This window comes from Alosa alosa, chromosome 1 (genome assembly GCF_017589495.1).
Source record: "Alosa alosa isolate M-15738 ecotype Scorff River chromosome 1, AALO_Geno_1.1, whole genome shotgun sequence".
Taxonomy (NCBI): Eukaryota; Metazoa; Chordata; class Actinopteri; order Clupeiformes; family Clupeidae; genus Alosa; species Alosa alosa.
The window spans coordinates 26,081,467-26,153,555 of record NC_063189.1 but is presented as its reverse complement, the minus strand read 5'-3'; the positions used below and the strand labels follow the sequence as shown (position 1 = coordinate 26,153,555).

Sequence of the window (72,089 nt, the reverse complement as noted above, 5' to 3'; positions counted from 1 at the left end):
AAACACCGGTGGTGGCTGGAGTACAGGCAGCTGTTTGGAGGAACCTTTTTCACTGGTGGTTTCACAGGTGGTTTCAGGTGGTTTTGCTGGTGGCTGGTTTGCGATGGAATGGCGTGGCTGAGGGTAGAGCTTCAGGCTGCTCCACCACTTTGGCAGAGGGCCTGCAGTATGACAACAGAACAACACCACAGGTACACACTGTACGGTTCTTACATTCTAGGCCTTCTGAAACTTTCATCCTCAGAAGTGAGGGAGTCTTTCTTGGTGGCCCTCACCAGTTTCTTCCTGGCCGCTTCATAAGAATCTGTATTTGGGGTAAACATTTGTTAAACAAGGAACCATATTGCAGCATGTATAGAAATGAAATGCAGTTGCATTATGATTAATCATAATGCAACTCTCTCTCTCTCTGTTTGTTTACAGGAGGGTCTCACCATACTTCCTCAGTACCTCCGACAAATCCACCACCTCTGCAGACAGTCCTTGTGCAAAAGCAATATTCAGATTGAGGGAGTCAACTGGGGATGTGAAAAACGACTGCCCATTCAAAAATTTCCATCCCAAAAACTGTGCAGCCATCAGCATTAAACATTTTTTCAATTCTGAATTTACTGTGCCCACTCAAAACTATGTTGTTAGGCTTATGGACTGATAAGGAGAATTTGGGACAGGTGGAGAGGGTGGACTGACATTGACTGACTGACTGACTGACACTGCTGTTTAGTTTTTGTTCAGTGATGCGTTTTACAATTTGTTGCAAAGGTTGGTTTGGATCTTCCTTTTCAGTTGATGCAGAAAGTTTTCGAATGGAAAGAAATTCTCTGCAAAGGGCCACATTTTCTGACATCGTCTGCCAGACAGTTTGTTCAACGACCCACATTAAAAGACAGTAAAGCATGGTGGTGCACAATACATGTTATGGGGATGTTTCTCATACTGTGGTGTTGGACCTAGTTCATGTTGGTCACGAGGTCATGTCGTCTTATGCTGAAGAGTTAATGCCTTTGAAATGGGTGTTTCAACAAGACAATGACCCCCCAAAACACACCAGTAAACGAGCAAAGTCTTGGTTCCAGACTAACAAGATTGACGTTATGGAGTAGCCAGCCCAATCTCCAGAGCCCAAAACTTGTGGGGTGACATCAAAAATGCTGTTTCTGACGCAAAACCTAGAAATGCAGAGGAATTGTGGAATGTATCAACTGTCCTGGGCTGGAATACCTGTTCACAGGTGCCAGTAATTGGCAGACTCCATACAACACAGACGTGAAGCAATTCTCAGAAATAATGGTAATGCAACTAGATATTAGTGCAGCATTCAGTAGTAAAGTAAAGCAAAACCTTGAGACATTTTTCAATTTATACAAGTAAATGTTTGAGTTTGTAAAGAAAAATGCAAACACTAATATTTTTTTCCGGTTTTAACGAATAATGAGTCAAACTGAAAATGATAATGGTAAAACATATGTATTCAATATTTGAAGAAATATATGATAAAACAGATGAAAAGGTATCCAGCAGTAGCTGATCAGTAAACACATGTTAAAACCGGAGCTTTGAGACTAAAACATATGTATTCAATATTTAAAGAAATATATGATAAAACAGATGAAAAGGTATCCTGCAGTAGCTGATCAGTAAACACAGAGGGCAGCATGGGTTAATCAAATAAAGATAGATTTATCAGAAACTACCAAATAATGTCACTAAATTTACAATCTATTTTAAGTAAGCAATTATTAAACTTACGGATGATGCTTTTTGAGGGCTTAAACATATAGGATGTAGAAAGATGATATTTCACTTAATAACTCAAAAATGTGCTGCTGCTTATCAAGATGGTTGTCCTGGTTGCTATGGCTGTCATAAATCAAATACAGTATAGCAACAACTGCACATCAGAAAGAACCACTAGATGGCACTAAACTAACTAAAATTGCCAGAGGCAGTAGCTTGCATTTCAGTGACTTAACAGTATCACTTCTTGGAAGCCTGTCACTGGTATTATTTAAGCAATATGGTATATGGTAATATTATTTAAGCAATATGGTATATTCATTAGGCCAGAGAGGTATACACCAATAATCTATTATGACCACTGACAGGTGAAGTGAAAAAAACAGATATTTTGTTACATTAGCACCTGTCAGTGGGTGGGATACATGTATATTCGGCAGCAAGTAACATTTTGTCCTCAAATTGCAGTGGTCAGTGGTCTAAGGAAGTAAAAATGGTGAATGTATGTATGTACATCTGATTCTAGTGAAGTATTGATTGAAATGATAAAAGTTAACACAAATGGGAGATCAAAAACTACCTGTGCTGAACTTTATTTGTTTAGTCTGTACATATTTGTTACAGAAATATCTTACACAATAGAAATCATAAGCTGTTATTTTGTCACACAATTACAAATGTCTGTGGTCCATGTAAAATCAAGACTCTCTTATAATTAGTTATTTCACACTATAATCAGTAAAGCGCTTATTATTCCTATGAAGAGGTTTACCTGCTGATCAGAAGAAATGGATAGTCTAGTATGAGTAGTAACATCTCCTAGAAGCAATCCATAGTCATAGTTGACTGTTTAGGGATATAACATCAGTAAGCATTTCAACAGGTTTTCAGGAGGTATAAAACAAAGCAAAATTAGTGCCATGTTGAGCCTAAAGCCTGAAGCATGCTCAAATTTGGCAAACAAATCGCCAGGCGTTCACCTCTGTTGCCAAATCTGAATGTGCCTCAGGCTTTAGGCTCGACATACCACTAATTTCACTTTGTAGTACAGCCCTTTGGCCCCATCACACGGACACACAGGAACCAACTGCTGAACTGCCACAGGGCTGCATTGCTGAGCACTAGAGGATGTAGAGGAGAGGGCTTTCCTGCAGGACCTCTTTGCAGAGAGGCCAGCAGAGGTGTGGTGGCTGGGTGGAGTGGGTCATTTAAAACATGACTGAAGATCTGAAGTGGGCCTGTTTGACGGTGTTGTTGTTCATGCCCATCTTCAGCTGCCACTTCGACTTCATCCTCTGCACATACTGCATGTCCTTCTGCTGCCGCAGCGAACCCAGTTTACCTGAGACACAAGAAGCACATAGACCTGAATTAAAAACAAGGCAAAGCTGAACCCAGAGTGAAACATACACATCCCATGGTTAAATTAAATGCAGAGTCTGAATAAGTAGCACATATACTGAAACAAATTGGAGGCCCAGCAGAATAACATGCAATAGCAATTAACACATGGCTCCATTACCTCCATCTCCTCCCCAGCCAAGGGCTCGGTACTGCCTGAGAACCCGGCCCACGGCATTCTGGTTATGCGCCAGAACCACAGCTCTCTGGTTGCCAAACTTCTGCTTGTAGTAACGCATCAGGGAGCGGTGTCCTATCTTGGCACCTGGTAACAAAGCCACAAATATGAGCCACCTAATTTATAATGCAGTGATTATGTAAACAGAACTACATGCATGTCTCTTAACAGGTATAGGTATGCTGCTTACAAACCCTTCCTCCCCAGCTGTCCAAATACAATTTTCATTTTAAAGGTATCAATACCATTTTCATTTTAAAGGTATCAATACCATTTTCATTTTAAAGGTACCCAATGCAGGTTCATTTTAAAGGTATCAATACCATTTTCATTTTAAAGGTACCCAATGCAGGTTCATTTTAAAGGTATCCAATGCAGGTTCATTTTAAAGGTATCCAATGCAGTTTCATTTTAAAGGTATCCAATGCAGGTTCATTTTAAAGGTATCCAATGCAGGTTCAAGGGTTTGATATGCTACTGGGCTCCCCCTCCACAGTACTATTGTAAAGCAGAAGAGCTTGATCAGCTGGAGACTTCACTCACTGTCGTGCACAACTGACAGACTGAGGAAGTCATTTGTCCCCAGGGCCATTGAACTGTCCAACGCTTCACTTAAGGGTAGAGGAGAGATAGACTTCTCTGCATAGTCTTGTCTGCCTCTTCACCTTCTCCATGTTTGTGTTTGTACTGTCTAGGGCTGGGACAACGCGTTGACGTAATCGATGACGTCGACGCAAAAAATACGTCAACGCAAAATATGCATAATGTGTGCCGCTAAATATTTTGAATTTTACACCTTCAGTGTTTCCCATACGTTGACTAATCTGTGGCTGGGGTACACGAAATCATTGAGCTGTGCTTTTCACGCACGCAGCCTTTCCTTGCCCCGGCCACTCTCTCTTGTAACGAGCCCGCTGCCCCTCCTCTGCATGTGCTGCATTTAATATTCACGATTGTTGAAGGAGTGTTAGTTGCCACATAGAAGCACTGCATAGAACACGATGGGCTAAATTGCTATTAAATCCGCTTAGCATCGTGACCATGCTGCGCAAATTTGTTCAAAACTGCTGCATTAAAGTTAACTCTGCTAAGGTCTCATCACAACATAGTAGCCTACATTGAGGAGACCAAACTAAGTTAAGTTATGCAATCAAGCAGTCTCTCAAAGCTAACGTTAGGATACTGTTCGGATGTCAAGTTTAGCATGCTTACTTACATCTGCTTGTCAATTTCACTCATGTAGGGCTCATTTTATTGACTGAATGTTTTCAAAATCCCAATGTAAATGGAAAAGTGTTTCCAAGACTCAAAAGTGCTTGTCCCAAGGAGAAGTAGGCTACGAACCGTTATTTAAACTAACTACGTTATGAATTGCATCCACACATCAGCAGCGTTTGCAGGGATTCCCTCACGAACGTCAACTTAAAGTGACAGGCACTCAATTATACCTATACACTACTGAACTGAACTGAATGCGACCTCTGACTAAGAATGCATTACTTTGCACTTGTATAGTCTTTTATTTTGGAATCTTAAGATCAATAAACATATATTCCAATGTTAAGGAATTCATGTTTTTTCATTCAGATATGTAAATCAACATGTATACGTTGCTATTAGTCAATTAATGGGGAGATGTCGATGTCGAATTGAATTCAATCGGACTGAAAAAATGAATCGTTAGATTAATCGATGCATCGAAAAAATAATCGCTAGATTAATCGTTTAAAAAATGATCGTTTATCCCAGCCCCACTAGTCGCCCTCACACTGTACAAGTCAATTAACACTGTTCTGCTCATCTACCTCATGTGTACTTCAACCTTATAGTTACAATAGTATTATTATTAATACATGATCATTGCCCTGAACTGCCTTGCACTATATTTATTTTTAATATTAAACCTCAGTCTATACTGATATTGCACTATCCCACCCTTTCAAGTGTATATTGCATCTTGCTTGTGTCTGTTGAGGGGTCCACGACCATGGCACCCTTGACAGGGACAACAAGGAAGCAGTCATCCTCAGCTGTATTTGTATATTACTTTTTCTGCTGTACGTGCATGTTGTGTGTGATGTCTGTATGCTACTGAGACCTTGAATTTCCCCTTGGGGATCAATAAAGTATCTATCTATCTATCCTACAGTTGCAAAGTGTTTGTATTTTACACAACTGGGGTAATACGACTACGAGTTAGTTTACCATCAAAATGACGTCAAAGCTGTTATATTAAGGTGAAAAACTGGCAGAGAATGCCTTTAAGGGATATCCCATTTTGCAGGGAAAGATTTCAACCACTAGTCTCTCTAGTCTTTCAGTCATTTCAATTATTGAACGAAGGTTCAGCTCCACTTCCTGGAAGAAGTGGAACTGAGTGCAGAAGAGTGAATGTGTACCTGAGGGTAGCGTGAGCTCCAGAGTGTCGTCGTCAAACTCCACGTTCTTGTCATCAGGCAACTCTCCATCCCTCATCTCCACATCATCGCCATCTTTAGCGTCAGGATAGCTACTCCTGTGACATTCACATAGGAACACCGCACCACAATCAGGACTGTTTGTACACTAAGATATAAACTCTTACTTATGAAGTCAAAGTCAAAGTTATGATGTTGCATTACCACTCAAAATTTAATTAGTGATGGATGGAAAAAAAATGTAAAGGAAGAGTTATGCCTCTCTCTCATGTCACTCCCTCAATAAAATCTTCAATGCAACACCAGAATCAGCAAAAGAAAGGAATCATTTCAGTGCAGTTCAGTTACTCTTCCTCAGCTGAGGAAGTGAGCTGCGTTGGCAATAACAATGCTTATAATTTCTTCATGTACCCAATACCCATTCACTGACTCAGCTTGACACCACCAGTGCGCTACTTCCTCGACTTTGACACGCACTCTACGCCGCTCAGTACCTGAAATCATAGAAGTCTGCAAACTCCAGCGCAGCGTCTCCGTCTGTGAATAGTTTGCAGTGGCTCTTATCCACCATGTGGGCCTGCACCGCCTCCGCAGAGTAGAATGACCGGCCCTTCTCGTTACACCACAGACACACGTTCCCGACTCCCACCTTCTCTCCTGGAAACACACACACATACCAGGAGGTCACAGAGACACCTCAGAGGATGAATTTAACAATTGCTATTAGTAATCCCGTTTAACAGGCATCCTATTGTATAGAGACTTTAATAGATGTGTTCCATTCTCTATTGGTAGTCTGTCATTCACGTCACATAAAGAGTAAAACAGATCAGTGTTATTTTCATATGACAGTCTGCTAATTGAGGGTTAGAAGAAACTCCCCAGAAACCACCAAGGACTGAGCCAGCCTCCCTACCCAGACTGAGCCAGCCTACCTACCCAGGTAAGCAATGAGTCCCCGCAGGTTCACTAGGTACTCCACATCGGGCAGGAAGAAGCTGTGCACTTTAGTCATGTGGGCCACGTTCCTGCTGATAGAGCGCGAGTGGTGCTTGCAGAACAGGCAATCTGTGACTGGAATGGACCCAGGGATAGGCTCAGGCTTCTCTGACAAACCCTCCTCCATCTCCTCTTCTGCCTCCTCTTCATCATCAGCTTCCATCTCTTCTTCGTCGTCGTCATCATCACCACCGTCAACATCCTCCCACTCCTCTGCAGGTAGAAGGGAAATTCAGTATGCAAACATAACTCTGACAGCATACAGCTATGTGGTGCAAAGCTGTGCTACAAAGTCAGGTTATCAAAAGAACTTAATAAGCTTCAATTATTAAGACACATTATACAAAGCACCCAGAAGTTAAACATACTCTGATTATCATCATTATATATATATATATATATATATATATATATGATATATCTGATTATTCTGATATATATCAGCATGTATGTGTACTGCTTGGTGTTGACAGTAATGCTTAGTACCCTGCTGTGTGCCTATTAACCATATATAGTTTGGGGATGAAAACCGATCCCACTATGCTCTTAATACCTTCCTCATCTTCTTCGTCTTCTCCCGCTATCTTCTTTGCCTGCTGTTCAAACCACTGTAGCCGTGGGGGTTTGTCTGGACGCAATCGGTCCTTCTTCTCGGTAGATGTGGCTTCAGAGGGTGTATGTTTCTGTTGCTCCTTCAGCGCTTGCTGCAGCGCCTCGTTTTGGGCATTTTTATCCAGCTCCGCTCCCTTTTCTAGGTTCTTCTCGTTCATCCGCTGGACAGTTGCCTGAGCAGCAGCCAGCGCACGTTTTTCGGCCTGCAGATGTTTATTGGATTGAAGGTGGTTGGTGTACGCATTAGCGCTGTTGAAGTGTTTGTTGCAGGTGGCGCACATCTGCCCACTGCCGTGATCTAGCTGATGCTGTTGTTGCTCGGCTGCTGCCCGCTGTGCCATCACGCGCTCCTGGAAGTTCTCGGCGGTGACGGGGGGCATGTCGGCCACTTTGCGCTTCAGATTGTACCGGTGCCAATCGGTCTTGTAGTGCGCCCGCTGCACATCACCATCGGTAAAAGCCACCCGACAGCTTATACAAGTGTATGACATGGTTGCCTTGCCTGCTGGGAGGGGAGACTGTGTAAGTAAAGACTTGGTAAACTACAATGACGTTACTTTTATGGTAACGTGACGAAGTAATACGATCCACGTCACAATCGTTAATGTCACACCGTCGAAGGAGTCAAACCATTAAGAGGGCTTCTCTTTGGTCAAACGCTGTCCACCAGTCTGTCTAACCCTATCCATCTAATAAATATACAACGGCCGTTAACACCGCCAAAAATACTCGTAAACCTGACTGTTATTAACATGTTCTATTAGCTGCTAACTGATGTTCGATTAAGAACAACGGCAAGATCAGCAAAACGTTCCCTTCCTAAAGAAAGTTAGGATAACCTCATAGTAGTCTGATGATATGGTAACGTGTTCTTCATTGTGCGTCTTCAAATCATTTAATACATCACATTTTGCTGTGGAAATATACGCAAGTCTACAGAGCTGTCAAGACTACACACAAGGGATGCGTTATAAAAACCAATTAGCCAGCTAGCTGCTATCGAGCCAGTCAACTGTTGTGGTATCAAGGAAATGTTAGGTCATGTATCATCTATTATTTACGTATTTGACAAGGTCTGCAATAAGCAATGCCGTGAGAGATATCCTACAGGTAACAAGAAAAATATATATGTCACACTTACCAACAGCAAAGTACGTAGCAAAACAACTGGCCAACACGAGGGGAGTGACGTTAGCAATGACCTTTGACTGGGTGCTATGTCAAAATGCTTATGGACATGCTACAGTGCCACTCAGTGGATCGGAAGGTTTCCTACAACTCCCCTCTTTATTGTCATGATGTTATTAATTTCAAGTATAACTGCATTTCACTACATTTATATTTAAACCAGCATACAAAACATTTCAGATTAAAATGTCCATATCAATGAAATTACCTTTTCTGTGTATTTAATAAAAACACAACTGCACATTATTCAGAATAATTCAGTGTCTCAGGACATGTCTCATCTTTTTCTCATCACTATTATTCAAACCTCAGTCTACTTTGAGTGTTTTCCCATCAAACAAAAGGTTATGCATTTTGAGATGATCATTAAGGACACATCAATTTCTCATGTAAAAGTGTTAACATCTAGCATATCCTGCCTCATGCCAGTGTGCAATTTTAAGCATCTCTTCAGAGGATGTCATCCGAACCTTGGTGAATCAGTCAACACCATTAGTACGACATGCTGATGGCGTTGCTTTGTCACAATTAATCGTGGCCTGAGGGTCACCATTCACTACGTTAATTAATATTCACGCACAAACTTTCCTGGAGAGGAGACTGCCACTGTGATTCACCACTTGCACACATCTTAGCCCCCTCCTCACAAGGGTACATTTCCCACTGACTGAGTCACCAAGCGAAGCGAGCTGCAAGTTTCTGCCAGCATGATCGATGTTGTGCACAGGTTCCCATAGGGCAGTGTTTCTCAAACTTTTTCAGACCAAGGACCACTTCACCAATAAATAGAAACCTCACGGACCACCTACTGTAATAGGTGTAGCTAAAAAAAACAGTAGACCTACTTCAACAGTATATTACACAATAGGCATACTCACTGAACAACCTTGCTTATCGTCTTGGCACCTTGCTTATTGTGTTAGAGGATTCATATGATTTAAACTGGCATAGGTTACATAGACAGTGTTGCAGAACTGTTTGGATTTACATACAAGTTGGTTCAATATTGCAAACAACTTATTGCAAACTACTTATTTTATCACGTCTGCCCACGGACCACTTGGGATAGCTTGCGGACCACCAGTGGTCCCCGGACCACACTTTGAGAAACACTGCCATAGGGGAACAGAGATGGGATGAAACCAGAGATCTGCACCACCAAGGAGCTCTCAGGCACAGCAGTGGCATTACTGGGGTTCCACCAAGGAGCTCTCAGGCACAGCAGTGGCATTACTGGGGTTCCACCAAGGAGCTCTCAGGCACAGTCTAGCAGTGGCATTACTGGGGTCCCACCAAGGAGCTCTCAGGCACAGCAGTGGCATTACTGGGGTCCCACCAAGGAGCTCTCAGGCACAGCAGTGGCATGGGGTTCCACCAAGGAGCTCTCAGGCAGTCTAGTGGCATTACTGGGGTCCATGATGCTGCACTACAGCACAACCAGTGCCAACTTAGTCTGAGAGAAACTCTTCCATCTTCAGTTTACTTTTGAATTTCAAACTTCATATTTGTGTTTAAAGCAAACAGTTGTTCTGTAATATTGTGTATTCTACATTTCCACTGCAACTGCAAGGGTAAATATCTATTGAAACACATCACAGTCTAGTTATGTAATGCAGATGATGTACAGTGACATAATTTAAGTTTTCTAAGAACATGATAGAACAGGACATTTTGGTAAAAGGAGTTATGTTTTTTTTATTAGTCCATAATTTGTATCTACAATGAAGGGACACAAGCAAAAATAACCGACGACTCCATGAAAAAAAAATGAAATAAAACAAAAACAATTACATTTATTATTGATGCAGTTTTTCCATCTCTTTTTTTTCTTCTTAATAAGCATTTTTTTTCAGTCTAAAGAAACTTTACAATATAAAGGAACATACAAAGGACTGCTTATTTACTACACAAGACACTCAAGTCCCTAAGACAAGGATCCAAACTACCCTAACATGAAATACAAAGCAAACTGCCGTGAGACTGCTTCATACTCTCAATACTGCTTATTGTCGGAAAGAACAATGAACGGTGCAGGAGAAATCATCCATGTCAGCCTCCTCCATCACCCCATCCCACCCCCACACATACCACCCCCACACATGCCTCCTCCATCACCCCATCCCACCCCCACACATACCACCTCACCCCATCACCCCACACATACCACCCCCACACATACCACCTCCTCCATCACCCCACACATCCCACCCCACACATCCCACCCCCCACACATACCGCGTCCTCCATCACCCCACACATCCCACCCCCACACATACCACCTCACCCCATCCCACCCCCACACATCCCACCTCACCCCATCCCACCCCCACACATCCCCATCACCCCACCCCATCCCATCCCACATGCCACACACCCCATCCCACCCCCACACATCCCACCCCCACACATCCCACCTCACCCCATCCCACCACGAGCTCTTCCTAATGTTACAGTATTGTACAGCATCACAAGAGAAACACAGAGATGGCCAACAGAGTGACTGTTTTACATGTAGGACTGGGGGAAGGGCGGAGACTGAAATCTATACAACAGTATCTCAATATAACATTGAGGAGAAACAGTCCCTCTCTTTCTTACTACTTTTTTTTAATTTTTTTATTTAGAATGAGGTTTATTTTTTCTTCTTTTTTTGTCCATTTTTCATTTTAAATAGATAAAAATCCTTCATAGTAAAGTCTGCAATGTGTGGTCCCTTACTGGTTTAAAGAGACGATGTCCTGTTTGCCCATGCACATCAACACCACTTTCTGTTCCCTGTTTACAGTGTTCCTATTGTGGTCAAGTAGAAAGCATCCAGTCCCACAGTGAGTGTAAATCGAACACTTAATTCCTCTACCCTGATTTACATCCCAGTTTGAATCAGGTTTGACACTGCTTCAGATTCATAGTGTAAATAGACTAGTTCTACCATTATCAGGATTGGATTTAAATTTCAGACATTCAGGCACACTGAATTACGGATTCCTGCTTGCCCTGAGCCCACAATATTTTTATTGCCCCCACCCGCTTATACTCTACCATAGCACAACAACTCGTCCAACCTGGAAAAGGGGATGAGAGCACACCGTCTCTTTAAATGGAAATATGGTTACTTCTTTGTACACCTTTCAGCGAGATTTGAATCTATTGGTAGTGACTGAAATATCAAAACATGTCAATGATATCAAAATGCATTGTACATTATTTACAAAAAAAAGGAAACAAATTGACAAAAACGCATGTTTGTGTGTTTGTGTGTGCATGTATAAGGGGGTTTGAGGTTGAGATGAAATTTAAGGTTCAGATTGGGATCCTCTGTGTGTGTGTGTGTGTGTGTGTGTGTGTGTGTGTGTGTATGTGTGTGTGTGTGTGTGTGTGTGTGTGTGTGGTGCAAAACAGCACCAAGGGCCAATCTCATTGCCAGCTGGACATGCAAGGCTGCATGAAATGATGTATTGCATGTGGTGCAATATAGGCCCAGCCACTTCCAACTGGCTGTTCGCCACCTCCACATCAAAATTATAATGAAAACGAAAACAAACAAAAAAAACACACGCTTTACTTAAATACACAGCAACAAACACTAAAACAGGAGCAAAAACGATCAGAAGTAGAGAATGCCAAAACGGGACAGGAGTATAGTCCAGTCATGTCAATGCCAAAGGTTGATAGGGCCAAAAGAGACCAATCATTTTGCATTTGTAGAGAAAAGGTGCTGATAACATCTCGAGGGTGATTGGAGATCTTGGAGGATCTTGGGAGGGGTGGATGGAAGTTCGGGTGGCGGTGTCAATTTGGGGGGGGGGCAAGGCTGGGTTCCAGATCTGGACAGGTAGGTTCTTCTGCTTGAGCTGAAGGTTCTGGTTCCCCTTAAACTGAGACAGAGCCAGCTTTATAGAGTACATGAGTGTGCCAGCAGGTCAGTCATCAGCACGCTCTCTGTCTGCTACCAACTGGTCAGCCATGTGTCTCTCATCACAGTACCATCCACACAGAGAGTCTGTCCGTCAGTAAAATTCAAAATTCAGAACAGTACTGGAGGGACACAGCCGGCCTGAGAAACAGAGACCATAGAGAGGACCTCCTGCATCTCTAGTGGTCCTGGGAAAAGCTTGCATGACAGCAGCTTCCATCCCAACGATTCAAAGACAGACAGCACGACATGTAAGCTGGCATTACCTTAAGTATTTACAAGCAGGAGAGGCAGTGATGTTTTTTTTTTTTTCGTCTTTTCTTTCCTTTTTCATTGACAATGTCGATTTCTCTGCAAAAACAAAGTTCTTTTTCAGAGCTCTTGGGAAATTTAGCCTCCCATGGATGTGGTCAGCCATTTTCTTTTAATAACTTATTTTCAGGCACTCAAAAATTGGAGCAAACAGTACCTTGACTACCTAAGCAAAACAATGAACCAGACAGTAATTTATATAAAAAAAACACATTGAGGGTTAAGGACATTAATCTAAGTCCAGCTGAGGTTTGATTGGTCATCCAACCTCATGATCACTAGAGCTGCGACCATAGACTGAGCATGTCCTCTGCACTATCCCTGGTGAGACCACGTCTGTCTTTGGAAAAACCTTTCCCAGATCCTCTCTGTCTGAAACCATACTGAAGACTGAGCCTATGAGATCTTGATACTGGTGTGAATCTTTCAGAGGTATATCAGAAGTGAGATATTTACATTATGTACTCTTACGTCCTGATGGGTAAACAGGCTGCAGAACACACATACACACACAAAGACAACAACTTTATGATAAAGAGAATACAACAAAACAAATTGTACATCATGCTCTGAATGGCGGGGGACAACTGAACGACATCTGCCTTCCTCTAAAAACTGAGTCTAAAAAAGATAAACGGTACCATTAAAAATGTCTTACACTTGCTTTTAGATGGGGGCTTCCTTGTTTATATTTCACATGGGTGTTGCAGTGTATGTGAAAGTCTGTGTGTGTACACATGAGTGTTTTTTTATGTTTTTATGGGCTTCAGGGCAGAGGTATTCTGCACACAAAGGAGAGGTAAACATTGATGCAGGCCATGTGGCTCTTGGAGGTGTCTATGCTGTTTAAAAGGGGGAAACCTCTGGCTTGTGATGCACATGAACACAGACAAACTGCTCCCAGCTCATCAATAAAGGGATGCTTTCACCCTCCAAATGAAACTCACGTGTGCTGAGGATGCCGCTTGGGGGCTCACAGTCTCGCTGAATTAAACTGGTTGGGTGAGAATAAATGGCAGGTAGCACAGGTAATTCGGACTAAATATCTGGCAGAGACAATAAAACGATGCCTAAACATCTGTCACCGTGACAACTGCAGTTGTTTATCATGAGTGTGTGCTTGTGTCTGGTCATTGTCATGGTTGCTTAGCTATGTCATGCCCATCAAAGGGAAATGGGTTGGGGGTCTAATAATCATTATAACAATATTAATAAAAAATAAAATAATATTCATAATACAATACATACACAGTATAATGAAAAATATGTCATTGCCAAACAACTTCTTTAAAAAATTTACACAATAAAATGGGAGGGGGTGGTGTTAAGTTCAGACATCTTCCTCCTCCTTCTGTGTTGAACTACTGCATCCAGAGGGTCATACAAAATAAGAAAAAGAAAAAAGAAAAAAAAAACTAAAAATCAAACTACAAAAAATATTACAAAGTGAAGAAATGCAGACTGAAGCAAACAACAACAACAAAAAATAACACAATGAAAGCTGGGCAGTCTGGCATTGGTTGGACATGCTGTGCTGAAGACTCCTGTCTGGTCACCTCCCTCCATCTCTCCTCCACAGTCTCTCTCTCTCTCTCTCGCTCTCTCTCTCTCTCCTTCCAGGCCTTACAGTCCTGGGCCCGTGAGGAATGTGGAGATGCTGGGCGAGTGGTCCGAGTGGAGGCTCTTCCGGTGGCTCTGTCGCTGCTTCCTCATGCCACCACTGCTGCCACCTGTCCCCACACCCATGCAGCTGCCGCTGCCGATGCCACCAGCGCCCATGGCGCACACGGTGGGCAGCGAGGGCAGGCCCAGGGACTGTGCTCCAGGTCCGTGCTCCATGGGCCTCCCAGGGGACTGAGCGCAGCAACCAAAGTTCCACCGAGCGGGCAGGGGGGGGTAGGTGGGCAGAGGGGGGTGTGTGGAGTGTGCGGCCAGTGGAGAGGTGTGTGAGGTTTTTAAGGAGTCGGCGAGGTTGGGGTTGAGTTTTTTTTTTTTGTAGAGCCAGGAATGGCGGGGTGAGTTGCAGAGGGGGAAGGGGGGCAGGATCAAAGGGGAACGGAGCCATTTCAGCGAAGGGGTTAAAAAAAACAACAACAAAAAAACATAAAAACAAAGAAGAAATAAAAAAAAAAATAAGAAAAGAAGAAAAAAAATCAGACACTCATCGTCATGTTGGGTGAATACTGAAAAGAGAGAGAAGGGGAGAGGGGGAGGGAGGGAGAGAGATGAGAGCGAGCACGCAACAGTGTGAAAACATTACACTAGGCCAGTTTCTGGTCCTCCCCAAACTACAGCAGAATGCAGAATTTAGTGCAAGTTGCTTTTCACACTTTTTCAGTTTTCCTTGGTTTTCATCTATATACTGTACATTGATGAATAGGGAGCTAATGCCATCGCAGAATGGCAGTCCAACAATGCTGGCTGCTGCATGTGTACATTTAAAGCAGAATTTCCACACATTTACAAGGGTCTCGCGCAAATATGGCTAAGCTTGAAGAGGGAGGGGGGCAAGGGTGATGGGGAAGGACGATACATCGGACAATCAACTAGACTGGCCTTTAGTTACTACTGAATGCTGGTTGGCTACGGCATGTTTGTGAGAAGCAGTGTGGTCCATGCTGATTGGCTGTAGGTCCCACTGCTAGCAGCTGACTGGCTGGTGCAGTAGCATGGCTCATGGGAGCAGCCATATGAATGGAGGGTTTCAGGACGGGGTGGGCTGGAGGGCGGGACTAGGGGCAGGCTCTACTCACACTTTCACTTTGGAAGGGGTTGAGGAAGTTGCCGCCCATCTCCCCGTCGTCACGCGGGGTGCCCGGAGGGTTGTTCATGCCCCCCATGTTGTTGGGAGAGTTCTGGGAGATACAGAAAATGAACAGGATTTAGGACAGTTACATCTGTCATTGTTGTATCTACTAAATGAGTCATGTGAATAATACACTTCATTAATGGTACAGTTTAACACTGCTTGTCATTTTACATCATTACTGGTGGAGAGTGAATGTAACGCTATGACTGTGACACAGCTACAAGTCCTAATGTTGATTGGTTTGTGTCATTTGTTTATTTGGTTGTGTGCTCCCAGAGGTTTCTATGTACCTTTGGCAACCCATCCATATCTCCAGAGCCTGAGAGAGAGGAGAGAAGGACAGGTTAGAACAAGTCAGACACGGAACTAATTCAATAACTAATCAGACCCCCTCAAGTAATCTAGTAGGTTTGAAGGTGATTATACAAGAGGCTACACTCTTTGCCAGAGAGTGACCAGTTCCTATATGGATTATTAAAAGTTGTCCATTGACAACTGGAGTTTTCTGCTCTAAAACCCCTATGTATTTCTCAGCTCAGGAGTGTGATAGTGGCGCTCACCTAGCGATCCGTTCATATGGTGGGGCTCCATGGGGCCCATCCCTCCCATGGGACCATCAGGACCAGGGCCCATGGGGAACTGTGAGAGAGAAAGAGGGAGGGAGAGAAATAATGGAGGAGAGAGAGAGAGAGGAAGGGATACAGAGGAGGGGAGAGCAGGGGTACAGTGTCTTAAATCATGTGAATTTCATGTGAAATCATGTGAATCTCTCCCCCCTTGGTATTGAGTATGAGTATTATGGTATTTTTTTGTCCTATGACTTCAGTGTACTGCTGTGGCAGTATGGCTGTGGTTATTTTCTTATAGCAGCAATAATACTTTTTGAATTTTAACCTGAGAGAGAGACAAAGCGAGGGAAACAGGAGTAGAGAAGGAAAGCGAGAGACGTCAGGACACTTAACGAGCAGTCTCAGTGTGGTCACACAAAAGCGCTCGACCCAACGTGACTGTCAGCATTTCATGTTGACAAAGACCAGACAAGGGTCACAACACTGCCAGCTAAGCCTCTGGGCATGAAAAATTCACACGCACACTTAAGGGCTGAGCAGGGTGCCCGCGTTTGCTCTGTAATCAAGCCCTCCAGCAGGTGAGATCATCAGGAGATGGTCACTGACTCCAAAGTGGACCATTACATGCGGTGCTAGTCATACACCACACAGGAAGCAAGACCCAGATAACGGTGACTTGAGTGAAGAGGTCAGTGGCAGGGCTGGCTTTCCAGCCTTTCTAGTCACAGGTCAATAGAGGCCTAGTAACTAATGAGTGGAGTAGAGATGAGGAGTGGGACTGAGAAGTGGCCGTAGGTCGGACATGAGCATGGACACTGGTGGACATTCGCGTCCGTATGTGGGATAAGACAGCTGATGGTATATCGAGATGAAATCCATCAGTGTTCAGGAAGTGTTTGCAGTTTTGCAAACCTTTGGAAAAGGCAGATGAGCTATTGAGCCAACTTACGTTAGGTCTGTTGCCACCTGGACCGATAGGGTTCATCATCGTGTAGATGTTTTCACTTGAGTTTGTGGAGTCTGGAAGAAAAAAAGAAGAAGGAAAAAAAAAAAAAAACATGAATTATACTAGAGGAAGTTTCAAATCAGGTGTGAAACATGCACTTTAAAACACAGCAGGACCGTGGGAAATTCTGGAGCCTCCATCAGCCCTGACTAAGACCACATGCTATGTGGAATAGGTGAATAAAAGTTCTGTTTACCATTAGGGATATTAAAGTCTTTGAGAAACATGAGTGACTTTTACAGAGCAATGAGGGGAAGAAACCAAACCAAACACACACCTCCTGGGCTGGGCATGATGGGAGTTCCTGGTGGACCCCCACCTCCTGGAGGACCCTGTGAATGAAACACACACACACACACACACCCCTATAAATTCCTGTGTTGGGCTACTAATCCCACAGCCCGTTCCTCTTGTTCCCATTTAAACCCTGCAGAAGAACTACTGTACCTTAAACAAAGACACTGCATGCACAGGGGAACCATTAAAGGCAGCCTGACTAAAGCTGGGATATTTTACAGGCAAATACCCCAGGGGTGTAGGCAAGAAGAAAATGGGAACTACTTGGGAGTTGAAGGGGGGGAAACATAGTGGAGGGGACCAGAAAAAAAAACATTTGCAAACTTTAATGTGTGTTTAGTTCTGCCCTTTGCATTTGTACAGGAGCTGGGGGAACTGTAATGGTGGAGCAAGCAGCCAACAGTGTTGGCCCACATCCACTAGAGAGTGTGCAAGAGAGGCAAGCAGCCAACAGTGTTGGCCCACATCCACTAGAGAGTGTGCAAGAGAGAGAGCGAGAGAGAGAGCGAGAGAGAGAGCGAGAGAGAGAGCGAGAGAGAGAGAGAGAGAGAGTGAGAGAGAGTGAGAGAGAGTGAGAGAGAGTGAGAGAGAGTGAGAGAGTGAGAGAGAGAGCGCGCGTTTTGCTACTCACCACATAGTTGCCAGGAGAGGAGGAAGAATATGCTATCTGTAGAAAAATAAAGTTTCATGTCAGTAAATCTCTTTTATGAATATTAAACGTTGTGCAGCACTGACAATAGTAGCTCAAGACTCTGGGCAGCAATGGAGAGTGGAGGAGTGAAAGTGTTGTTTCCCTGATAAAAGGTTTCAGGCCAGACAACCAGCACTTTATTTATGTGTGTGTGTGTGTGTGTGTGCATTCAGAACTCACCGAATTAGCGTTTGGGTTGGGCCAAGGACCTCGGCCTCCAGGACCCCTGTCAGGAAGAGGGAGAGCAGAGTCAAGAGGGTGTGTGTGTGTGTGTGTGTGTTAATTTGGATTTCTGATCCAAAATAGGCTTGTCAAATGTTGCTTTAAAGCATCGAAGTTTGATTGAGAAACCATTTGTGCATACAGATATTTGCCTTTGTGCAACTGTGTGTGCACTTCTGTGTGTGTGTGTGTGCTTACATGTTCATGCCGGGCATGCCTGGGCCTCCCAGGGAGTTGGGGGGAGGTCTCATCCCACCGTAGTTCTGCAGGGGAAACACCACAAGGTCACATTAGTTCATATGAAAAGTCAAAGGTCATGAAGCCATTCAGAGGTCCCTGTGCCCTCATGCCTTCTGGCAAAGCTGGGGACAGTATGTCAAGTGTGTGTGTGTGTGTGTGTGTGTGTGTGTGAATGAGCTAGAAAGGGAGATAAAACCAGGGAGCAGAGAGAGATGAGGACATCATGAGAAAGAACAGGAGGAAGAGAAAGAGAATGTGTACTTCTTCCTGGTAGCCTGAGAGCGAGCGAGCGAGCGAGCGAGCGAGAGCGAGAGAGAGAGAGAGAGAGAGAGAGAGAGAGAGAGAGAGAGAGAGCGGGAGAGAGAGAGAGAGAGAGAGAGAGAGAGAGAGCGGGAGAGAGTATTGTGCATATGATTGCCTGAGCTGTATTTAGTGTAGCACTAACAGCGCTGCTTTGTTGCACACTCTTCCATTAGTCTAACAGATGCCTGAGCAGCTGGTGCGCAGCCCAGGATGACGCTCCCACTGTGGGGACAGATCAGGCAGACAGAGCAGCAGCAGCACACACTGGAGCTGAACTGTGCAGGAGCGGCAGTGTTCCCTAGACACATTTACCACAGAGGCTAAAAAGGTGTGTATCTGAGAAAAGCTTCTGGACGTTGCATTTGTAAGCAGAGGATTATGTTTTTTTTGTGTGTGTGTGTGCCTACCTGTGGGCCCATACCACCCATCCCTCTGGGAGGGTTCATTCGCATTGGGCCGCCCATGTTGGGGTGTCCTGAGAGAGAGAGAGAGAGAGAGAGAGAGAGAGAGAGAGAGAGAGAGAGAGAGAGAGAGAGAGAGAGAGAGAGAGAATGCCATACATGTGTTGGATAAGAGCGTCTGCTAAATGACTAAAAGGTACATGTAAAAGAAGAATCACTGTACAAAAGTCAAAAGGTCATTTTGGTCCTTTCCGTTAATCCAGCGTTTACGTTTATGCTAATCCGACGTATACCGGTACATGCTTGTTCATGTTCACACATGCTCACACTCCTAACACCACTCTAGTCATGCTGATAAAACCGCTGAACAACTTTCACTTTGAGACAGAGAGGCTGTCAGACAGCTGGTCGGGTTAACCGTGAGGATAAGAAGTACTGGTCAGTGTTGTCCAGCAGTCTGTGAGAGTGGCAGCATACCTTGAGGTCTGGTGGGGTCCAGACTGTTTGGCAGGAGTGGCTGTGACCCTGGGACTCCCACTGGAGGCTGGAGGAGGAGGTGAGAGAAGAGAGACATGCATGTGAGACACACATTAGCAAACACACTCTACCACACCATTCACACTTCAGTAAACTTAGTCATTAAAACACACACGTGGACAACATGCACACTGTCTGTGTGTGTGTGTTTTGCTGTGGTGGCAGCATGTGTCCCTGCAGGCAGGCGAGGAGGAGTCAGAAGTTAAGCGGTACCTGATTTGGCATACGGAGTGATGGCCGGGGTCCACCGGGGTACCGCGGAGACATGAAGGGCTGCCAGGGAGAGAGAGGGAGAGAGAGGGAGAGAGAGAGAGAGAGAGAGAGAGAGAGAGAGAGAGAGAGAGAGAGAGAGAGAGAGAAGGAAGAGAAAAGAAATGGTAAGGGGAAGAATGGCAAAAATTGTGTCTTTACTTTTCTGAAACAAACACAGTAACAGGTATGCTGAAGGCAGGTACAGGTGCACACACAGCATGGAGCACAGGCATGGAGCACAGGATGCAATGCACTGCAAGCCCAAGCACATCAGTGGGGGGGGGAGTGGATGAATGCACTGATGTGAGCAGCGTAGATAGACGAGTCCACACACACACCATCACTCCTATTATCACCTCTCAGATAATTCAGCCACAAACACATGTTTTGTCTCTCTCACACACACACACACAAAGATACAAATCCCAATTCCCAAAGTAAACTGTGTAGACAGCCCATGACTATATGGGTATACTAATTTGGATCGCAAATACAAGCTTCCAGGTCAGGTGAGCTAGACCCACACACACACACACACACACACACACACACACACACACACACATAAAGAGCACTGCCCCACCTCCAGCCATCTCCAGAAGTCACTTCCGCGGCAACAACAGAAAGAGCTGGAAGAAACGCTCTTCCTGTCCTGATGCTATCTCTCCATCATGCTTCCGGGAGAGTAGTCCAGGTCTCTGTAGGATCTCTCAAGCCCCAGGACACAGGCGCGAGCCAATAGCTCAGATTGAACACAGTGTGTTTGTTCGACAGGCATCATGAGCGTATGTGTGTGTGTGTTAATCCTTTACAGTGTTGGACATAAACCAGCTGGAGACGGCTGTTGCATTATGTATGCACCTGTGATGAACGTGTGTGTATGCACCTGTGATGCATGTGTATGTGTCCACTCTTACGCCGGTTTGTATCCAAACACTTGTGTGTTGTGTGTCCAACAAATGCGTCCGCCCATACACATCTATGCACTGCTGACCGATTCACTATGACCCTAACTGGTTGGACGCTTTTGAAGCCAGTTTTGAGTGGCGAGTGTGTGGTGGGGCACAGTAGGATGTAGCATGCTAGGCAGGATTGGAGGGGGTACGCATGCAAGAGGCCAGCGATCAGCAGGCTAATTGGAATGATGGGGCCATCAGAGATGTAGTGGAGTGGAGCCATGAAGGTGAGTCTATATTGGTGGGCTGCGATCACTCTTTCACCCCTCATCCCTCCCTGTCTCTTTGGGCTCTTCGCCCCTCAGTGGACACCTAGCTGCCCGAGGGTTGGGATGCCCACTAGGCCGCTCAACTGACATGTGTATAGGCTCAAGGTTTCAGTGGACGTGTGTGTGTGTGTATATGTGTGTGAGTGTGAGTGTGTGTGTGTGTGTGTCTGTTACACGGAGAAAGGTGTCTAAGGATGCAATGCCTTTCCCTTTGAGAAGATGCAGTGTGTTGTCAATACTGAGGTATACCATAGGAAATGGTGCTGTATTCAAGTGAGTGTGTGAAAGCATAAGTCCATGTGTGTTCATAAGCAGTAGATTAGAGAGACAAGACTGAGTGTGTGTGTGTATGTATGTATGTATGTATGTATGTATGTATGTATGTGTGAGGCAGAGAGAAACAGCATGAATACTTCAGACACACAAAGAGAGAAAAACAAACAGAAGTCTGTGTGTCTGCACGCGCGCCTGTCTGTCTGCATCTCTGGGTGTGTGTTTACCCATATGTGTGTGTGTGTGTGTTATTAATTGTGTATTGAAGGCGTGCTGCTGAGCGGGCCACCGGGGAAGGCTGTGGCTCTCTGGCCCCGGCAGCAAGGAGGAGTCTGAATAATTCATCCCACTCAGGGGAGCTGGGGCTGGGCTGAGTGAGGCAACAGTGCTGGGGGGCCCTCCAGGATCCTCACAATCACCACTACTACCACTCGCCTCTCACAACCAGAGAGACAGAGCAAGAGAGAGCGCGCGCGCGTGCGCGAGAGAGAGAGAGAGAGAGAGAGAGAGAGAGAGAGAGAGAGAGAGAGAGAGAGAGAGAGAGAGAGAGAGAGAGAGAGAGAGAGAGAGAGAGAGAGAGAAAGAGAGCTTGTGATAAGAGAGACGAATCATCGATCTCTCAAGCTCCAGGACACACGGGTGAGAGACAATAGAACACATGGTGTTTGTTCGACACGCAGTGTGCGTGTGTTAATCCTATACAGTGTTGAACATAAACCAGCTGGAGACGGCTGTTGCATTATGTATACACCTGTGATGAACACTGTGTGTGTGTGTGTGTGTGTGTGTGTGTGTGTGTGTGTGTGACACTACCACTCTTATGCCGGTTTGTATCCAAACACTTGCGTGTCCAACAAATGCGTCCTTCCATACACACATATGCACTGCTGACCGATTCATTATGACCCTAACTGCTGGGAAGCTTTTGAAGCCATGTCCCCAAGTGTCATTCTAGCTGGGAATGTGTGTAAGTGATGTGTGAGTCAGAGCAAAATTTTTCGCATATGCGCGTGCTTATGTCAATGTCAATTTTATTTATATAGCGCATTTACTGCTTCACAGTAAAGTGCAAAAGCTTATGTGTGTGTGTGTGTGTGTGTGTGTGTGTGTGTGTGTGTGTGTACGTATGGCATTCCATGTGGATGGCAGTGTGCAGAAGACTGTTTGTGGGGAGGGGTACGAGTGTGAGTGCGAGTGTGTACAGATGCCGTCCCATGTAGATGGGGGTGTGTGGTGTGCCTTACCTGGCCATGGGGTCCCATCATAGGGTTGCTGGGGTTGTGTGGGGGTGGCTGTGCGTGGGGGGACTGCTGCGAGCCGGGCGGGCCCTTGGGAGAGAGAAGAGGGACATGAGTGGTGCAGAGATGCCGCAGCGGTGCAGGTCAAGAGGTCAGGCTAGAGCTGGAGAAACCTCCCAAGCCACCTAACGACACACGACATGTGCAGGAACCATCAACAACTGGTCACTAATCCAACTTCAACACACACAGCATCTTTTACATTACTCCTGTAATCCTACAGTCTGCCTTCCAGAGCGATACCAAGTACCGAGCTCTTAACCAAAACCAATCTTCCCCTCCGAGTGTCTATGGAGTATGTGGACACATGCGAGCTCGCTCACACCCCCCCCCCATTCTGGCATTTACTGTGCTTAGAGCTGCTCTCAGCTGGTCGTTGGCCATGTGTCCAACTACAGGAATATCACAGGACAGTGAGAGAAATCCCTGTGAAAGATTCTCCACCTGCATGTGAGAGTGAGTGAGAGTTGTGAGTGTGAGTGTGAGTGAGAGATGGGGCACGTGTCAGTATGTACGCACACACCCATTTGTGCAAGTGGGTCTGATGTACTGTGAAAACAAGACACCGATTTCTTGAGGGATCACTGGAGACAGCTTCTATAGGCTCAGGTAATACAATCATATGCTCCTGCGTACACGTGTGCACGCGCACACACCAACACCAGTATGGAGAAGCAGAATAGCATATGGTGCTTTTAACGCGCACCATCTCTTTTCCATCCAGGCCCAGACAATTACAGACAGAAATACACAGGAACTTCAGAGGGGTGGGGGACGTACGTGTGTGTGTGTGTGTGTGCGTTTGCGCGTGCAGGTAAAACAATCCTCGTTGCAGCTAATAGAGACAACGGGCTACGAGGTGCTCCAGCTTGGAGTCTCCATCAATGAGCTGCACAGCCTGCGCTTTCCTGCATGCAGTAGGTCATGACTGACACCAGGGGGCAATATCTGCACAGCTACCACAGAAATCAGCCAGCATAAGAAGAAATACAAGAATAAATAAAATCATTAGTTGAAAAGAAAATGGTCTTGTCCTCAAACAAAGGCAATGGGAAAACATAGAGCGTTTCACCCTCACTGGACTCATGACCGGAACTCTCCAGGCTAAATTTGGGCTGCAGATGGTGACTGAAGAGAGAAAGAGTGAGTGAGTGAGTGTGAGTGTGTGTGTGTGTGCGCGTGCGCCCAAACTGTTCCTGGATGGCGTGGTGAGTTGGTGTTGGAGTTCAGGATTATCAGTGTGTGTGCACGAGTGTGCACTGTTATCAGCCTGACAGAAGTGTTTAGTCTATCTGGAATCTCACTGTACCACAGTGCCTCAAAGACAGACACAGAGTGTATGTTAAAGTGTCTGTGTGTGACCTCAGTGATAGTCCAATCTCCTGTTCAGGGCACAGCTTCTAGATGTCACCATGGTTTACGGTAGACCACTACCACACACAAAGAGAGAGAGAGAGAGAGGGAAAGGGAGGAGAGAAGAGAGAGAGAGAGAGAGAGAGAGAGAGAGAGAGAGAGAGAGAGAGAGAGAGAGAGAGAGAGAGAGAGAGAGAGAGAGAGAGAGAGAGAGAGAGAGAGAGAGAGAGAGAGAGAGTGAGAGAGATCTGCCCGTGTATGGGAGCGTCTGTCAGTGTTTCCTTGTCTTTAAACAACTTTGCTCATTTCTCAAAGTCGTAGCAGATTTAGCTGTAGCCTGCCGCTGACCCCCTCCCCCAGGACCAGAGCTCAGCATCGGCCCCACCGGGAATGTGTGTGTGTGTGTGTGTCCGAGAGAGAGAGTGTGTGTGCATATACGCACTTTGGTGTGTGTCAGAGAACTTAAGTATGCTAGGCAGAGATAGAGAAGGTCAGTCAGTATGCATACACACCCCCACTCGACTCCTCCACACGCACACACACAAACGCATTTGTATACACACATCACTAAGTAGAGAGAGTGACCGAGTGGGGAGTTGGCTGTGACAATGTAAGAATATGTGTGTGTGGCCTCTGGGTGAAGGGGATTAGAGGGGAAACTCGAGGCCTCCACTCCTCACAGTAGCACTGAGGTCACTGCTGTTCATTACACTGCAGTGCATTACACTAAACACACACACACACACACACACACACACTTAACCCCCAACTCTCTTTCCCCTGTAAGCAGCCTCACAGATTCAGCTTTGTTATGCTTTTTCTTTTTTTTTAACCCACATCAGTGCCATCACATAGAAGAGCCTGAATCCATACACCTCACATAACAATCCCAGGACAATGTCTTACAACACACACACACACACACACACACACACACACACACACACTAAAGGTTACGCAACACAATCCCCACTGATATCTGTATTTATTTCTTATGAAAGACAGCTAGGCTACTTTTACTAAATTAAACACAAAGCACATGTGCGCACACACAAACACACACACAAATAGTCCCTTCTGCGCCCTCATACAAACAGTGTGTATAAACACACATAGGACACAGATACACACACACACACACAACCCCTCCTCCCACACTGACACGCTCTCCCCCTCCATGTTTATAAATAGCACTTCCGTGCGTCGCACAAAGCTGGCCAGGCTGAGAAAGAACACAATAGGCATGGCAGCAGCACATGAGCGCGCACACACACACACACACACAGCGCGAGAGTCTCCAACGCGACAGTCAAGCTATCCCCTCGTTTCATATTCATCTATTCACCTCCAGCTACCTTATCGCCTCTGCAGCCAAATGCCAGGCCTGTCCATCATGAACAAGGGTGCCACACACACACACACACACACACAGCTACAACAGAAAGGTGAGGTTACAAGCATGTCGTGCATACATGAGCTTGCTGCCTCACCAGCGGAAGCAGTGATGCTAGTTAATAGAGTGCACGTATGCACGCGCGCACACACACCCCTATCTGATTGGAGTAGGGACAGAGTGTGTGAAAGAGGAGACTGAACATAACCAGTAGGGCTGACAGCAGTCATGTCTTAGGGCTTTGGCACATTTTTGGCTAAGTGTGTGAAACTCAACATGCTCTGCACCACAGCATTCAGCCATAAGTCATTCCTCACTACTCCGCGTGTGCACACACACACACAAAACATTGAAATGCTATCCCACAATTGAGTGGATACAGTGTGTGTGTGTGTGTGTGTGTGTGTTAGATTTGATTTGGATGTGTGTCAAAAACAAAGTAAAGAAATAAATATGAGAGGGCTGGATATTCTGTAGCATCATCATCTATCAAGATGGCAATCACACACAGCATGTAACAGGTTTACATACACTTACACACAGATGAGCAAACAAGCCATAAAGTGCTGCAGTGTGTGTGCGTGTGTGTGTGTGTGTGGCGGACACATCTGTGTCTCCTCTGGTTCATATGCAGTGTCTGAAGTACTGCGGCCAGCCCAAACTGTTTGTTTGGCGGTCACACTCACTCTCACACAAAGGCTATTAAACACAAGCAATGACACACTCTCCTTCACAGCAGGACACACACGCACACACACGGGACTTCACACTGCATCTGGACAGATCGACTTGAACAGACAAATTCCACCAGTTAACCAGTAGAGAAATGACCATCTACAAGCCAGCCACTAACACACATGAGCGCACGCACGCAGAAACACATGCGCACACACACTTACACACAGACAGACAGACACACACACACACTTCAGCAAGGCAATTAAAGCCTGACAGAGACAGGACAAGGCTCGCGGAGGAAGAGGAGGACGGGCGGCAGGCATGAACTTGTGGCACAGGGCAGAGAAGCAGTGGATGAAAGGAATGAGGAAGAGGAGGAGGAGGAGGAGAGAAGAAGAGGTGCCATCTTACCTGGAAGAAGCCTGGGGGCATGGGTCCGCCAGGCATGCCGTCGTTAGGGGGCATGTTGCCCATCACCGGACTGGGAGCTGCTGCTGCACTCTGTTATGAAGGAGACAGAGACGGGTGCACAGGTCAGCAATGGGCCTCCACACACAAACATAGTAGTCGATACTCATATGATATGTACACATCACATATATGCATGTCCATGATGCGTGTGTGTCAGCAGTAATGCTATTAACACATATACAAAAAAAAACACATCACAGGAGGCTTTGCACCCCACATGGGTATATGCCAACATTAGATCAGCTCGACAACTCAAGACGTGGACCCATGTGGTTTTACTTACAGTACACAAAAGAGCAACTCCACTTCACAATGGCCAAAGTATAATAAAATCTTTCCACTGATGGGAGGGATTCAAATTTGAGCCAGTTCAACAAACAACAATCTGACCAACAACAACTGGTTGTATCAACATCTATTAAGAAATTCAACATTCTTCAGGAGCACACCCCTTCAACATCTTCAGGAGCACACCCCTTGCAACCTGGAAGTGTCTGAAGGCTGTGTGACATACTGAACTTGGAAATGTGCTTTTCTCACACATTTGAACAATAGCTGTACTCCAGAGTCAACCGACAACAGACACATCCTAAACAAAGCACAGGAATCTCCTTGTGTTTATCTGGAGGAGAAATCCTATTCAAAACAGCAGCAGAAGCCGGAGTCCTCTGGCTGTGTGCACACATCTTGTTGGGATAGGAGAGAGAGAGAGAGAGAGAGAGAGAGAGAGAGAGAGATAGGAGAGAGAGAGAGAGAGAGAGGGGGCAGAGGGAGAAAAAGAGAGAGAGGGGGACAGAGAGGAAGAAAAAGAGAGAGAGAGAGGAAGGGGGACAGAGAGGGAGAAAAAGAGAGAGGGAGCAAAAAGGAGGGGTGGTGAGGGTGGCGGAGAGGGAGAGGACAGGAAAACAAGCCGATGCAGACGGGGGTTGGAGCTGAGAATCAGATGTGCTCAGGCAGAGAAATGCTTTAAAACATTGTTTTTAAAAAGGCCCTGACCTGGCTGCCTCCTCTCCTCCCCCACTCATTTTGTGTGTGTGTGTCTGTGTGTGTGTTTGCACTTCTCGTCTGCATGTGTGTGTGCGCATGTTTACACGTCTCCTGTCGGTCTGCCTGCCTGCCTGCCTGCCTGCCTAGTGTGTGTGTGTGTGATTCCCTCACTTGCTGGGTGTGTGTGTGTTTGTACACACATCACTGCCTCACTTGCTGTGGGTGTGTGTGTGTGTGTGTGTGTGTGTGAACCTGAGAGAGAGGATTACTCTGGGGCAGAGCTCTAGCTGGCAGGCAGCCTCCTGCACCCCACAGCACACCCCTACTCACCAACCCTGCTGCTGAAACCCAACCCTCCCAGCCCATATACAGCACTGCCATCCACACACACACACTTCTCTCTCTTACAAATGGGTGCGGGTGCATGCACACACACACACACACACACACACACGTCCACACTGTTCTCGCTCTTGCAAATGAGTGCGGGTGCGTGCACACACACACACACACACACAAAACCCTGCCACCACCTATCTCTACCACTAAATCATGCTCTTTCTCTCCTTCTCCCTCACACACAGTGCACCCTAATAATTTCATTAACAAAAACAGTGCCACACCACATTCACACACACATGTGTGCGTGTGTGTTGCAGCTCATCTTGTGCCTGGATGCATCATGTGTGTGTTCATGTGTCTGCATGTATGGTGTGTGTGTGTTGTGCATGAGGAGCTCATCCGTAGTATTCCAACTCTCTCTCCAGCCACTCTCTAGTGTGACCCTGTACTGACCCCCACTCTGCCAATCAGAGCACTAAGAGGCAACCGCATCATCACTGCGCTGCCTGCTGCTGATCCTTCACCCGCGGCTACTACAGCCAGCACTCCACACTCACTCACACACATCACATATAGAACCCGTGTGTGTGTGTGCGCGTGAGTGATCGAGTCTCTGGACTGCGCATGCTTGGTGGGTGTGGGAATAAAATTGAAGTGCGTGTGCGTGCGTGTAAAGGGTCAATGTGCAGGGAGACCCAAGGCACCTCAGAGAGTAGTTCCAATGAGAGAGAGAGAGCAAAAGAAAGAAAGAAAGAAAGAAAGAAAGAAAGAAAGAAAGAAAGAAAGAAAGAAAGAAAGAAAGAAAGAGATAGAGAGAGGGAGGGAGAGAGAGAGAGCAAAAGAAAGAAAGAGAGAAAGAATGTGTGTGTGTGAGTGTGTGTGTGTGTGTGTGTGTCACACAAGCAATCTGCTGGCAAAGACTCCGCTCAGGTGCTTCGGAGAGGGGGCCTCTTTCTCCTTGTTGCCATGACAACCCCGACCTCAGCTCTGCCTCTCCAGTGCCATTAAAACCCTCAGGCCGTCAATCATCTGCCAGCAGGGCCAGAGAGAGGGAGAGAAAGAGAGAGGGAGAGAAAGAGAGAGGGAGAGAAAGGAAAAGGGGAGAGCATGATTGAGACGAGAGAGACGGGAGAGACGAGAGAAAGGGAGAAAGGGAGAAAGGGAGAAAGGGAGCAAGTTAAGAGAGAGGGGGGGGTGGAACACAAAAAGTAAAGAGATATGGGGAGAACGGGCAGAACACAGAGAGAGATGAATAAAGACAGGACCAAAGAAGTGATGAGGGACAGGAGTTAGAGAGATGGGGGGGATACAGTGTGAGAGAAGGAGAAAGAGGGAGCGAATAAAAAGAGCCTATATATGTGGCCTGTTGCTTTAAGACATCTTGGCACTTTCACTTCCTTCTGACCACCATCAGCTCTTCAAGCGTTTTTACCAGACCAGCACCCCACTCAACAGAACAGATCACCTCTTAATGAGTCCCCACAGTCAGACAACACACACACACACACACACACACACACACACACACACACACACACACAGAGCGGATGTAACATGACAATCGGGGTGGTCAACATTTTCAACCCCAAAGGAAACCCGGAGAGCTGTGCAGGCTCTTACTTCAGTAAGGAGGGAACTGATAACTCCCCAAGAGTCCAAAGAAATGCAATATCCATATTATATTATCCAAAATAGGCTATTAGTGGTAAAATAAATCAACATACTGTATCTAAAGCTTATTAGAAGGAAAAAAAATCAATTTCCGCCACGTAACCGGTCACTGCACGTTGTACATAGTATAGTCTGTGGTTGTAGCCCTATTCCTGGTACCGTTCCATTCAGCTGTCTGTCACGAGTTGAACGAGACCTCCTATAGGTCTCTGGTTTGTTTCTGGGCTGACTTACAGCTTGTGCAATCCAATCAAACACGGTATGTAAATTTGACCAGAGCTGTCACTTGAGCAACTTCTGTATCATGTCACTGGAGAACTCCAGAGTCGACATCCAGACACACACAGATGTGTCCGCGCTCAAACGCACGTACCTCTCTCATGGCCCGCTCTCTTGTGCTCAGCACTGTCAGTGAGTGACAGGCATCATCTCCGGCTGACTACATGTCCACCTAGTCAGCATACAGCGTACTATACTACAGCTGCAATCACTCACCCTGCACAGGCACAGGCACAGGCGCGCGCGCACGCACACACACACACACACACACACACGCCTGCTCATCTGTGCTGCATCTTAAGTGAACACACACACGCTCAACACACACATGCTCCCCATTTCACTCTCCCCCTCCACACAAGCTCCTTGGCTGGACCACGTAGTGGAAACTATTTGTTAAGCTCCTTAATTTTGCCACTCTTTCAAACAAACCCCGCCTCCCCACCCTCTTAACCGATTCAACTGCAACTGTCAGGAATGCCCTGACTTCACTCCTTTGAACAACCGGTCTGATGCTGGGCTGCATTCTTCTTGTCAAAGGACATGTATTCCATGTAAGTGAGATCAGGCTCTCTCCAATGAAAGCGCACAGAAAGCCCAGAGGACCAGGGATCCATGCAAGATCCGAAGGAGAATCGGACAGTCTTGTCCTGGTCAAGAGGCTCCCCCCTGACCGCAACAGGAGCACGCAGAGAAAATGTGCGCCTTCAGCTGGGCTTTACACCCCAGGAGGCTGCTTGTTTCATAAACTTCTCATTGGGCTGACAACAGGATGGATGCTGATTACAAGCCCACTGCATCATCAATCACCGCAAATATTTCAATGACCCGCTCGTAGAGTCCCCACTAAATCATCAGGGACTGAGAGTCGTTACGCTGGGCCCAAACAATAAAACCTGATCTGCCTTTATAAGCAGCGCCACAGAGAGAGAGAGAGAAGGACAATAGAATGAGAGAGGAGAGGGGGAAAACAACAAAAGAGGGAGAGATTAAGGCAGAGAACAATAAAAAAAGGTTAGTGGAGAGAGAGAGAGAGAGAGAGAGAGAGAGAGAGAGAGAGAGAGAGGAGGAGAATGTGGAGGAAGAAAAATAAAGATAGAGATAGAGCGTTAAAGGGAAAGGACGAGAGAGGAGAGGAGAGGAGAGGAGAAAAGGAGGGATGGAAGGACCGAGAAAGAGGAAGAGAGAGATAAAGGGAGAGAACAGAAAGAGGAGGGCAGCTATATCTGTGGGCAGCTCCAGTTAGAAGGGTCACGAAAGGTGAAACAGACAGATCCGGTCAGAGTGGCCTATCGAGTGGTTGGCCAGTCTGCCCCCCCCCACACACACACGACACACACAAACACTCCCCCCTCGAGTAATCAGAATGTTTGAACTAGACAGACAGAGAAACACACTCCACAGCTGCTGTGTCAATCAGGCCAATTAATTAGTTCGTGTCTGTGTTTGTGATCTGTGGCAAAGAGGGAGGGAATCCCTGGCACATGGGCAGGCGCCGGTAGTGTGTGTGTATATGTATGAGTGTGTGTGTGTGAATGAGTGTGTGTGTGTGTGTGTGAGTGAGTGTATTCGGGGCAAAGCCGAAACGCGTGGGTGCATGTGGAGCTGTGTATGAGTCATTCCTTCAAAAGTTTTCTCGCTCATTTTTTTTGGGTCCGCAGATTTTTAAAGACTTTCAGTTTCAGAGTTTCAGAGGTCAAGGACCCCAGTGATTCCCATTGAGCTGTGCTTCATCTTACCTTACACAGCGGGCACAAATGCCCACCTCATGCCCAACCCCAGGGGTCTTAAACAAGCCCCAATAGCACAGAATCTTGCAGATTCTCCCAATTTCCCTCACTCTTTGGGTCCGACTCGCTTGTCAATGCATGCCAGTGGGTGTTCCCGACGGTAGCTATGCAAATGACTTAAAGTATAACCGTAATTTGATTGGCTGGTGCCGTCTGTTGTTGTCCGTCGGTGCAGCAAAAGAACTTCGACACGAGCGACGGGAGCAATGCGACGCAACGGACCCACAACATTTGATGTAAGCCCATGTAAAGTGGGCGGGATGCGTGTCCAGCACTGCACCGCACGCAACTGTGTGTGGGAGCCGTAGGACCACCTAAACCCTGCTCCTAAAGAAAGAAGCAGAGTAGACTATAGCTGCATTCATCTACAAAGAATCAGGACTGCACCACACACACACACACACACACACACACACAGGGAGGCTCAACTAACTTAACCTTATAAACACAGCAGCGTCAAGACTGATGACAGAGGCCTTGGCCCATGGCGCCGTTGTTCAGATCATTAACACAAACACAGTGTACATCCTGTAAACATAACTCACACAAACATTCCCATTGCCCACAAACAAGCTAGGGTGGTTGTAGCAGCTGTGACCTTTTGTCCTCTTGCCTAGCATAGGATGCCACAAGGCCATGCCTAAACATGAATAGACACACTGCCATCCACCTGCCACACACATACACATACACATACACACACGTGCACGCACGCACCTGTATGGTCACACCTGAGAATAACTAATCACGTACACACTGCTGCGTGTGCTCCTACCCTCTACTTACCCCACTCGCCCTCAGCAGGGGCCACCAACCACCAAACACTGGCAAAGAGAGGTCAGTAAAATGCATGCTCAATCTCGCCCCCTTTAACACACACACCTGCTCTAACTGACACACACATTCTGTAACACAAACACAAAATACATTCACACACCTACTCCCAACTCACTTAGACACCCACCTGCACCAGAGTGCACACGTGCACACACACACGAGACTTAGCCCCTTGGCTGTGTGCACGATCCAGCAGCCTTTCATTAGGGCAGTGACAGCCCCAAGGGAAGAGTCCGGTGTCGCAGACCTCCCCGAAACAAAGGCAGCCGCGCAGGGGAACGGCTGCCAGGACAAGGCCGCTAATTGGAGATAATTAATGCCATTAATTAAGTACAGGAGGAAGATGAGGGGGGCACCAGTGTACTGGGGAGGAGCAGGGTAAGACACAGAGAAGGGGGAGAGAGAAGTGGAGAGAGGTGGAGAGAACAGGAGAGAGGGAGAGAAGAGGAGAGAGGGAGAGGAGGGGTACAGGGCAGGGTAAGACCGAGAAGGGGAGAGAGGGGGAGAGAGAAGCAACAAACAGAGAGAGTGGAGGGTGAATAGAAAAGGTGAAAACTGATGCCAATTCATCCATCTATATAAAACATGAAAAAGAGAGAAGGCGAGGGAAAAGGCAAGGCCCAGTGAGGTGCATTCTGGGTATGCTGCATCAGCTAGCTGAGGGAAGGACCAGGAGAGAGGAAGGGGGGAGAGAGAAAGAGAGAGATCAGTTTTAAAAGATCTCTTTATCTACCACCACCAGAGACAAACCCATAGCCCTGCTGAGTTCTGTGAGACGCCCGACTGCGCACGTACACACACACACACACACACACACACACACACACAGTGTGCCAACACCCCCATCATAACAGAGCATGGCCACAGAAACAAAATGTGTGCGGCGCACACACAAACACACACAAAGGAGAAATGCCAAGACGCACTAAGATTACCAAATGTGTAAAAGCTCATATAGCAGTGGTGTGTTTTCATAGGGACACACTAGTGCTGGGCGGTATGCTAGGATGGTCTATTTTACTGTCATGATGTAGAATAACTCCACACTAGTGGTAATGCAGTTTTGCATGGCCCCAGAAAATGATGCTGTTTACAAAAGAGCCACTCATGATTCTAATGCATCAGAATGCAAAGACAATTGCAGTCAAAATACAGAACTTTTACTGTGCAAATTTCACAAACATGTTGTATAAAACCAATACAAAAAGTAGTGCAACTTGCAATAACTATACTTTTTTGACAATTATACAAATTTGTAAAATAAAACCTCTCTGCTAATATGCTTACTCTGACAAATAGGCCTATTAGAAACATGCCTTATTGTTATTGTGTGGTTTGCATGACGTTAGTGGTAGGCTAACGTTAACTTCATGTGGATGTGGATGTCTTGTAGCTTGCCATGAGCTTCGGTTCGGTTCGCTAGGCAAAACATTAACCAAAAAAAGTTTGTTTTGGTGCACCGATGACAGTCAGGCTCATTTCTAACTAGCCAGCTAGTATTGCTCAGTTCATGTCTATAACATGCTTCACTTGCTACCTGGATAATTTCAGCGAATATTCTTAAGGTGAGATGAATGATAAGATTATTAAACTTCAACTGTTCGGTGGGTTGCTAACTAACGACATCACCTACTAGCCAGCTAGTTACAACTGTTGAAAAATCTCAATTTTCGTGACGGTAAATCCCTTTCAATCCAGTATCCCTTAACGTTTTTCCTTAACTAAAGAAACAATTTAAGGTATTCTGTGCAACACCCTTAAATAAACCCCTTACCTTAGAAAGTAAGCCTTAAGGGTCATACTTCAGGGGGAAAACTTAAGGTGTTTGTGTTTACCCTCACTACGCCTCGCAGTCGCACCATGCGTGTGAAAAAAGTCCCGTCGGAAACACTGTCGCGCGTGCACCGTTCCAAACGTTGTGTAATCAAATACACCGGTATGGCGGTATATTAAAAATTCATATCATAACGAAAATATACACCGGTATACGGTGTGAACCGGTATACCGCCCAGCACTAGGACACACACACACACACAGGCTGGGAATTTTGGGGCTAATAACAATTTGCCATCCGTCCCTCTGTCCATGTTTCAGTGGTAGAGCTGCTGTACTGCTGCCTGTGCTCCAACTTAGCCGGGAGATTTGGAGAATAAAAGTGGCTGTGAGGGGAGGACCTCCCGTGGGGCTTATTAAAAATGAAAAGAATCTCTGGCAGCCTCGGCACAAATAACTTTCCCTCTCCCTCCCCATCTCTCTATTGTCCCTCCTCACCGCTACCTTCCATCCTCGCCCGCCGTCTTCCACATCTTCCTCTTTTAACTCTCTCTCTCTCTCTCTCTCTCTCTCTATTGTCCCTCTCCATCGCCACATTCCATGCTTGCCGACTACAACTTCTCCTTCTCCCTTTCCATTCATCTGTTTGTTCTCTCCGCCTGTCGTTTCTCACTCCTGCTGATGCTCTGTCACTCCCGTTTCTCTGTTCTGGGGGACTAGAGGATGAGGAGCTCAGATTGTTTCTCTCCTCTCTGAAATAAAAAAGGTTTTATTTATTTTTTCTCTCCATTTTTAAACCCCCATCCAAAACCTTGTACATGTTGGACTCCCAGGCAGAATGTGGTCTGTATGTGTGTGTGTGTGTGTGTGTGTGTGTGTGTGTGTGTGAGAGAGTGTGTGTATTATTTATGTGGAGATAGATTTCAGATGCCGGAGTGTGAGCTACCCCTGTTACGCAGTGCCACTAACATAAGCATAGTGCAGCGCTCAAATGCAGACACATGTAGTGCGTACACACACACACACACACACACAAACAAGCTTACACACACACAAACAAGCTTACACGCGCACACAGAGTATTGTTTACAGACTCTAATTCTGATTACTGCTTTGAGTTCTTATTGAATACTTTTTTGGAGCAAAAGGAACAAAAAGAACTGAGTGAAGTAGTGAACGTGTGCCTAGGTTTCACTTAGCCTGTGCTACTCTTATAAGGGATGATGAATTACAAACCAAGCCATAGAAATAATACATTGAAGCCCTTCACCCCAAATCTCAATGGCATCATCCACTCTCCCCTTTCTACAGCTCATGAAAATGCACTGTTCTGTTATCCGAAGTCGTCTTCTTCTTCTTATTCTTCCCACCAAATTTCTGCGTCTAATTCAGCTTTAACCGTTTAACGTAGAAACTTTGTTCAAACTTTGTAACGTAGGTCTTGAAAAGGACACGTGGGGAATGTATTTTTCACTTTTGTAAACTTTATACTTTTTGAGATATTAATAATAAACTGGAAAATGTAATTTCAAACAGTTTCAAAATAAATGTCCTCACTACAATAATTCACTATTAAATAATTTAACTATTTAAACTACTCAACTATTTAACTGTTCAGCCATTTCAACTGTCAGTTGTTATCAACTATGACTCCTGCCAACTGTTTCCAAATAAAAGTTTGTTTGGCATTTTATGTTAATATACAGTATGTTTATATTTTCATGCACTGGTAATTTCCTCGAAATTACATTTTCTAGTTTTCTTTCATCTTCTCCTTCAGGAATAAATTCAAACATTTACAACAGAAATGGATTACACATTTGTACACATTCATTTACCTTCAGCGGTAAGAGCGGTCATTTCATATGTGTTTTGTGCCTGATTGTGAAATGTTTTTACAGTTAACATTGCACCTGTGGCTGGAAGACTGACGGGCAACTTTTTCCAACAACTTTTGCAGTCTCTAAAATGGAAAAAGAACTGAAGCAGAGTTAAGAGAACTGATCGAAATCTTATCAGATTCACAGTTCTTTGGAACCAGTTATTAATATCCAACCCTAACACATGCACACTCGTACACACAAACACATACATTTCCACACAAACCAGCCCACACACAGTCAAGTGAGCATATGAAAACATGTGCATTAGTGCACACACACACACAGACCCACTCACACAAACTTTAAACACACAGTTGCACTGCCGCATGTTTTCACTTTAGGTTGGCTTGGTGAGGCACACAACATGGCTGGCCTTTACAACCTTTGCAGGCACATTGAGAGAGAGAGAGAGAGAGAGAGAGAGAGAGAGAGAGAGAGAGAGAGAGAGAGAGAGAGAGAGAGAGAGAGAGAGAGAGAGAGAGAGAGAGAGAGAGAGAGAGAGAGAGAGAGAGAGAGAGAGAGAGAGAGAGAGAGAGAGAGAGAGAGAGAGAGAGAGAGAGAGAGAGAGAGAGAGAATACTGTATGGCAATACTGTACGTTATGGTCATGCTAATAAAGCTCCTTTTGAATTTGAATTTGAGAGAGAGAGGCCGTTAGAGAGGGGGGCCCAGGGGAACAGTTTAGTGTGCCAGAGAAAAAGAGAGAGAGAGAGAGAGAGAGAGAGAGAGAGAGAGAGAGAGAGAGAGAGAGACAGACAGACAGAGAGAGAGAGAGAGAGAGAGAGAGAGAGAGAGAGAAAAGAAAGAAAGAAAGAAAGAAAGAAAGAAAGAAAGAAAGAAAGAGAGAGAGAGAGGAGAACAAGGGGAAAGGGAGAGGAGAAGGAAAAGAAAAGAACTGTGTCGGTTAGACACACACCTTTTGACCCACACACACACACACACTTACACATGTACACACACACTTACACATGTACACACACACACACACACCCACACACTGGGATGAAGAAATGCTTTAGTCCAAACAAAATAAGACATTGTGTTCAGTTGAGTGACTGAACTCTTGTCCCCAGCTCAAGCCGTATCTTTCGCAACTGCCCTCAAACAACTCGAGATGCACCACGGACACGGCCATAACTGGTTTTAGGTCTTGGGCAACAATCAAACAAACAAACCAACACACAAACAAACCAACAAACAAAAATAAACCACACAAACAAACACACAAACAAAACACACAAACAAACAAACAAACAAACAAACAAACAAACAAACAAACAAACACACAAACAAACCTGCAGTCATTCCCTCTCCAGCCTCCAGGCCCTAAACAGGAGGTAGCTCTGTCTGAAGACCAGGGACCTCGACAGAAGACCACTAGTGGCATTTGAAGCAGATAACCCCACCATTCCACCAAAGCAAAAAACACACTCTCTTACAAAAGGCTTAGCAAATCACAAAAGTACAACAGAGCCAGGGAACCTGAAGAGGAAACACTTCCACACACTTGTAATAGCACTTAAAAGACAACAGGGGGCAATGTCTGCACCAATTATGTGTTAAGGCAGCCTCTCTCCAGCTCCAAGCAGGTAGCTCTGCATCAAGCACAGCTGAAGACGCAGAGAACTGGGCACAGTGATTACGGTTAACTTTGCCAGAGAGTTTAGCTCACCAGGGCAGACTCTCAAATGAAACCTGCCACTGAGAGAGTGAAGAATGAAAAAGCTCACCTCCAAATCTCGCCCAGCTCCTTAATAGCAACATATGCAGCAGGACACACACACTCAAGGCTTAGCCTATAGTCAGGACTCAGGTCTGCTCGAGTGACTGGGGAGCGGTCACTACTTCAGATTGCTTCATAAATAGGTCCAGTCATTACAGTTACAATCGACTCACGGGTCTCAGCAGTCAGGTGGACAGAGGTGAGAGGGAGAAGGGAAGCAGAAAGAGGGACAGAAACAGAGAAAAGAAAAAGAAAGAGAGAGAGAGAGAGAGAGAGAGAGAGAGAGAGAGAGAGAGAGAGAGAGAGAGAGAGAGAGAGAGAGAGAGAGAGAGAGAGAGAGAGAGAGAGAGAGAGAGAGAGAGAGAGAGAGAGAGAGAGAGAGAGAACTGCAGGGGCTCCTTGGCCACGCATGGCTTACTCTGAACAGGCCCTTGCATGTCATTGGGCAAACCTGCACCAGCATGGCCATGAATAAATAAAAGTGTGCCCTGAAATATCTGCCCAGGCTTGGCTCAGCACGCCACACCTCCAGCCTCCCTGCCCTGGCACACAAAGCCCAGGAATGTCCCCCACTCACTCAGCCTGGCCACACTTTACTGATCAACCCTGATTGGCAGGAGGAAGAGAGTGTGTGTGTGTGTGAATACGTGCATCTCCTGTGTGTGCATATGCAGGTGAATGTGCATGTATGTGTTTGTGTGTGTGAAAATGAGGTGCATATGCATGCATTTGAGTGCTTTTGAGATACATGCTGACCATGTGAATCTAGACTGGTGACCTAGTGGATGTGGTTGCGGTGGTGAATGAATTAGTATGGACCTGTGACTACAGTCATCTGCAGAAGTGTTTTGGTGACAATATCCAGATTGAATCTGGCCTGAATTAGTGACTAACTGAATGCGTGTCTGCACGACCGCACGTGTACGTGTGTGTGTGTGTGTGTGTGTGTGTGTGTGTAGAGAGGTTGACTGACAAGTTAGACTTCTCTCACCCAGCCCGTTTCTGTACACGGACCTCCAACTTCTGGATTTGATTTGAGGTACAAGAGGGGAGGGGGGCACTTCTCTTTTTAAATACACGCACAGTCACTACGCAGACAGTTACAGAGAATAGCGTTTTAAAGGAACATGTCCTTTTTTGAAGGGGAGGGGGGTAGGTGTGGGGAGGTTAACATCACACGTTAGAATTAACTCAAGATCCTCTGTAAGCATTTAGTTGGGCATCTCTGTGTGTGTGTGTGTGTGTGTGTGTGTGGTCACTGCTGGGCCACACAGCCACTCAGCACACGGCAAATATTTTAATGAACACAGTGCACAGGAGAGGAGAGGAAATCACTGGGGCATTTATGAAGGTCCTATAATGGTAAAATAGATGCCTAATAATTCTAATGATAAGTTTAAGAAGGGGGGAAGAGAAAAGAAGCCAGACAATGACAGTGCAGACCTCCAGGCGATGAGCTGACCTAGAATGTGGAAAGAGTCTAAGACCCAGGGGAGAGATCTACCCCCTCTTTCTTTCCTTCCTTCCTTCTCTCTCTCTCTCTTTCTCTCGGTTTCTCTTTATCTCTCTCTCTCTCTCTCTCTCTCTTTCCCTCTCTCTGGATCTTTCCCTCCTTCTCTGCCCATGCACACACTCACTCACAAATACACAAAGAGACACACTTGCCTGCATGCGCACACACCAAACACGCACACACACACCTTTAAAATCCCAGCCTTCCCTCTGTTCTGTTATGCTAATTCTGCGAGTGAGAAGGCCAGTGTCCCAGGAGGAGAGGGTCATTCCACCCCCTCACCCCTCTACCTCTCTACCTCTCTCTCCTCTCTCTCCCTTTCCTCTCAGTCCCTCTCTCTCCCTCTATCTCCCAGTCCCTCTCTCCTCTCTCCCTCCTTCCTCTCAGTCCCTCTCTCATCCCGCCCGCTCTTCCCATGTCTCAGCATCTCCCTCATTCCCCATATCCCTCTCCGTCTCTACCCCCCCTCCTTTTCCTCCCCTCATTTCTGCTCTTGCCCTCTCCCTCCCTCTCTCTCTCGCCCTCCCCCACAGCCTCTCCAGTAGGGGATGGGTGTCAGCAGCTTGCAGAAGCTGTTGCCATGGTGATGGGTCCTGTCTGCACTCTGTCCCCCAGGCATCCCGGATCAAGAGAGAGAGAGAGAGAGAGAGAGAGAGAGAGAGAGAGAGAGAGAGAGAGAGAGAGAGAGAGAGAGAGAGAGAGAGAGAAGGAAAGAGAACGAGGGATGGAGAAAATATGGAGAGAGAGAGACGGTGGAAGGAAGGGAGGGAAAGAGCGAGAGAGAGAGAGATGAAGTGAGAGTGAGAGAGGGAGGCAGAAGATACAAAGAGCGAGGGTGTGAGGCAAAGGAAGAAGCAGTGAGAAAGATAAGACTTCTACTGCAGAAATACAAAAACACTGATACTGACAGTCAGTTTAAAGGGAATGATGACCAAAGTCTTTATCACCTGTAAGTATGACGTATGTAAACATGACGACACCAAAACATGTTAAGATAAAGCATTAACCCTACAGTAGCTCCTACCAGTGAGTCATGTGCCATACTCCCTGCACTCCACATAAGCTACTGATCAGCAGCGAGAAAACCCCCAAACCTCATCACTACCACCAAACCATCGCTGGTCTTCTCCTAATACTCCAATACTGCAACTCTACAGAGCAAGATGCTATAGCCTGCTCACAGGTTTCACAGACAAGACACAGCCTTCACACCGATGAGATGTGAATCCATCGGAGCTGCACTGTTTAGACAATGAGGCAACAAAACATCTTTCTGGAACACAAATGGAGAGAGGGGGAGGCAGACATCAGACATGCTATGATGGTAGACTTTTCAAGCAGAACACAAATCAGACTTCACTTCGGAAACATTCAAATATTATATGGAGGTGGTTTGTGTGTGTGTGTGTGTGTGTGTGTTGAGGGAGAATTTCATCTTGGTCTGGCCATGCCATCTCTCGTCAGGGCCTGGACCAATCAGCACAGCTCCTGCACCTTCTCCCTAAGCATCATGGGAGATGTGCGAGGAGGCGAGAGAAATCCCTGGGCGGCTCGGCTAGATTAAACTGGCTTTGTAATCCGCTTGCTTTTCACCTCCTCGTCCTCAACTCAGAGTCTGTGTTTGAGTCTGTGTGTGGGGTACTTGTCCGCCCATGCACCTCACTGCCTGTGAGTACAGTATACAAAGAGGGTGAAAAATCTGAGCGTAGAAGAATTCATCAATAGCGCTCACACACACACACCACACACACACACACACACACACACACACACACACACACACACACACAGTGAACAGCCGTGACTACTTTTAAGTTACAAAAAAGGCAAAACAGCCAGACAGACGAGAGAAATAGAGATGAATGAGGGAGAGAGTGAAAGTGAAAGAGGACAAATAAGTGTGTGAGAAGGAACCAGCCGGAGTGAGAGCACTGAGCACACAGGCACTGAGAGAGAGTGAGAGAGAGAGGCACTGAGAGAGAGTGAGAGTGAGAGAGGAGGAGGCTCTGCTGTGCCTAGAGAGACACAGGCAATGTGGTGGTGCCTCGTAAAGCTCTGACAATCTCTCCCTCCCTCGGTCTCTTTCCCTTCACTCCTGCCTCCTTCACCTCTCTCTCCCAGGTTTCAGTCAAGACAAGTAAAGAGAACATGCTTCAAACATTCTTTCTTTCTCTCTCTCACTCACACACACACACACAGCTGTTCTCTGCCTCACACTCTCCTCTCCCCCCTCCCCCCTCTTTTCTCTTCCTCCATCTCTACTCCTCACTCTCAGCAGATACAGCTACAGAAAATAAGTAACCAGCTGGTGGGCTGGTCAGGTGGTAAGAGAGCAGGGCAGAGGCATGGACAGATGCAGCAAGATGGACAGACAGCCTGACAAAACAGGGGAGTTAGAGGGCATTACTTAATCACTGAATTCATAGCATTTAGAGATGTTTAGGGACTAAAAAGGCATTACAAAAGGAGGAAAGGTTCTTCTGCATTGACAGCGCAAACACCAGTGCAGCCCAGCACGGCCCAGCACAGCCCCTTACTCCAGCATGAATGAATAACACGGACGCAGCACAATACTCGCCAGCTCTCCACCCGCACTGACCAAAGCAGTTCCACTACCAGCATCCCACGCCTGCCACACTAGGGTACCAAACTGCAAACAAGCCAACAGGAACCTGATACAGGGCAAGTAATTATTTATATTTATATTTATATTTATATTTATATATATATATATATATATATATATATATATATATATATATATATATATATATATATATATATATATATATATATATATATATATATAGATATAGATATATATAGATAGATAGAGGAAGGAGAGAGAGGGAGAGAGAGAGAGATTTTTTTTTTTTTTTTAAAGTTTGAACTTCTCGCAGTAGAGTCTACTACTGAGTAGATCAGTAGCAGCTGGACCAGTGGGATGACTATCCAGTAGGTGGACTAATGAGAAGACCAATAGCTGGACATCAAAGGCGGTGGCTGCTGGATTTACTGCCCCGTCTGGCTGGCCAAACAGGCAGGCGGTCAGATAGGTGCATGTGGCTCTGCATGGCGTCCGTGTTTTGGCACGACCCGCTCAGCAGCCCTGCCGGGAGGGCAGCAGGAACTCTGACAGGCCGTCGGGCTCCATGAATAATTAATCAGCTCCAGCGAAGACGAGCGATTGGACGGACTACTGGCTGCTGCCAGTCAATGGCCTATCGCACGGAGGGAGCTCACATTCAGGGGCAATTGATCAACACCGCAACCTTTTGTAGTGGTCCTGGAAACTAAATGGTTCAGGTCGATACGACTTAAAAAGGCCTGCTGAACACTCCTGCCGCCACCAAAACAGCTCCCTTTTGGAGTGCTTTCAGGGCTCAGATAGTGAATGACACAAGACCGGGAGGCCAAGGGGAGCTCTGAATGGGCTGTGGCTGAAAGAGCCCGGAGGTGATGTCTGGACTGGAGAGGGCTGTTCTGTTCTGGTGTGAGAGCTGGGGCTGTGAGGGGCCACTTGAAGCTGCGGCCTTCGACTCCAGTCTTTCGGTTTCAGTTTGTGCTTCTCTGCGGGCCTTTAAAAAGTTGACAGTGAGGAGAGGCGAAGCCAGCCACACAAACTCCTAACAGAGGCCAGTTTAACCGCCTATCCTCTCTATATCGTCCATCCCTCCCCATCTCACTCACACACATAACACGATAAATCTGGGCAGTCAGTCACGACTCACTTTGTGGCATGGCATGAACATCTGTGTGTGTGTGTGTGTGTGTGTTGTGGCCTTGCCAGGGCTGAGGAATTTCACGACAGGATAACAGAACCATAGGCACATGCCGAGGTCAGAAAGGGGAGAGAGCACCAGCACATGAGGGCACAGCACATGAGGGGGTTTCCATGGACACCAAATGAAGGGTATGTTCTTCTCTATGTGTTTGTGCTTTCCTTTGTGCGTGCTGTGCATGCATGTGGGCAGTGTGCAGGGCTTAAAATTCATTTTTCAAAATGGGGGGGAATTCCCCCCTTAGGTTATTCATGTAGGGGGGATTTACACAATTTGGGGGGGGGGGTCGATTCTGATACCAAGTCAAGAATTGCGATTTCAATACTTCGATACTTTTTTTTAAAAAGTGTTTGATTTTGGGGCCCCCACCACCCTGACGTCATCAGTAATATATACTGTAGTGGGATCATTCACAACAGTGGACATCCTAGATTCTGCTTGACTCTCTCCACACACACAAATACACACTGAAAATGATAGCTTATGTGATATGTTTCTATCATTTATTTTTGAATTCAAATAGAGTGTATTTATTTAATAATGCATTTAGCATTTTACTAGTAATTACTAGTAGCTAAACATATTTAGGAATGCCTCTATATTGACGTTTTAACCTATAACACTTAGGCATATCTTTAATGTGGTGTGTAGGTCCAATTGAGTGCACATTGCTGATGAGTAGGTGTAATTGAGTGCCTGTCACTTTAAGAAAATACGTGGAGAGTAATTCTATGGAGTAATTAGCCCCCTTCAACCTGACGGTTTTAGGCTATACTTACAACCGGACCAGCGTCACACAGAGCAGGTTGTTTAGCCATGCCCCTTTTGAGGGGGGAAAACATTCCCTCAGAACAAGCCAGAGTGAACCGGGTAGACATGTACCAACCACACAGCTAAGAACCCCTCCCCTGAGTTTCTTTTGCCTACCATGTCCTCAAAAAATCCTGACAGAAGAAAAATTATGGCTACAAGCCATAAGAAGAGAAGACCGTGATGACACTTCTGGTCACTGAGTGGGGTTGTTGCACCACTCTCACTTCGGAGACTGAAGGGACATGTTTTTATATTAATTGAATTAAGCTTTTGTAGGTATCTTTCACGGTCAACGACCGCAAAGTGGTTATGTATTGAGTGGTCATATTGATTTGTGGTATTTTTTGTTATTATTTACTCCTCGCGATTTCTGTACGAATTCACGCTTATTGACCCTAATTTGCGTTGGAGTTAATGAGAGGGGTTGTTTGTTTTCCCCGAAAGGGCGGAACGCTTTGTCACGAGTCAAGTTCCCCGGATGTGCCGGGTCTAACCTATAGTCGCTAGTGAATAAAAGTTGTGCATAGTCGCGGTATGTGTATGCAAATTATTATGTTTTCTATGTCATTAGATACAATAAATGTTCAAAAACTAACATGTCGAAGACAATCTTTCTGGGATCAAGTGTTGACGTGACCTGAGCTAGCAGGATCGTTACCAAGGAGCTCTTTCCAGATGTAAAGTTTGCCATGGTGAAGCGTAGCCTTCGGCGTAAGCGCCAAAGTGGTTCTCTCTCTCTCTCTCTCCGTGTGTAAAGCCTGCATGAGGCTATGTTCAATTCAACTCGCCACTTAATGATTAGGCTATATTAACGTCATCAGACAGGCTGTAAAAGTGTATGCGGGAATTTCTCGCATTATGATGGCTAGAGTTGCGGGACTTGAACAAATTATGCGCAATACCCGCAATCCCGCAGTGAAATTTAAGCCCTGGTGTGTGTCCAGTGAAGATGTGCCTTCTCTTCGTCCAACACAACACCCATTTGTGGGCCTGAACTGTACACACACACACGGACACGGACACGGACACACACACACAAGTCAAGGGGAGAAAAGTGTGGTGGGGCAGAGGCCTGTGTGTGTTGGGCTGGCTCAAAGGTTAGCCTCGTCAATGGTGCCATTGATTAAAGTGACAGCAGTATGAGAGTGGGGCTGTGTGATGAGGCCCAACACGAGTTCTATTAGCACTCCCGTAACGCTGGGACTGCCGCTCATGAATTATTCTGTCTGAGGACACATGCATATGCATGCGTGCGCGCGCACACACACAGACACACACACACACACACACAGGGCTAAGCACATACTCACTTCCCTTCACATACAATTTCTTACACACACACAAATATACACTCTCTCTTATCTCCCACACACACACACACACACACGTCTCTGGGTCAGACAGCAGACGGCAGCTGCAGAGTGGGACTGTGTGTGTCTGGTAGAGGAGAGCCTGACTGGGAGCAGATATCCATAACATAACCCAGCTCTGAGACAACAGCAACACTTACTGACCGAAGCATTAACAACCACACCAGCTTCAGTAGTCACATGCCAAAATTTACACAGATATAGGAACGCCACCTATAACCGCCCGTCCCCTGTTTCCGCTCTCCTACGTGTATGAGTCACTTAATATTCATTTCTATACAAACCAAGATGGCGGATTCCTAAAGAAACGCAAGTACCCACACCATAAGTGTATCTAAATTAGCTATGTACCAAAAATGAGCTACGATTTTACCGTGACTCGAAGAGCTGTAAACAGCGCTGTGAGGCTGCGTGTAGAACTCCGCTTGGAGCTCCAGTGGAAAGGGCGGAAATAAGCATCCACCAGCCCGGCACTAAACTCTGAGCATGGTTCAAATCTACATACCTTTGGCTACTGAAAAATGTAAGGTTGTTGTTTTAGAATTTTTCGAACGAAAGGGGCGGTAATTGGTGGTTTTACGATATCTAGATCACATACAGAAACATACTGTGCATCAATAACATAAACATGATAACATAATCCAAACTAGTCATTTTTGAATCCATTTGTTTAGCCTACATCTTTGATCTAATTCATTTCAGTTTAGCACCCAATCTATACAGTAGCTCCATCACAGAAAGCACTACAGCCAGACAATTTTCCCTCTTGGTGTCTGTCGCCTCATGTCCACCTTCCGACACACACACACAAACAAACACCCACCCTGGGTGCAGTGGCCAGTGTCCCATAGTGATGAGGACCTATGTAGGGGACTTCATACAGGCATGAAAAATGTGACACGAGACAAGAAAAAAAATGATGGGAGTGCATTTCCGTGTGAGAGCAGAATGTGCACCGTCTGCTGAACAGTCAAATACCTGCACTCTTCTCACCAGCCGTGCCATACAGAGACCTGCTCCCTCCTCCTGCGCACGCACACACACACACACACACACACACACCCCAGGCTAGGGGACAGAGGGTCAAGGAGACGGTGATGAGGTAGGCTTCAGTGTGGTGCTGAATGTAAATGAGAATCCTTCACACCACTCTGCTATCCAGTGTGTGTGTGTGTATGTGTGTGTGTGGTCGAACAGTCTCTGTCTTGCTCTCTCTCCCTCACACACGTACACACCAACCTCATAAACACATCTACAAACATAGCTCTGCCCACAATCAATATACATTCTCTGTTCAGCAGAGACAGACGCACACACACGCCATTTTGAGGCACTTCTGGGTCAGTATTTCTGTAGTGAGCTAAACACCTCATTTAGATGCCCTGCCAACCAGATGCGTGAAATGCCACCACATCAAGTCTACCTGGGGACTATGACCGACCACACACACACACAGAATCAAAGACCAGGTGCAGGTGGAACACACACACACACTCTCTGACAGATGCACACACAACAACCCACCAACACACGTGTAAGTGCAGAAAGTGTGTGTTGTGTTTGGTGTGGAGTGGAGTGGGAGAGAAATAAGGAGCTGATGACATAAAAACAGTCATCACGGAGCATTAGAGTTCCTGACTGGAACTGCACCCCAGACACACATAAAGACTCGGGTGAGCTGCTGTGCACTTCCCCCTCAACACTGGCCCTGCCAACAGCATACTGCCACATTGCAGCCCTCAGAATGAGTGTGTTGTGAGTTGTGTGTGTGAGTCGTGTGTGAGTCGTGTGTGTGTGTGTGTGTGAGAGTGTGTGATGCCAGAGTGCAGCAGCAGAGTGCGGTGATGGGCAACAAGGCCCATAACAGCATGCCCAGTTGGACAATGTATGAAGTTCATATGTATAGCGTTAATGTGTGTGTGTGTGTGTGTGTGTGTGTGTGTGTGTGTGAGAGAGAGAGATCGTTTGAAGCATGCATGTTTCTCCACATGTTCTCTTTACTCGTCTTGACTGAAACCTTATATTATCGATAACCAATGAACAGCAAGCCTCTTTATCTGTCAGTCATCTCCCTCTCCAAACTACTTTCTTCTTTTGTTTCTCCTCCTGTTAAACACTTCTGAGATCTTCTCACTGCAACCGTCTGACCCCAAGCCCCATTCAAAAAACAAACAAATTGATGAAAGAACAAGAGCATGTAGCCCATTTCAGGTGAGAAGCTGCGAGTCAACCAAATGCTCCTGGACTGGACAAGCACTCTGAGATTATCCTGAACTATGGTCAGAGTGGAGAGGTCTTTGAGGTGTGATTGTGAGGAGATGTTAACCTGTGAGGCAGGAGAGAGAACCAACAAGTCATCAGGAGACGATGGAGAGATTCGAGGGGGATGCAGATGAAATGTTTGGTAACACAGCCAAAGCCAGCCTGTTGAGTGCACGCACACACACACAGAAACGTACACACTCAGACCCAAACATGCACACACAAACACACTCCCACCAAATCCCATACCCCCCTCTCCCCAAAACCCAGACACACAGATACAAGACGCTTTCTGAGGGTGTCCATGTATTTTGGTGCTGTTTTTTTTTTTTTCTCTTCTCGCTGCATGCCCAGCTGGTACTTGAGGCTGGCGAGGCGCTGGCAAGCCCCCTCTCAAGCGAGGGCGTACAACAGCACAAGACGCCCAGGATGCCAAGAGCCCGAGCTGCCAACAGCGCCTGCCAACACAGCTCAAGCACCCGGAGAGGAGGAGGTAGACAAAGAAGGGAGCACAGAAAGAAAGAGAAAAGAGAGATAAACAGAGTGGGTGGGGGGGTGCTTTACTTCAGGGTAAAGCAACAGGGACTGGTCCATGGAAGAGAGAGAGGTAGAAGTTTGTGGGAGGGAGTGAGTGAGTGAGTGAGTGAGTGAGTGAGTGAGAGAGTGAAAGAGGAGATCACATACGATGGAGAGAGAAAAAGAGAAAATGAGACAGTGGAGTGGGCTGAGGGGGGTTATAAGACAAAGCATTGACTGGAGAAGTGTATGAAACAGGGGCATAATGTAAAAGACATTGAGAATTCAGTTTTTCAGTGGGAGATGCAGCCGGTGTCAGAAGCCAGGAATGGAGAGATCAGAGGGCGGAGGAGAGAAAGTAAGGAAAGAGTGAGCGGTGTCACACAGGAGGCTGTAAGCCTATTGCTCTTCCCCTCCCTGCTTAGATCATCTCCAGCTCTGCTCTAGTTAACCACATCCAGGACACACAGGAAGGGCCTCACACATAATCACATCACTTATGTGCTGCCTATGCTAACTAAACTCCTACTACACACACACACTGGCTATTCACAGACACATAAACTAATCATAAACAAGTCATTAACACCACCTTCACTACCGCCTGATGCAGAGGTGGGGGATAAGCATTCACTTCATCCTCCCCCTCGTAAGGAAATCCTGTTTCTTCAGGGGCCATGTGGATATTCCACCCTCCGTCTTCCAGAAGTTGGAATAGTGAAATGGAGCCTAAACCGGGGGAGTGTGCACTGTTTGGGGATCGTCTTAGCTAGGCCCCGCTTGTTTGACATTATGGTCGCCAACACACTGACAGATGCTGCGGGGAGGCAATCCCTGTGACGAATTTGGGGTCATTAATCTGAAAATAAAATCCCAACAAAGTCTGTGTTGTATTAAGAACACACACAAAAGCATCTCGACTCTCCTTTACAGCCATGCAGTGATGCGCTCCACACAGTCACACACCCCTCTTCATTGGACCTAAATGTATTGGAATGCGTGGTGGCATCAAGCACCACACAAGCATGAACAGACAGATACACACAAAGCCTGTTTAGGAGGAACTTCAGTACCAGTGAAAACCCTCCCAATCCCCTTCTCTGGGGCCCCCTACCCCCCCATACACACACACACACACACACACCTCGATCCCTCTCCCCACCCCCACTCTCCTCCACTGCGCCTGGATCAAATATTAACCACGGCCGCCTGCCTCCACTGAGCATGCCCAGAAGCCTGCCGGGGATGAAGCCACTAACAAACACAAAGAGCTGTTAACTCCATGACTGCTGGAGCTTGGAAGGCAACATACAGCCAAAGACAAACACACACTATCCACACAGAGAGAAGACACACCAACACACTACAAACACACAGTTCTCATCACCCATGCCATTCACACACACACACACGCACATGCTCGCACACACACTATGGCACGCAGGCAAGGCACAACAAACAGCCTGTAACCCACCACAGTTGGAGCCCACTGGGGAAGCTGGCCACACACACACACCTGGGTGGAGTGGACGCAGAGCAGGGAGTGTTCATATGAGGGGGAATTATGCACAGAAAGCGAGGGATGCAGAGAGTGCAGCAGCGAAAGAGAAGCTGGTGGCGAAGAGGGGGAGCGCGGCGGAGAGAAATGAAGATAAGGGAGGGCTGCTGGGGTGGAGGTGACTGTGGGCGTCTTTATGCAGATCCTTAACGCAGTCCTCATAATAAATCTCCCCCGCTCGCTCTCCCTTTTCACCCACCCCTCTCTACCTCCCTCTTCCCCTCTAGCTCACCCCACCTCTCTCCCTCCCTCCCTCCCTCCCTCCTCCTCTTTCTCTCTCTCCTCTCCTCCCGTCTTCCTCTCTTTCCCTCCCTCCCCCTTCTCGTTTTCTCTCCACCACCACACTCCCTCTCCCCCCCCTTTCTCCAGCTCTCGTTTGCTCTCCCTCCATCCCCTCCTCTCTGTGTTTATGTCTTCCTCCACTATTATGATTCCAGTGCGTCGTCATGCTGCCCGCACTCCTCTTCTCTCCTTCCCCCGAGCCAGCCAGCAGACCGGGCATCATGGGTAAAGAGCCAGATTACCCAATCAATCTTCCCCAGGGAGAGAGAAGAAGGGAGGGAGGGGATGAGAGAGAGAGAGAGAGAGAGAGAGAAGGGAGGGAGGGGATATGAGAGAGAGAGGGAGGGGATATGAGAGAGAGAGAGAGAGAGAATACAGTATGGTGGGAGAATGACAAGAGACAGAAATAATGTAGGAGAGGTGGTGAGAGAGGGCTAGTGCGAGAAAGAAGAGGAGGGAGGAAAATAGTAACAGCAAGAGAGGGAGAGAGAGAGAGAGAGAGAGGAGAGAGAGAGAGAGAGAGAGAGAGAGAGAGAGAGAGAGAGAGAGAGAGATGCGTGCATGTAAACAAATGGCTGACAGACATTCAAGAATTCGAGAAGCAACAAGCATAACACCACCACATCCTCCAGAGGCATCTCTCCTGCTGCTCCAGCCTTGTTCTGTTGCAGCAGTGGGGTACTACTGGCAGAAGCCGATCTGGCAACACTCCTCCACCAAAACCACCAACCCCACCAAGTGGCTCTCTGACCGCCGCACCTCAAGGGTAACCAGCTCCTGCTCCGATCAGAGAACCTGCTGATGGGAGAGGAGAAAGTAGCCTGGCCGCCGTGAGCGCCTGAGCAGTGCTGCTGGATGATCTCGGAGGAGTGGACACAGTAGCTATGTTCTCTTCCATTCTGATGCCCAGTCTCTAGGTCAGACTAGCCTACACCATGGAGCAGACACTGCTGTTCGCTCACTACTGAGCCTCTCCGGTCACTCTAGGGATACAGTACGCAGGGCAGTTCACCACTTATGGCCTGCGTGAGCCATCCCATCACCCTCACATGGATATTAGCCTGTATTTACTTTACGACTATTAATCTAAAGCGATGGCGGGCCCTAGGACTGCAAGTGACTCTCCTGTTGAATCCTTAGGATGACTGATGATCATTACACGGTTTTAACATCAGACAGAGAAGAGGAGGAAGAGGAAAAGGAAGAGGAGGAGGAGGGCTGTGCAGCACAGCGAAGAGGAGCAGAGCGTGAGCGAGCGAGCGAATGGCGTTGGCATTAAAAGGTGTCGAGTCCCCGAGCGCTGGGAGCCGAGCCAAGGCTGCAATCCCACAAAAAGCGCTGGATTAGCCCTCAACCATTCCTGGGATTTGAGGATTAGGGGGTTCTATTCCATTATCTTCCTCAGCACTGGAAAAATATTCTTCACTGTCTTAGCTCTCCCATACGGTCTGTGCATGTGTGTGTGTGTGTGTGTGTGTGCGTGCGTGTGTGCGTGCGTGTGTGCGTGCGCGTGTGTGTGTGCATGTGTGTGTGGCCCTGGCCCTGGTCTAGTGCACCCCAGCACCCGCTCAGCACTGGCACTTCACTCAGTAGTGGAGGGAATGGGGAGGTGTGATCATAAATCATTAGTCCCAAGGACACGCTAGTGGCCGCAAAGTCCTTGCCACAGATAGACACTGAATACTGCTGTTCAAGCACAAGATCAACAGACCTCTGATTCCCTTTCTCTTTCTCACACACACTTCCCGTTTTGCTGTCTGGGCCCCACAGGTGGGTAGCGTTGGGGGTTTGAACAGGCAGGTCAAACACGGCCTCTTGCCGCTTCTACACATGGGACTCTGATACTTCCATTAGCCATCGGAGCCATCAGCAGAGTGCAAACAGAACCAACGCACGCGGCACACGGCACACCGAGCCTACATGCAGTGGTGTGGTAGGAGGACCAGCAAGGAGTCAAGCTTGAAAAAAGGGCAACACATTTCACAGGTACACCATGGGACATATGCTTCAACTAAAGACGTTAGACTGATTCGCAACTATCTATGGTTTGAATGGCCTTCAGCTTATGCTACCCATACATGAGAAGACTGACAAGATTTGGGAAAGATTCTTGAACTATTTTTAACTATGAAAGTCTTTCCCAAATCTTGTCAAAGTCCTCTGGAGAGGTGCACAGCACTTACACGCCTTCATGATTTTGTTAAGTCTCAGCATACCATGCTAGATACAGGAAGTGGGTGACTGCCTGATAAAGGACCTGATAAACAGCCTGGTCATTAAGTAAAGCACCTACTGAGCCAAAACAAACACCTGCTCAAGCTGTAGATCACTGCTGAAAATCATTCAGGTGTTCAAGTGTCTTTCTTCACAGCCAGATACACACTGTTCTCAGGAAGAACAAGAGCTCTCTCTGTGTGTGTGTGTGTGTGTGTGTGTGTGTAAAATCAGTCACTGCACCTGTTAATCTGCTGGTAGGAATTAAAAGCAAGCATCAGATTAGTCACCTGTCACTTCGTGCCTGATCTGATGGGCCTAAGACTAAAGTGTGTGAGTGTGTCCCTCTCCTCCACTCTCTCCAGAGCTCCAAACAAACAGATTAGGCCTCGGCGGCCGTGGCCCGCGGGTCAACGCCAGGCGAAAGGCTTAGAGGCCTGAGCTCTGAGCTCTGCTGCCTCGCCATCAGAGGGAACTCAAAAGAACATGGTTAACGGCCACACACATACGGAAAGTAAACATACTTAAACTCACTTCTATCTCTCTAAACTGTGTGAGCACCCACCCCCCATGCCCCAACACCCAAACCATCGTACCAACCAAACAGCAAATACCATCATCCCCACCCCACACTCCCATCCACTTAACAAACATGGTTAACACCATTAAGTATCCCATACACAACCCAAAATGGCAAACACCAAGCACTACACCCCATCTCTCCTCTTTGAAAGAGGGATCAGCCGTACACCACCCCATGCTTCCCCACGTCTGCTTCTCTGACCAGTCACACTGTCAGCTCAGCTCCACACATACACACACACACGACAACAGGGTTCCAGACTGTCCAGAGGAGAAGCTAGGCCCCCCCCACCTGCTGCCCTATCCAAAAATACACAAGCAGCTACCCACCGCAGGAACGGAACATGGATGAGCATGAGGACTCAATCAGCTCTTCATGAAAACACACATCAAATAGAGATCATGTTTCCTCCTCTTTTCTCCCCTCAGGAGAATGGAGCTCTGGTCTCCCGCCACTATCAACAAAAACCCAAAAGCACCCGAGCAACCCACAGCAAGAAACAGAGGATGAGGAGGAGGTGACTCACATAGTCGTGGAAGGCCTTGGCCTCGCTGGAATGCTCGCAGGTCTCGCGTCTGTCAGGGGCAGCGCAATACAAGTCCCAGAATACACTGCAACAGAGAGAAGAGAGGGCCAGTTATAGAGTAACACAGTTATTCACAGAAATTTCACATCAAACACAAACAATTCAAAGTCAAATGAGCCAGACACACACGCCGCCATCATCATCAATCCTGCCATAGTGACCCTCTTCCCAGTCCCCATCACTCCTCCTTGACCTCCTCTGACTAAGCAATTTCCTGCCAATCAAACGACAGCTTCAAACCTTCTCGCCGCTGCAGTAATTCCCAGCCCACTTGGCACAGGGCGGCAGGGCTGCGGATCAATTAAGCCGGGATTTCCTCAATTAAGTCCTGTGTGGCCCCTGTGGGCACCCGGGGCCGCGGGGGCCTCCCTCCAAATGGCCTGTTAATTACTGCGGCCAGACTAAGCACCTGTTTAACAGGCCCAAATTGGATTGCTCCTGGTCCTTGGCTATCGATTTAGTGGATAGCCCATAAAACCTGGTGAAAGAGGGCCCTAGCAGAGCTGACACAGGAGAGAAGGATCGCAGCTCAAGCGTGTTTGGAAAAAAAAAAGAAAGCAAGAAAGAGAAAGTAAAAGTGGATTGGGAGGATCTCTCAAAGTTATGGTGTGAAGTTTTAGTGGCGCACAGACTCTCAAACATGTGCATTCACACAAACGGTTTGAATGTAAAAACAGGGGGAAAAAATAAGGGGGGGGGGGGGTCTCAACTTCATCCCAGGAAGTTGTAATGAAAACAGTGGCTCACCGCCTCTTGTTCTTGGATGACCCATTTTAAAGTCGGGGGTTATGAAACCTGCTGGTGCGGAGACTGAGTTTTAACATGGGCTTCGACAGAATAAACAAACTCCGTCCGCAGGAGCAATAACAACGCAGGATATGGGGAAATACCAGTATGCTTGTACCAAGAGAAGTGGAGAAGTCTCAAAAAAGATTGAGAGTGAGAGTGAGAGAGAGAGAGAGAGAGAGAGAGAGAGAGAGAGAGAGAGAGAGAGAGAGAGGGTTTGGGGGGGCACTCTGAATCGGATCTGGTATGGTTCAGGACTCCAGGATCCATTCCAGTCCGCTGATGTTGAAAAAAAGAGGGATGGGGAGAAAGGAAAGGTAGAGTTGTAGGCAGAGAAGAAAAAGGCATAGAGATGGATGAAAAGAGCAGGGCTTAACAGGAGGGAGGAGAAGAAGACATGAGGAACAGGCACAACATGGTGAGACAACAAAGATAGAGAGAGATACAAAGAGGGGGATGAGAGGAAGAGAGAGAAGAGCATGGGGCAGAGGGGACGGGGGGCAGCAGAGCCCGGGGGCAATTCTGTCCTGCTCTGGAGCAGGTTATAAAATGAAGGCAAGTGGCATGAGCCTCCACCACACCACACCACACCACACGCCCACTGACGCAGCGTGGAAGAACACAAGGTGTGAGCGAGTGATTCAGACAGTTTAATGATGGCTGGGCAGAGAGAGAGAATAAATGGAGGAGAAGACCCTATGAAAGTGAGTCAGAGAGAGAGGGAGGGAGAGGAAGTCAGAGAGATAGAAGAAACGATAAAGACAGAGGGTGGGTAAAAGACTAATATAAGTTTGATATTAAAACAACAAAGAGAGGCCAATGCAGCATCAAATGCAGAGCTGCAGTTTATACAGGTGTACAGGTTAATAGATGGCCAATGTCAATGCTGAGCCTTTCTAGAGGGATTCTGACCTAATAAAAACCAATTCTGAACATGATCACTGTTGCTTAAGACAAGTTCTAGAACATAAAAAAACAGACTCGAGTTCTACAGCCCTGATCCTATGTAATTTATTATCTAGTGTTGGCCCTTAACCTCGCCCCTGTATAATGTAACAGTAGAAGCAAGGAGGGGACACTGAGGACTCCGAGCAGAGCTCTGCTGCTCAGCTTCCAGCCAGACACATCACCTCCTTCAACAATAACAGCACACACACCATCAGCAGCCAAACACGCCACAGGTGTCTGGTTCCCGTGCCAACTCATGAGTTATTGTGCGCATGTATGCGCGTGTGTGTCCGTGCGTGTGTGTCAATGGCAGAATTCATCATGGCATATTGTTTGTTGTTGTCGGCAAAGTAGACGCGTGACCTGCACCAAGGGAAAGGCCACCTTGCTAATTCCAATGGCAAAACAGAGAAAATTGAAAAAAGGAAGAGAGAAGATAAACTGACAGCAAGGTAGATGAAAAGACACAGACAAAGCATGGAAGGTAGAGAAACATAAACACATCTCGCCGACAGCTCACGTCACATCAGCAGCCATCCGTTTCTGTGCTTCTCGTCAATCATGCTCACCAAACACCACCGACACGTCACAACATGATGGCAGCAAAACGGTCCAGTTATTACAGCCAACAGATTGTGAGTCTGCAGCACACTCATGTTTACAGAGGAAACACACTGTATCAGTTCTGATGGGAGAGAGGCCATTGACCGACAAATCTGTGGCGCCTACACCTCCTTCCTTCATTTCTTCATTCAGCTGCTGTTTTCATCCAAAGTCAGTTACAGGTTCACATTGCATCATGTGTGTGATTTGTGCACTGAATCTAAATCTGCTTCCAGAGCTAGAAAATCACAGGGCCTAGTCTTTTGATGACCATAGAACCAGAACTACAACCAGCCACTATTGTTGACACACAACAACCCCCCACGCCCACCTCTTCATCAGACCTCTGGCTCACCCACCCATCACACACATACAGCTGCATCCAATGACGTCACAAAAGCATCTTTCTGCATACAAAGCCTGGGTGCAGCTCAATGTTATGCGGCTGGCAGAGGCTAATTGTGGGTAACTACAAGGATTACCTCATTTTCATCTCAAGGGGGTCCGCTATAGGCTCTTACTCAGTATGGGGGCAATAAGCTACGACTTGGGAGTGTGAAACTGCTGTGACTAAAGCAGAGGCATTGTTTTCTTACTCCAATCAAGCAGCAGGATACTGTGGAGAGTAGTTTACATATCCATGGAAGCACAACAGACACAACCTCCGAATTAGCCCAGGGCAACAACACTCAGTATGACGTAGGGTAGCTTACATAAGAGGAAGGCCCTGAATGCGAAGCGTGACAATTGGTAGTGGCCAAACACGATGTCCACAGTGATTCATTTAAGTAAGGGACAAAATGGAGACAAAAATGACAGAGGAACCGCATGGCGGATCCGAACCTGCCGGAGATTCAAGACTAGAGCCTTAAGACCGTAACGGCAGGGGATACATTGATTAGCCAGCTGAAGACACCCTCCCTGCCACCTGCATATCTTCCAAAGACCACTTCTACCCCTCCTCCTCCATGTCCTTTTACTTCACCAGCCCAAAAAATGACCCTCCGCAAACGCAGGGGCTGTTGACCACCCCTGACCCCCTGCTGTCCTTATGACCCATCATTCAGGCACCTTGTCCAATCAGATCCGTACAGGGGGACAGTGGGGAGGGACCTAGAAGTGAAGTTGGTGAGAGGTGGGCGGGGATATGGCCATTTACAACAAAGGAGGGAGGATGGGGATGAGGGGGGCTGGTATGCGAAGGGTTAATCCGTTTGGTGCTCTTTGGGCTGGAACAAAGCAGAGGGACGGCAGACAAAGGTTGATTTGGGGGGGGGTGTTAGGGACAAGGGGGTTGGGGCGGTCCTTTCCCTTGCCATCTGGGCCCTTTGTTTGGGGCATAGGGGTGGCAAGCAGGGGTGAGAGGCAGGAGGGGGCGACTTTGTGCCCCAGGCAGTAGTCATGCCCTGGGAGTAGGGGCTGCGACCTCATGATTTGGCGAGCAGCGTGGGTCAAGCTGCTACCATGCAGTTCTGACTTACGACAGCCAGCTCAGCACTAAGCAAACGGCTTGGCATGCTTAGCTAACGTCTAAGCGCCAAAGCTAACAGCTGCTCTCTTTGGGATACTTTTATACATAGCCCTGGAGAAGTTAACTCCGGGGATATTTAGGTTTAAAAGAAGAAGAGGAACCTACAATTAGCCACGCATATTCAATACATAAAAAGCTCTCACACACACACCAGAGCCAGGAGAGAGCTCCTTGAATTTGCACAGTTGGCTGATTATCAACGGGATAAAAATGTCTGATTACCCCAATTATGAGCATTGAAATATTGATTGCCTGGTGAACACACACACACGGCTCATTTACCTCATCTTTTACACATAAAACAAATAAACACATACACATACATACATACATACACACATTTCGAGAGGTGTGGAAAATTGTGGAGAGACATTACAAGCATGTAATCATAAGCGTAAAAAAGAATAACATAAAAGCCAGACTTACCACCACCACGAGTGCAGGAATCCTGGGGGTTCCCCCAGCGTGATGTTCTTCTCCCATCGGATCTGCAGGGGGACAAAGGCACAGTCAGATCCCCATAGACACCTGCCACGAGTGCTAGGACTGCACAGCAGCACAGGGGCCGACCGGGGAGAGGTGCCTACTCACTCCCCATCAACACAGCCATAGCCAGATCTCACAGTCTTGTCTGTATTAATGTCAGTTTAAGCTTATTGCGGACACTACAGTGTCACCATAGTGCCACACTATCACCACTGCGTTAGCAACTATTTTAATATTGTGTTTAAATACTTTGCATCATAATCGATCCAAATTAATGCATCATAGTGGCACCTGTACCCGTCATAAGGGTGCTGATATGTGACTTATAAACTAGTACACAGAATCAGCAGAAAGGGAGTTGAACTAACCGTGCGCCAAGGGTTAAGAATCACAAGGGCGAGAAATTAACCTATTAGAAGAATTATACACGGATGGTTACCCAAGAAAATGTACCACTGACCAAATAAAGAGGACAGCTTTTTTTCCCTCACATCTTTTTTTATTGAAAGTGAGTTATTTAATTCGGTCTGGAGGTTACGAACACTTTATCAGCCAGCTCCATCCAGTCACGTTTCCAGCCGCCAAGATAAAAATCGGAGAGAAGGCGTTGCTTGTGTGCTAGTGCTTTTAGAGACGTACGTATACAAGATGCGAGCTAAGGCCACTACAGTTCCAATGTTAGCAATTATGCTTAGATAGAGAGAGACCCAGAGACAGACACAGAGAGAGAGAAAGAACAGAACAGAACTATGCACAACAATAAAGCCCTTTGGGGTTTTCCCCATGTGAAACACAATACACACACATAATCTGTGTGCTTTCATACACTGCAACACAATATTGCACTTTTCTTTTCAGACCGGTTAGGCGGATACAAGAGGCCAATTGTTGCACAGGTCAACTGTTAATTAATTTGACATGACTCAACACCCTTTACTTTATTTCTTTCCATTTTTTTAATGAAAGACAAGTGATCTGTTCAACTACATATCAGTTCTGTGCTATTTACACAGGGACAGGGGGAGGAAGGGAAAAAGCATGGAGTAGAGGGCTGTCTGAATTACATAAGTGTTCTTGACCTCTGGGCTCGATTAGAATGTGAATTCCATGCCAGTCCACACTACTCTGGGGGGGAGTAATCCGATTCACCCACTTATCACCGGGAAGCGCAGGCGTATCAGTGGACTACGTGAGAGGGGGCGTGGAGGGGAGCTGTGTTTGTGCGTGTGTGTGTGTGTGTGTGTGTGTGTGTGTGTGTGTGTGGGGGTGTGTGTGGGGTGGGGGTGGGGGGTCTTACCTCAGATAGGAACGTCTGTGCTGATTTCTGGGCTCCAACATGCAGTAGATACTCGTACACGTATAAAGCTAATCTGTAAAAAGCAAAGAGAGGGAGAGAGAGAAGACAGTTAATATAAACGTGGTGATGGTCTTTAAATGCAGAATTAACTCTGTAAAATGAGCATGGTTAAGGGCATCAGCAATCGCAAACAACGTGGGATTCGGTGGCGAGAGCAGGAGAATCGGAATTTTCGCTGTCAGCGTGCGACCGGAGGGAAGCAAAAAAGGCCTTACAGTCAAATCACAGACTAATATACCAGGTCCACACACGCACATACAAATGATCCTCCTGACAACCAATGTGGCAGTAAAGCACTCATACTCTGCAGAGACGTTTATTGTCCTATAGGTCCATACAGAGCACTTAACAAAGCTTGGTTTTTATCTGCATGGAAGTTGGATAGTGAGCCTTTAACACCACAAGGAAGCCATCACAATCAATGCAGAGAAGGATGTTAGTACCACAGGGTGTAACATCACCACTGATCAGTCCCACTACTGCACACAAAAGCACCTCAGCTAGCGCCTACACAGTGCCCAACCCCCACCAGTCTGTCGATGTTCTGTTCTCTCTTGCTCCCTCTGTGTGTGTGTGTGTGTGATTGAGATGGAAGAGAGGGGAATCAGTAATCGATGCAGGCCAGTGTGTCTGGAGTTGCTATCCCAACCCAACAGCACCACCATGCTTCTCATATTTTTGTCCTTTTCTGGATATCTCCCCCATATCCCAATGTCTGTTGTTTAGTTGCACTCGTAATTACCCAACTCAAACACACACATACCACACACACACAGATCCATCTCAGCTCCCTGCTTCTATTAGGCGAGAAAATAGCCTCTCTGCCTCTCCTGGCCAAATTACACCCAGAGATGGGGACCATTTCAGAGACAGACATCGTGCAATTTAGTATGCTGGATACGTGCTGTGTGTGTGTCTTTATGTTTGTGTGTTTGTTTGTGTGTGCGCGTGTGTGCGCGTGTCTCTGTCCTTAGTTTGTGTTTAGGCGTACTTGCATGTTTGTGTGAAAACATAACACGTGCATCTGTGTGTTGGTGTGTCTGTTTGCTTGTTGTGTCTCTTGGGAACATTTCAGCGCGTCTGCATCTGAAGGCCTGTTTCCGCCTGTCTGCCTGTCTGCCTGCCCATCTTCCCACCGGTCTGCATCCACTGCAAATCAGACCATGCCCATCCTCTTCAGCAGTGGAGACACCTCAGCTCTCTCTCATCATATCTCATCCCTAAGCCCTATACCCTCAAAGACTTCACTGACATCCGTTGATAAGTGATCAAGTTTGAGAGGCTGTACGGGCTCAATGCTATTAACAGAAATGGGACAGCACCTGTGATCGATCCTCAAATTAACAACACCAAAAACGTGTCGCAAACACTTTTCCGTTTTATGGCAGGCTTCCAGCCACCATTTGGGTAACGTAACCCTGTGTTTCACGTCACAATGCTATGAATTGTTGGTAATTCCCTTGAGTAAAGTCTACATAGATGCCGACTTACAGAAAGGGCACAGAAAGGTTTTTGAGCGAGACCTGAAGCACTTCACAATCACACAGTGGGACAGCCCTAAACCCTCATGAAGTTAGCAGGAACGCCCATCAAAGTCTCGGAGTTCATGAAGGGAGAGATTTGGATTCAACCCTCCTCTCCAGTATGGTGAGGCTACTACCAGCCAGGCAGCCAACTAGCCAGGCAGCAGGAGCACGGACTGGTTGACCATCCCATTCTTTTCCTCCAGGTCACATGCACACAACTTTAGCATTTCAACTCCCTCCTTCCATGTGTGCTGTGGACCTTAATGCTGGGCACATTTTCTCATTAGGGTGATGCTGCTTTCTCTTCCTCCACAAGTCTATCCGTTTCTTTGATGCCTATTGAAACATGAAGCAAGCTAGCTTAGGCAGTTCCACTCCCTCCTTTCCATGTGCTGGTGTGTGGACCCAACCTCTAACCGAAGCATTCCAAACCAGTGTTGCCCAAAGCATGTTTAACACAAGGGTATCTTCATAGGGAGGCCTTCATGGGAAAAGCCAAAAGTGTGGAGCACTCTCTACCCCAAACACACGTCATATCGGTAGAGCACAGTATCCATGGGCAGCTGAATCCCACAGATGCCCATGAATCTATTCATGGGCTTTCTCTCTTTCTTTCTCTCTCTCTCGCTCATTTTCTCTCTCTCTTTCCCTCCATTCTTAAAACGGTGTGGCCCTGAACAGATTGAGAAGCAGCATGTGTTTAAGTGGGTCTGTGTGTCTATCTGTGTGTGTGTGTGTGTGTGTGTCTGTGTGTGAGCGTGGGTAAGCAGGCACACACTGAGCTAGCGATGAACAGGGCAGCCCAGAGCTGCGCGGCAATAAAACGGGGGAGGAGAGCATCTCTGGGATCACTTAGTCAATCACCCACACACACAGGGCACTGAGGCCAGACGAGCTGGAGGAGGGCACAGAGGAGGCCCACACACACACACACACACAGTCAGTGTCTCGGGAGAGAGACCAGAATGACAACACTTCTCACACCACAGGCAGGGGAAAAGGAACAATCCCACTGAAACAGAGAGAGAGAGAGACAGAGAGAGAGAATGACTGACTGGGGGGGAAAAGTGAGAAAGCGCCATTGTAAGCCCCCCCCGGTGCTGTCTAAACCGGCTGTCATATCAGAGCCTCGGCCCCTGTAAAATTACCACGTGCTCATAAGTGGCTAAAGACTACACTGGAGGAAGTGGAGGCCTCTCTTCCACACGGCTACTCCCTTCTGATCAGTTTAAGACAGGGGCTAGGACCTCTAGAGCCAATGGCGGTTCTGGGGCAGCTCAATGGCTCCCTGCCTGCGTCTGCCTTGTGTGTTTGCTTCAGTGAGGCACGCAAACACACATATACACACGCGCACACGTGGACGCACGCACCCCCTCTCCATCCCAGGACCTGATAAAAATTTAATGGCAGGGGATCCATGTGATCTGAGGGGAGGGAGAGAATGTACGCATAGATGTAGGGAGAGAGACAAAGACAGGGAAGAATGAAAAGAATGAAATGAGCAAAAGAGGAGAGATCGTGAAAGTGAGACAGGGGAGAATCTAGGGGAGAAGGAACGAGGAGAGACTAAAATGAGTAGAGGAGAGTGAGCGATAGAGAAAGAGTGGAGCAAAAAAAAGGGGAGAGGGGGTTGGGTCTGTGCGTGCTCCAACGTTGGATAACGGCACCTGGCGTGATGCATTATTTAAAAACATTCATTCAATTGCAAGGGCTTCAAGAGGGAAGGAAGCCAGCGCTCCCGTTAAGCACAGACCAAATGCAACAGTCACAGGGGCTAAAAGCAAAGATCAGATCAGAAATTTAAAGCCATTATATGTAGCCTAATGATCCACGTTCAAATCTTTAAAACCCCGTCCCAAGCCTGAATTCCAGCACAGTGCCTGAGAACTTTAAGCCCTGCCGTCTGATTGAGCCGGGCCAGGAGTTTGTGGCTCAAATATGTGCGGTGTGTGTGGGTGCACACTGTACAGAACTGTCAACACCAGCGGATCTCCATCAGCTTGTTTGCAGCTGATCATTCAACATGTTGAATTGGCGTCTGAGCCGTCAGGAAAAGGGCTGCTCTGATTGGCTGTTTAGCTTGCCTACCTGTTACTGAGAAGCAGGAGAGGTGGTACAATAAATCACCCACAGACGTAATTGTGGTGAAATTTGTCCAGTAGCACTTCATGAAGACATTAAGATAAACCAGTCTGAACGTAGGTAAGGAGGTGCAATTCCTGAAGTCCATATTTTGTCTCTGGTTTCTCCTTTTCCCCCCTCCTCTCACACACATCAATTAGATGTTTTGTATTGTCTGTGTTGTGCCAGAGCAGTGAGAAAATTGTAATCAAGCACCGCTTTATTCACGCTTAGTCGGCGTCTTTACATTTACGCATGCGGCGTAGGCGCACTGACCAGGAGAGAGAGGGAGAGAGAGAAGGGGGAGAGAAGACCAGAGAAAGAAAGAAAGAAAGAAAGAAAGAAAGAAAGAAAGAAAGAAAGAAAGAAAGAAAGAAAGAAAGAAAGAAAGAGAGACGAAGGGGAAAAAAGACCCAATACATCCAAGATAAAGGGCAGACATTTGAAGGAGAGAGAAGTGAGGGAGGAAGAGAGGGAGATAAAAGAGGAGTGCACAGGAGAGAGAAAAAAGTGGATAGAGGGGATACAGGTGGCTCATCCAGGATCAGAGACGGATTAATCAGAGGCGGCTGAAGCTGCGCTGGCGGTCCAGGCAGGGCAGTGGACAATACGCCGGTCAGCCTGGCCGGGCGTCCAGCAGCAGGAACAGTCACTGACCAGAGCCCAGGAGAGGCCCGTTCAAGGGAGTCTGTGCAGTGAGTCTGGGAGGAAAGTGCAGGCCGGGCCACTTACAAAGGTCTGTTACCAGCAATGAAATTAAACTTTAAACATTAAACTCTTACCCAGTCTTTTCAGAACTACAGCACACACATTGTTCTTGTTTTAAATGCAGTCGTTTACTCAATTCCAAACAAAATACACGCTCATAACATAGACACCATCAGCGCAGCCATTGGTTGTGTTCCACAGTGCTGCTATCTGTACTCCACTGTCTGCCATCATAGTCCGCCCCGTGTCGGATAAGCGGTTGTGACTGGTTGCTGGATTTTTTTGGTGATTCGGAAATCGGCTTCAATGGGACAGCCTCCAGGCGGACCGGCAGAGCAAGGTTCATCTGGCTTCACCCAAGCTAGTTATGGCTGAACGTGACAAGAAACACACCCAGGACATAGGCCATTTATGCTTTGGTTTATTTTTGTTTAATTACAGGTACCTACTACATCTATGCAGCTGATGGTTCCGCAGTAGGGGAGGGACCGTTCTTTTAATATGTGACTACTATGCAGAGTAGCTGAGAGAGAAGCACTGGCCGGTTTTCTCACATGTAAAACTGAACACTCAAGGAAGTAAACAGTGTGGCTCTCCATGCCTGTGGGAAAATCTGACAGAAGTGTCTGGCCTCCAGTAAGAAAGAAGGCTGCCTAGCCTCACTTCCCTGAGGGGTCTGTCAGGTGCCACTTAGCTTTCGGTTTGGCTTGTTTTGTTTAGTCATCACAGGCTCACGTAGCAAGTGGGGAGAGCTAGTGGGTACATAACAGACAGAAGAGTTCTTAGTCCACCTCTGCTCGTAATAAGAAAGGAGGGAGTCAGTGGCGCAACAACAGCAAGCCTGGCTCTGACACTCATGCTTAAAAACAACATCAACAACAGCAACAAAAACAACAACAGCAATTAACACATTTGGAAGGAGTAGCTGGTGGAGGGTAGTTTGCCTCAACAGACGCACAGTATTGCAAACACAGCCAGTGTATCAAATTGGCTATGTTTGTCTGTCTCTCTCTCTCTCTCTCTCTCTCTCTCTCTCTCTCTCTCTCTCTCTCTCTCTCTGGCCCCAAGCAAATACCTGCTGCACGTGCCTTCCCTGTAATATGCAAATGTCTTAGAGAAGCCTGTTTAGGCTGAGAAGAACAGTCTCTCTGGAACTCTGGTCTCCCCCACCCTAAACCACCATCTCTCTTTTATCTTAAAAACCTGAATGGCGGCTAGCTCAGGGGGATGCCTGAGGGGACAAGCCCCTTTCTCTCTCACACATACATACACACACACACACACACAGAGAAAAAGGGAAGAGAGTGTTGCTGCCTCCCTCTCATTCTCCACCTCACGACTCCACCAGCACCACAACAACCAGCACATCTGCTTCTTCTCTCCGATCCAAACCACAGGGACAGAGACACATGAGAGAAAGTTGAGTGAGTATTGAAAGCGTGTGTCTGTGGTGTGCCTTTGCGAGACAGAGAGAGTGATAGAGAGGGAGGGATGCTAGCTAACCAATACACCAAAAGGGGTAGCACACCAAGCAAGGTGCCCACACCCTGAGCTCACGACCCAGGCGTGATGCCTTTGACGACATACACCCCCAGGGGCAGATGGTTTTGTGCGTGTGTGTGTGTGTGTGTGTGTGTGTGTGTGTGTGTGTGTATATATATATATATATATATATATATATATATAAATAAATAAATAAATAACAGCGCACTGAGCTCCAGTTTCAGCCAGCAGTCATGGGATTTTTTTCTGTACTACACCGGGTACAAGGCATTCAGCCATCAAGCAAGACCCAGAGTCTAGGGCATCTGAGGCCGGTCAGAACCAGCAAGATGTGCCGAGGACCTGATGGTTAACCTGAGTAAGAAGCTGAAGTGCTCCGCTGGCCATCTCCTGTTGGTTCAGCCCTCTGACCTCCTGTGGACCATAAGCCCCTGCGACACGCACATCACCTTAAACAGGCTGGTCTTGGAGTCTGAGGTGGATTCAGCCCCTTGATCTTGTACTACTTTATATTCCCCTCCACAGACTCAAACACTTTCCCTTGCACATTGGAGGCAGAAAGAGAATTAGAGTCCTAAATTCCCCATCGAGCTAAACAACAGGATGTCTTCCTCATGACAAAACCATGCACCTCTTTTGTCATGTTCATGTAGGATGGCACAGAGTGTGTTCCTGCAGCCCTCCATCCCCTTTTTCTCTCTCATCTCTTGGCACTCGCTCATGCTCTCTCGTTCTCTCTCCAGCTCCTCTTTTCAAAGGGATCTCCCAGATGTATGCGTGGAGTACACCTGACATCTCGCCTCGGGCTCGCAGACAAAACCCCATCTTTAAACTTGAATGAAGCCGGGCCACATAAGCGCCAATCATGTCCTCACCCCTGCTCTCTATTATTCATGCCTACAGCACAGGCAAGGGCCAGTGGGGGGGGCCACACTGCACACGGATGGCACAGAGGAAGGAGAGGAGGAAACGGGGGAAGAGTCCGAGACCGGCAGAGAGTGTGTGTGGCACACTTGACATCTACAGGCAACTAACTGTTCTTTCCCCGTATGAAAAACGTTGCTGTTAGAATGTTTACACTGGAACCCCTCCTTTGAATGTTTGATCAGCGCTGGTGCTATGCACTTTGTTGAGGCACATCAGTGTGAAGTTAAACAGAGCCTTGACGTTAGTGTCTGTTCAAACTTCATAAACTGGGCCAAAGTAAAGACTGCAGGAGAGAGAGAGAGATGCATGCAACAGGAAGAACTGTTGTCCAGTGCACATGTGTGCCACTCATAGAGAAAGCTTCAGGTCCTAACTTATCATCTTTCATCAACTCTAAAATCACCATGTGTTTGGGTGGTTACAAGTTAGGCATTTCGACATGCTAAAGAGTGGTTTAGTTTAATGCCTTGAACTTCCCATCAATTGGATAAATAGGGCGACAACCCGAATTTATTAGAGGTCAGTGGGACCAGGTTCGAGCACAACACAGTAGTCCGAGCAAATACTGACAAACTCTGAAGTTCGTTTTAAACATATGAGGGGTCTACTCCACACACCAACTTTACCAAGTCTTCTAAGCTGTTGAGTCAGCTGGTACGCAAGCTGGACAGACTACTGCTATCGATGTAATGTACAGAAGTGGAAATGCAAACAACTTAGTAAATAAACTCACTGGCCACTGTTCTCAAGTCGGCGAACCGATTTGAAGCAAGAAATCTGCCGTGATGTTTTTATTACGAGTTCGGTTTGTATACAGAATTGTTCTGACATTCGGGTATCATTGCAGCGTATTAACTTTTGCACTACCAGCCCAAAATCATGAAAGACAATTATTGTGTTGAACTGATCTAGTATAAACAGTAGGTAAGTCTTCTCAATACAGTGCTTACTGGTGAGACATGAGATGGGTATATCGACGAGAGAGCACACCAGCTATCTCTTACAAGGTCTTGTGGAGTTATCTGCTAGCTGATTACACTGGCAAACAACACTGTTTGTAGATGCACCTCGTCGCAGCTAGCCCTTGCTAGTTCCACGGCCACTTCATCCGCGACACAAACACTCTTATCAGGAAACAATGTGTTACATTTGAGTTGGAATGCAGCCATTTTAACTCAAGCCAATGGGTACACAGACGCTGCTGGGTAATCATTCCGTGCCCTATACAATAGATATAAAAATCTGGCGTTCGTGCATCTTCCTCATCCAGATTTCCTTTCAACCTGACTGTATGAATGCATTGTTTCCTTTCAGCAGGCTAGCTACATGGCTAACCTTACTAACTCAACAGAGCTCCCCCAAAACGATAACGTTCCGTGGCGTTATCATCACTTCCATCCGACGTTCATTGTTATTAAAACGGTGTTGTGCACTGCAAAACATGCGAACTAGTTATCTGGTATCTCTTTTGATAACGTTAGAGGAACTGTTCCTGTACTAAACCATTTACATATTACCAACACTGTATTTTCATTAAAACAATTATTAGCTCAATTAACTCGGCGCATCAAAACTCCATAAAGAGCTGAGTTAGCAAGCCACACAAGAAGCTAACGTAGGTTAGCAAAGACTGGTAACAAAAGTCAGACAATCAGGACACAACACCCTGAAAAGAGCAAACAAAACAATAGCGAAACTGCACAAACGCAACAGCCCACAAGCAACAGTCCGTACAATCAACATGCAACAATATTCAACAAAGCAACAAAAACACAATGCACTGTAAGACATAAAAGTTAACAGTTCGCTGGCAACACGGTTAGCAAGCCAGCTTCACATGTAGCTACTGGAGAAATTGGTGTCAGCCGTGGTCTCCAGGTAATGTTAGCAGGTTAGGTCTCTCTACCAATGCACAAATATACTTAAACTTACTTCTCTCTCGCTTGGCTATCGGAGGGGACGACTGCTCCTTTACCTTTGGCGTACATGTTGGACACTGTTTTAAGACTTTTACCCACTCAACACATGTCAAAGAAAGCAGCCCGCAAAACGTTCTATCTCCATAGCTACCCGGTTAGTGTTTTTTCCTCCTTTTTTTACATCTCCAACATTGGCCACAAATCAGGCACAGTTTCTACTGGGGGGACTTGAAACAGGCCACTGGTAGATTTTTTTTTTTTCAATCGCTGTTCCAGGATTCTAGCCACACTCCCTCTGCTGCGGAGAGAGTGGGGGTTTGTTAAAGGGAACGCAACATTTTAATGGTAACTTTGGTAGGTGTATGTTGTATTGTGATAAGATGTCACAATGCCACTTGCTTGTATAAAAAGACAGTTTGTTGATTTGTGAATGGTGATTAACGTACATGGGCTTCATGTGCAATTTAATGCTTTGAAATGACCCCAAGGATTAGGCTTATGTTTTCCTCTCTCAAACCTTGTTTTTACATTCTGACAGAATCACTAAGCATGGAAATGTAGCCCAGGCTACCAACTCATCTTCTCTCTAATTGTGTGGAGTTTCAAAGAATCTTGAGATTCTCCACCACACAGCCTTATTCCTTTTAACATAGTGTTACTTGGATGGGTTTGGTGATTGTTGACCAGCTCAGGACTGAAGCTCTTGCACATGGTAAATATTTCTCAGAAGAATAACATCATATAGCCTAACATAAGAAATCAAGGGAGTCCTTCTCTTGTCTACTTGCAAAATTCTATGCATATCAATATGTAGCCTACCTAGGCCTACATCATTTCTTCAAGTTCGACTCAATTGTGTAAAAAGATCCAAACAGAAGGATATAGACCTGGCTCGCCCGGTTTCTAGTCCAGACCCATGCTAGCTGCATTCCAGCGGTTACTACCGCCAGGATAGGGAAGGCGGCTTGATCTGTTCAGTGGCATCATGATGAACTCCCCTTCATGTCTGTGGTTGTATGTATGTCTAGCCTTCATAGTGAGCAGCTGAGCGATCTTACTGCAGGAGAAAAGACTAATCTCCTGTCCTCCGTGCTCAGGGGCCAGGCTACTGCTCCGTGTGCTTCAAAAGCCAGATGCCATTACACTTATGTAAGGCTCACTCTTTTTTTATAAATAAAAAACACATGAGCCTGCATTCAGAGCGGTTTGACAAGGATCGCAATAGAGATATCAACATGCATGATGCGTCGAGCTAGGCTGTAGACTTATTTAATTTATCCCAGTTAATACTTCAACCACACTAGTTATGCACAGAATACGAATTGGAGAAAAACTCCATAAAAAGCACAACCTTTATCCTATAACGGATTAAGCAAACCAAAGACCCTGAGAGTGTCTTTGAGGAACCTAACCACATCACAGCAGAGGTGGTTGACCAACTTTAAGTCTGCGTTCTTTTTTCGGCCCGCCATCTAAACAAGCCACATCCTCTTCGTTGAAGTTGAAGTTTTTCTTCTACCACACCACACCACACCCCACACTCATACACACACACACACACACACACACACACACACACACACACACACATCTGCACAGCTGGCTGATGCACGTCCTGGGCTGCTGATCTCCATGGTGGTAGCGTTGAGGTGGTGATGCGGGTGCCTGGATGCCACTGTGTGTGTGGTGTGTCCCTTTAAGGGTCCAGGGGGAGGAGGGTGGGGGTGACGGTGTGAGGGAGTGGAGAGGCAGAGGCTATGTTTTCATGCTGTCTTTCTGTGGGAAGGGCACAGCCACAGCTGACGGTGTGTTTGTCAGAGAAAGAGAGAGAGAGAGAAAGAGAAAGAGAGAGCACACCTCACCCAGTGAGAGAGACAGAATGCGAGAGAGAGGGAACAGAGAGAAATGCATGTTGATGACTCTATTCCACAGACATCCCTCGATGAGCCAAAGAAAGAAACAGAATGAGATTGAGAAAAGGGGAGAGAATAATCTAGAGAAAAAGAGAGAGAGGGATAGACAATAAGAGAGCGAATGGGACAGAATAAGAGTAAGAGTGGGCCGGAGAGAGGGGAAAATAAGAGAGAGACTTGATGAGACACCCTGAGAATAGCAAATACCTGCCTCTCCAAGCATCTGCAGTACTGCCGCACAATAAGCTGAGCACTGTCCCTCCACACCGCCTCCACCACGCCAGCTTCCACACACATACATTATTAGATTAGGGACATTATCAGATTACAGAGTTATCGACATGATTTGGTGTTCGCATCGCCACAGAGCCGATTGTTTGCCGGATGGGTGCCGAATGATCCCGATCCCGATCTGAAGGAAAAACACATCTCGGACGAAGACAAAGGCCTGACGAGGGATTTGGTTTAAAGAACAGCAACATCTTTACTTTCTCTCTCTCTCTCCTCACCACAGCCACCTCTTTGGGTTCCGGTTTCGATCCATAGCCGATAAATGCCAGGGCGAACAGGCATCGCTGTGGGTATCAGGGTAAACAATGAGTCACTGAAAAGACAAAGAAGGTGGGAGAAGCAGATCTGACACATGAGTGCTGTGGACTGGCTTCATGGTGGATAGAGGCCAAGATTAATGTAAAACATTGGCGCATGTCAACAGGGGAAATGTTTATGATGCCGTGACGCTGTTACTATCTTGGATGTCTCTATCTTTTTCTCCCCTTTGTCTCATGTATTTTTGTGATGAAAGACCAAGTTAGGCCTTTATATTCTTGTATATTTTTGTAGGTTTTTAGTTATAATTAAGACTTCTTGAATATATTTCAAGAAGTATATATTTCAAAAATATATCTCTTCACACCATATATACTCTCTATTTACATCTGTCTCTTACACTATCTTTATCCAGCGGTCACACAATATCTGTCTATTTTCCTTTCTCTTCCTCTCTTTTTGTCTCTTCTCTCCCTTTCTCTCTGCAGTGTCCCTCTCTACACACTCACTCAGTGCTGAAGAGGCCGTTCATACGACTGTAGAACACTGAGAGGGCCTGGAGGTGTCTGCTTGTGCTCAAACCAGTCTATGGCTCAAACACAGATACAACAAAAGATACAAAAAGGACACATCTTCTCATAGTAGACATTCTGAATAAATTGTATGCACTGTCATCAAGAGAAGTTTTTTGTGGTGATGCAGCCACACTGACGAATAAACACGTCAGTGACTTCAACATGCTCCAAACACCCATACTAGCCATACAGTCTCAAGCAACAGTCAACCTAAGACAATCACATACAAATCAGTGGTATCAACCATATCTGTCAAACGTGTAAATCAGTGGAAGGTGTTGGTTTTAATTGTTTGCTTGTCTATGACAGTGCATTACATGGCTTGGTTTAGTAAAAGAACAAATCAGTTGTTATACAAGAAGAAATCCTGGTCAAACCTCAGAGAACAAAAGCTGTTAACTCAATGGGCTCAATCACCAATTGATTTGCTCTAAGCCTCCACATCAGTTGAAACAAAACAATAGCATTTCCATACACCAGAATTACAGATAGGCCAGTAATGTAGACAGACACGTATGTGATTTCATATGCATGTGGTGGTTTTGTAGCCGTCAACGCAAGCGTGCGCCCACAGCATGAACTACTGGTGCGCGCTCCCCTGGAAACCTTCTCATTAGGAGGTTCCCTACACACAAGAGATCTGCTCGACTCAGCTCAGCTCTGCTGCTGCTACTGCTGCTGCTGGAGGAGGGGTGGGGGTGGGGGACTGGCTAGGAAGTGGTCTGATGTGTTGTTTCTGTGGTAAAGTGCTCTGCTAGTGTGACATGCAAACCTATTGTATGTGAAGACGGTACATGTGCTGTGTCCAGGCAGGAGGTGGAGACTACACATAGAGGAGACTATGTGTGTGGTCGTGTGTAAAAGTGGCCTTAGTGCCTTGTTGGAATTAGGAAAGGGATTTTAATGAGCAGGAGGAAGAGTGTGTGTGTTTCAGACGGTACATGAAAGGTTCCTACATGTCTGTTTTTAAATGCATTGTTTAGGGGTATGTTTAATGAGTGCACTTCGATTTCAACATGCTAGTTTTAAATATTCTATGAAATATTCTATTTTATTTGGGGCCTAGCAGCGAAGCTGCGAAGGGACCCATTGAGTTAC

General features: G+C 46.6%; 2 protein-coding genes across 5 annotated transcripts; both read right to left on the bottom strand.

The window, feature by feature from the left end:
- Positions 1–2,301: 2,301 nt before the first annotated feature.
- znf622 (zinc finger protein 622) lies at positions 2,302–8,575 on the bottom strand. Of its 2 annotated transcripts, none has more exons than XM_048261393.1 (7): positions 8,486–8,575; positions 7,286–7,849; positions 6,673–6,945; positions 6,228–6,390; positions 5,716–5,831; positions 3,260–3,403; positions 2,302–3,079 (listed from the first exon to the last, which is right to left on the bottom strand). In XM_048261393.1, exons 2-7 carry the CDS (start codon positions 7,833–7,835, stop codon positions 2,946–2,948), a joined length of 1,380 nt encoding a protein of 459 aa, XP_048117350.1. In that variant the 5' UTR covers positions 7,836–7,849; positions 8,486–8,575; the 3' UTR covers positions 2,302–2,945. The 2 variants fall into 2 exon arrangements, with proteins under 2 accessions (XP_048117350.1, XP_048117343.1); XM_048261386.1 differs by having other exon boundaries at positions 7,286–7,846; positions 8,486–8,573.
- A 4,860-nt stretch (positions 8,576–13,435) lies between these two features.
- zgc:110158 (uncharacterized protein LOC553590 homolog) lies at positions 13,436–68,202 on the bottom strand. Of its 3 annotated transcripts, none has more exons than XM_048248217.1 (18): positions 68,106–68,202; positions 59,191–59,263; positions 57,834–57,895; positions 53,480–53,564; positions 26,716–26,805; positions 22,827–22,910; positions 20,046–20,105; positions 19,773–19,839; positions 19,302–19,369; positions 18,550–18,614; positions 18,310–18,355; positions 18,070–18,105; positions 17,419–17,473; positions 17,085–17,155; positions 16,127–16,205; positions 15,857–15,885; positions 15,511–15,612; positions 13,436–14,940 (listed from the first exon to the last, which is right to left on the bottom strand). In XM_048248217.1, the coding sequence occupies exons 5-18, from the start codon at positions 26,776–26,778 to the stop codon at positions 14,911–14,913; spliced, it is 855 nt and encodes a 284-aa protein (XP_048104174.1). In that variant the 5' UTR covers positions 26,779–26,805; positions 53,480–53,564; positions 57,834–57,895; positions 59,191–59,263; positions 68,106–68,202; the 3' UTR covers positions 13,436–14,910. The 3 variants fall into 3 exon arrangements, with proteins under 3 accessions (XP_048104174.1, XP_048104157.1, XP_048104165.1); XM_048248200.1 differs by having other exon boundaries at positions 67,968–68,167; XM_048248208.1 differs by lacking the exon at positions 22,827–22,910 and having other exon boundaries at positions 67,968–68,167.
- Positions 68,203–72,089: the final 3,887 nt, after the last annotated feature.

Excerpts from the sequence above, each read along its gene's own strand:
- znf622 (XM_048261393.1), bottom strand. The coding sequence starts at position 7,835 with ATGTCATACACTTGTATAAGCTGTCGGGTGGCTTTTACCGATGGTGAT. Across the intron at positions 6,946-7,285 it reads AGACGAAGAAGATGAGGAAG|AGGAGTGGGAGGATGTTGAC; the intron begins GTATTAAGAGCA and ends TTCTACCTGCAG. Across the intron at positions 5,832-6,227 it reads GCAGACTTCTATGATTTCAG|GAGTAGCTATCCTGACGCTA; the intron begins GTACTGAGCGGC and ends TGAATGTCACAG.
- zgc:110158 (XM_048248200.1), bottom strand. The coding sequence starts at position 68,023 with ATGTACGCCAAAGGTAAAGGAGCAGTCGTCCCCTCCGATAGCCAAGCG. Across the intron at positions 57,896-59,190 it reads CACAGACGTTCCTATCTGAG|ATCCGATGGGAGAAGAACAT; the intron begins GTAAGACCCCCC and ends GTCCCCCTGCAG. Across the intron at positions 26,806-53,479 it reads CCAAGGCCTTCCACGACTAT|AGTGCAGCAGCAGCTCCCAG; the intron begins GTGAGTCACCTC and ends CCTTCATAACAG.